General features: G+C 40.9%; 1 protein-coding gene and 1 pseudogene across 2 annotated transcripts; both read left to right on the top strand.

Moving 5' to 3' along the window:
- The first annotated feature begins 20,755 nt into the window (after nucleotides 1–20,755).
- Nucleotides 20,756–25,366, top strand: LOC144700219 (very-long-chain aldehyde decarbonylase GL1-5-like). The gene is made up of 11 exons (XM_078571671.1): nucleotides 20,756–21,179; nucleotides 21,278–21,501; nucleotides 22,318–22,550; nucleotides 22,948–23,167; nucleotides 23,246–23,611; nucleotides 23,995–24,004; nucleotides 24,162–24,269; nucleotides 24,347–24,547; nucleotides 24,615–24,713; nucleotides 24,794–24,967; nucleotides 25,051–25,366. Exons 1-11 carry the CDS (start codon nucleotides 21,009–21,011, stop codon nucleotides 25,225–25,227), a joined length of 1,983 nt encoding a protein of 660 aa, XP_078427797.1. The 5' UTR covers nucleotides 20,756–21,008; the 3' UTR covers nucleotides 25,228–25,366.
- Nucleotides 25,367–67,461: 42,095 nt separating this feature from the next.
- Nucleotides 67,462–71,841, top strand: LOC144715679 (very-long-chain aldehyde decarbonylase GL1-1-like; annotated as a pseudogene). Its single transcript, XR_013584691.1, has 11 exons — nucleotides 67,462–67,512; nucleotides 67,652–67,869; nucleotides 67,956–68,188; nucleotides 68,650–68,869; nucleotides 68,942–69,063; nucleotides 69,141–69,397; nucleotides 69,587–69,694; nucleotides 70,128–70,334; nucleotides 70,982–71,092; nucleotides 71,185–71,358; nucleotides 71,459–71,841. The product of XR_013584691.1 is annotated as a very-long-chain aldehyde decarbonylase GL1-1-like (transcript).
- The last annotated feature ends 248 nt before the right edge of the window (nucleotides 71,842–72,089 follow it).

Genomic DNA, 72,089 nt, shown 5'->3' with positions numbered 1-72,089 from the left:
GTCCAAATCCACCATTGGAGGATTTGGCTTCCATCTCCACTCAGTTGTAGATTGTCTGCTGGTACCCCTAGCCAATATGCATTCTAAAACTCGATGTGGATGAGGAACCTGACCCAGTACGTGGGGGTGGTATCCTACGAGACCACACATGGATTATCATTTTTGCTTTCTCATCTTTCTATGGAGTATAGACTAATATAGCAGCTGAAGCTATGATGATACGTGATGGCCTGCATCTGTGCGAGGAGAAAAACCTTCACAATATCATCCTTGAATTGTACTCATAATTTTTGGTCAACCTACTCCGTGCAAGCTCATGCTCCCAATAGTGTCTCTAGAGAGTCTGGTAAAACATCATGCGATGTCACCCACACTTGACCAACAGTCGTCATTAGTTACACGAGGGGAACCAGACAACGGATGCCCTTGTGAACTATGCGGTATGCTCTCACAACCCTTCCCTATACATCACTTTGTAGGACCTTCCTCAAGCGTCTCGTGGCTGCCATCACATCAAGGGCCTCGGCTTGCTCGCTCTCTACATGAGTCGCATCCTATCGAATGTTGGTCCATGCGTGTGGCTTATTGCATGGAGAATGAAAGGCCAGAGTGCACGACCTATTGCCTAAATGTTGTACCCTCTATGCACCTCCATGATGATATCTAATGATGGCATGAGGACCGCTTATACTCCATGCATCACCAACTCCAAGGGACACGAGCACGCCATGGGCACTCGTAGCCTTCTGTAGGAGCTGCACCAGTATCACCTTTATAAATTCTTCTTTTTGAATCCTAGGAGTGAGCGAGTAAGCTCTGGGTGTAATTGGGACATTTATGCTTTCTTCATGCCTAAACACTTATAAATACTTTACTTAATATGTAAAACCCCTAGGGTGGTGTCCAGAGCAGGGCTGGATTGGTCTATGAGCACAACCCTTGGGTGGGCCATACCCACCGGCGTGTTTTTTGATAATTTTTTTTAAACAATTTCCACTGTGCATAACTATAGTGCTTTAGTTCAATTTTTCGTGTAGATTTTCCTACCATCCCATTATGAGTAGGGGAGAACCGTGATTTCAACACAACTTAGTCATTCTAATAGAAAGTCAACAATGTCTGAATAAAATTAATGTGACTTAATACCATGTCAAGCGGGAGCAGAAAGGTCACTAAGGGAAGGATTATATTTCTCGGGGTTGCCAACATACGTGAAGATGTTGGGGAGAACCATAGGGCCAAGAGCCACGGGTCCGAGCGAGGGAAGTTTGTTACCTGGTTCTCTCACGTCCTCCAAAGGGGTGGGCTGAGTCCTGGTACCACAAACAACAACAGGGCACTCGGCATTCCCTCGGACGGCGCATCGGAGGTCGGTGACTAAAACGTCCGAGGAGAAAAGGATCCTTAGTGGTGCACTTCTCGGTAGTTAGGATTGGGTTCCACAGTGGTAACATCAGGGATTTGTCTGACGATATCCACGACTGCCCTGTATTGAGCCAGCAGCAACGACGTTCTTGGTGAGGGGAGACCCGAAGGGGATCACCTTCCTCAGATGATGACCTAATGAAGCAAGATGATGATCTGAAGGGGATCCGCCATTTTTGACCCCCTCCCTTGTGCCTTGTCTCTTTGTTTTCTTTTACCTTTTATTTTAATTTACCCCTTTTATCTTGTAATGAGGGGACCCATTATATAAGGCCCCCCTTAATGCACCCTTCTTCCCCTTTGGGGAGCCCATTTGACCTCTCCCCTATATAAGGGAAGAGGGGGCGCCCTAATCATTCAGACCAGGAAGAACAGAAACAAAAAAAGGAATTTGGGTTGCATTTCTGGTCTTCCCCCTTCCATAGAGAAGAGATCTCAGAGAGGAAGGGGAGGGGAGGACGATCGAGCAGGACAGGGAGCTGAATTTTCAATCCAGTGAGGTTCTCTGCCACCTGTTCATGGAGAATGTGGGGAAGATCTTGGGCATGGTTGGTGCTACTGTAGCAAGAGCCCCAACCGTTTCAAGCATTGGTGAGGGAACTTGATGGAGGGACCTGGGCACCCGTCAATCCTCTCCTTCAATCATCATGGGGAATCCAGCATTAAAGCGGCTATCTGAACGATCGAAAGCGCTACCATTCAGTCGAAATTGGCAGCGGATCACCATCGTTTGCCCGTGTTGAGAGGGACTCATTGGATAACACCGACGGAGCTCCGCCTTCAACGTGACTCGGCATTGCCTTCAGAGGCTTTTGCCTCACCTTCGATGATGTTGGATGCCCCCGTCAGCTTGCTGACTTGGCCACCCGTCGGCGGACGTCCTCCACGACCGCCCCGATTGGCCACCGTTTGGACTCTCGACCTGACCGGCCTCTCAGTCATGGTCGACCTTTTCGACCTGGTCAGCTGATCCGAATGATCCTACAGCTGACCGGCCGTCCCAACTGACCCGACTGATCCAATCTGGTTGATCAACCCGACCAACTCAACCGATCTGATCCGACTGACCGAGCAAACTAAACTGGTCGACCGAACTGACAAGTCCGATCAACCCGGCCGACCAAACTGACCGGCCCGGCCGACCTGATTGGCCGAATCGAGTGACCTGGCCGACTGTCCTGCCCAGTTTGTCTAATTAGACCGACCGACCCAGTGCCGAACAAAGTCTTGAATCGGATTGAAAGCCCCCAACTCGTCAGACCTGTTGTCCCTGTGAGTCTTCATTGGTCACCCACACTATTCCGACAGCCGCCGCACGGACATAGGGTAATCTTTGCGAGGGTTACTCTGTTCGTTGCTGCATTGCTCGCCTGGGCCGACCATTTTGCTAGTGCTGCGCCATCCTCAGGCCATGCAGGCCCGGTTGTCTATTGGTACGGACGAGACCGTTCATCATCCTCCTCTCCTTCACACTTTATCGGTAGCTCCAGCATCTACTTTGCTTGTCAAGCGGCCGTCTGCTCTCCGGCATCTCTCTCCCCCACCCGCTTCGACCGTCGATGACGTTGACGAAATTCTGCACCGCGAGCCACGCTGGCGAGGTGCGCTGATAAACCGAATTTTTGAGTGATTAAGATGCCTTAATCACCGTTATTGTGTAATTCAGATTATGCAATTTAATTTATAAATTTACCCCAATACTTATATGTATAGTGTGAATATCAGGGATCGTCCAAGAGAGGCTTAGTAGGTAATGAGATGTCCAAACTGAGTAGTGGGTTTTGAGCTGAATTTGGGAGAGGAATATATTGGAGATAATAGGATTTCTTGATCTTGTCAAGAAGATCAAGAACCTCAGGGTAGGGGAAAAAAAATTAGGATTTTATTTGTCAGAAATCTATTTAGGCTTCTTGATCTTGAAATCAAGATCAAGATATCACAAATAGAGTAGGGACTAAGCTAATGTAAGTGGGAATGATAATCTATATAGGAGCTGATTCAATTTTCTCAAGAGTTTTTAGGAGCTGTCTAATTTTTAAACTAGAAGGAAATGAAATCTATCCAATTTTTAGTTCATTTTCATTTTCAGGGCTCAATATTCATCTCAAGCAAAATCAGATTCGATTCCTAGAAAGGGCTAGAACGTTTCGCCCAAGCCAAGGCGATTTAGAAGAATACAATCAAGAAATGAAGACCAGAAAATGCAATGAAATAAACTCAGAACCTTGATTGATCCAAGAACTTCCTCCTCTGTCTTCTCAGCTGTGGATTGAAGACTCCAGAATGGGCGGAGAAAAAAGAAAAAAAAGGGTTTAAGTACCTTGGGTGAAAGGGTAAAGTCACTTCTCCATTTGCCCTTGGTCGTCCCTTCATTACAAGAGTTCTAGCGATTTGCTGGCAATTTCCACCGCTGGATTGAAAGTAGATGAAGTGAAAACCCCACAATCAAAATTTGAGCATGATCCAACGGTGGAGCTGCGAGATATGAGGGTTCGAAGTGGGCTGTCTCCCCATTTTACCATTTTCTCTCTCCTCCGTCTCCTCATGTTCTGTGCTCATTTTGGTTCTTCTTTCTCTGAATTTTTCCCTCCAAAATCTTCCAATGTCCTGCTGAAACCTATCATCTAATATATTTTGACTCAATTAAGCCTTTTGACAAATGTATAAATATATTCTGATAACAAAAAGTCCTGGAAGAATACCCAAAGAAAATCGGAAAAATCATATGCTCACCAAATTAACTTCATTTTGATTTAGTGCTCAATAAGTGGTTCTAATGCAGATAAATGATAATTCCATATGCGAATATGCATTTAAATCACTTTAATACCCCCAGATAACACATATTTATATCATTTTAAAATTGAATTTGTGTGTTATCATACCCCCACGCTTGAATCATTGCTAGTCCCTAGCAATGGCATACATGAAATCATTACCATACCTTTTGATAGCCTTTCATTTTTAGACCATGCATCTTCGGGAGATGGGACTTGGAGTTCTAAGGCCAAGAAACGCATCCTCGGTCTCACATACAAACCTTTAATGATAGCTCCCTTAACCATTAGAGTTTTCACTCCTCAACAAGTCTTCCAACCCCACCATGACAATGTACTTCCTCTCTCCTCTCCAACCCCAATCACCATCCTTAAGTACCTCTGTTTGGCCTTGAGATACTCATGCCTTGATCATTGCTCATGCTTAATCTCTCTCAATAAGCTTCCTTTTATCTGAAATAGTAGGGTGCCATTCTCCTCCTCCTGTTGAGTACCCGTGTATGGTGAAGCAATATAGATTAGGTGGATGCAGTTGCTATGGATATAGTGGAGAAATGGTGGTAGTGAGAAAGACAAGAGGATGTGGCTGATTGATATGGTGGTAAAGCTACTTTGGACAGACAACTCCCAAGATTTTAGAAGAAATGGGGAAGGTAGAAAGGGAAAAGATGATCCTCCCAACTCATTGTCCAATATTTGAGAGATAGTTTTTCCCACAACTCAATGATGTATGCTTTGAATCTAAAAGGTTGTGCGCCAAGAGAAATGAGAAGGGAAAAGAAGACGATGAGACACAAGGATCATAACCCCAAGATTTTCAATTTTTTTTATAATACATACTTTTTCAATTTTTTGTTTTTTTTTGTAATTTCCTTTTTTCTTTTATTTTTTCTTTTTTTTTCAAGAAGGGGTATATACATGAGGAAAGAGAGGGTATCGACTAAGACAGAGAGTAGTGAACATCCCTGAAGTCTTCCAAAGTAAATGAGGAGATCGACCACTTGTAATTGTCATGATCATCAATGCACAGTGACCTAGAGTTGACTTCTCTAATGCAGAGAAAGATGTGCCTTCAACCATATACACTAATATCTTGGGTTCCAATGCTTCTCTTTGAGAGAATATAATGGTCGATTAGGAGGATCAGACAGATAACAAGGTTGAGAAGATGTAGATTGAAGATTGGAAATCGGATTAAAAGAAGAGAAGAAGAGAGTATCATTGTGATACCATTTTTTTTTGTTGAAATTAGAGAGATAGACAGACTTGGGAAATGAATGTCCTCTGTAACTTAGGATAAAGGTACCTATAGGTTAAGTGATGTAGAAGTGAAATGGTGTAGGATATGGATGGGTGGTTATACGGTGCGGGTAGTAATTGTTGGTTAAGTAATTAAAGATCATGTGATGGCATAAGGTACATGGACTTGGAGAGATGGCTCTTTCTATCCAACATAAGATTGGCCTACCAAGAGAGTAAGCTCCCTTTTGCATCTCACCAGGGCTTAAAGCTATATACCTCAGGGTTACTTTAGAGAGTCATAAGGGTGAGAGAGAGTGGCTGGGGAATTGAGAAATAAGTACCCATCTCCCATCTGACATGAAGAAAAGTTTAGGGTTATGGCTCTAAGAGGGTTTTGGGTATTCACTCTTAAAGGCTACCTGTGGGCTTTTGGAGAATCATATGGCCCAAACTCACATAAATCCTTCACATCTAGAATAATGGCAAAGGGAAATAGGGAAAGGTATCCCAAGGTATGATAAGTTGTGTGATTAAATGAATGATATGAATGAACCACCTAAATAATGACGCATGAAGGCTAGAATTCAGAATAATATGCTGAAGAGTATTCATCAGTGCAAGAACTTTGCCACAAAATTAATCAATATGTTATCATGAAATGATTCCCCCCCTACTATCACATGCATGCTTCACCATGCTTAATGTGGAAAGATAATATCAAAGTTAAGGGAGAGAATGGCAAACAGTGGGAGGCCGATAATTCTGGAGGTGCATATTTTCAATGATACGTGTGTACTGATTGTTGGATTGATGACGAGGGTGAGGCACGATTTTCAGTCACCTAAGCGACCATCAAAACTCTGGCGTACCTTCATTTTATGTTCTTGGATCTTCACAAAAAAAAAGCAAACCCCCACAAGAAAAGAAACAAAAGACTAAAATAAAAAAAATAGATCCTATTGCCTAAATGCCTTAAGAATGAGATGGATCAGGTTCCTCCAAATCTAGCTCCTCATTCAGAGGTGGTTTCTCGTGCTCTAGATATGGCTTCTCTCTCTATCCATTCACTTTAAATTCGGCACCTGTCTCGACATTTTGTAATAATAATGTGCCATTATCAAAACCTTTAATTACAGGGAATGGACCATCCCATCTAGATCTAAGTTTTATGAGAAATAGTTTTAGCCTTGAGTTGTACAGCCAAACTTTTTGGGAGGGGTAAAAAGTTCTTCTACAAATATATTGATCATGAAATGCATGCATTTTGGATTTGTATATTCTGGAGTTCTCATAGGCTTCATTTCTAATCTCTTCCAATTCATGCAGTTCGAGGAGCCTCTCTTTTCCTGCCTCTTCCAAAGAGAGATTAAGTTTTCTGATAGCCCAGAGAGCTATATGTTCAAGTTCAAGGGGTAGGTGGCAGGCTTTACCGTAGACCAATCTATAAGGTGACATTCCCAAAGGGGTCTTATAGGCGGTTCTGTATGCCCAAAGGGCATTTGTAAGCTTTGTGGCCCAGTCTTTCCATCAGGTTTAACAATCTTCATTAAGATTTTCTTAATCTCTCTATTGGATACCTCCACCTGCCCATTGGATTGAGGGTGATAAGGGGTAGTGAGCCTATGTTGGACACCATACCTCTTTAATAATCTTTTGAAGTGTTGATTGTTAAAGTGGGTTCCTCCATCACTTATGATGGCTCGTGGACATCCAAACTTTGAGAAAATATGTTCTTGGACGAATTTTAAAACTATTTTGTAGTCATTGAATCTCGTAGGGATGGCCTCTACCCACCTAGAGACGTAGTCCACCCGCACTTATATGTACTCATAACCATATGAAGCAGGGAAAGGTCCTAAGAAGTCAATTCCCCATAGATCAAAAATTTCCACCTCTATAATAGGCTTTAGCGGCATATGATCTTTTCTCTTAATATTCACTACAGCTTGGCATCTTAAACATCTTCTAAAATATTCATAAGCATCTCTATGCAGATGAGGCCAATAAAATCCGCATTGTAACACTTTAAATGCAGTTATTTTGGAAGAATAATGTCCACCACAAAGTGATGAATGTCATGATTCTAAAACACTCCACTGTTCTTCTTATGGTAAGCATCTTCTATAGATTTGGTCAATACCTAACCTAAATAGTTCAGGCTCGTTCCAATAATAATACCGGATGTCTTTATAAAATTTCTTTCTATCCTCATAAGTCCAGTCATCAGGAATTTCACCAGTCACCAAATAGTTCACTATGTGCACATACCACGGTAATTTTTGGCCCTCTACTGCCAGGATATGCTCATCAGGAAATTCCTCAATAATAGCATTAGGTGAAGGAATGGATAGGCGAGATAAGTGATCAGCAGCACCATTATCAAAACCTCTCCTATCCTTTATTTCTACATCAAATTCCTGCATAAGTAGGATCTACCTCATTAATGTGGGTTTGTTTCATTTTTACTCAACAAAAATTTTAGGGCAGCGTGGTCAGAAAAAATAGTAACTAAACTACCTATTAAGTAACACCTAAACTTATTCAAAGCAAAGATAATTGCAAGCAATTCCTTCTCAGTTGTAGAATAGTTCACTTGTGCATCATCGTCTAAGGTCTTGCTTGCATAATAGAGCGCCACCAGATTCTTGTCCCTTCTTTGCCCCAAGATGGCTCCAACTGCATAATCTGAGGCATCACAAAAAATCTCAAAAGGCTGACTCCAATCAGGAGCCTGCAAAATGGGAGCCTTAATGAGGGCCTCTTTGATTAGAAAGAAATCATTTCTGGCAGGATCACCTAAAATAAACTCGATGTCTTTAGATAAAAGAGTGGTAAGAGGCTTTGAAATATTGGCAAAGTCCTTGATGAAGCGTCGGTAGAAGTCGGCGTGCCCGAGGAAGGCCCTAAGTGCCTTGATTTTGCTGGGTAATGGAAGTCCCTTGATAACCTCTATTTTGGCTTGGTCCACCTCCAGCCCATCCTTGCTGACCTTGTGACCCAACACAATCCCCTCCTCCACCATGAAGTGGCTTTTCTCCCAACTTGGTATCAATTTGTTTGCCTCGCATATCTGCAATTTTTTTTCCAAATTAGATAGACACGACTCAAATGTGTTTCCAAACACAGAAAAATCATCCATGAAAACCTCTAGACAATCACCTATAAGATCAGAAAACATTGCACTCATGCACCTTTGGAAGGTGGCTGGTGCATTGCACAATCCAAATGACATTCGCTTAAAAGCAAAAGTGCCTAGAGGACAGGTGAAAGTTGTCTTCTCCTGATCATGCTTGTGGATACTTATTTTGTTATAGCCAGAATATCCATCTAGAAACCAATAAAACTTTTTTCCAGCTAATTTTTCTAAAATCTGATCTATAAATGGTAGAGGATAGTGGTCTTTTTTAGTGGCTTCATTTAACTTCCTATAATCTACACATACCCTCAGCTAGAAGCAACTCTTGTTTGAATCTCCTCCCCCTTTTCATTTTTCTGAACAGTTATGCCAGACTTCTTTGGAACCACATGAATAGGGCTAACCCAAGAACTATCTGAAATTGGGTAAATAAAATCTGCCTAAGCCATTTTTTAATCTCTTGTGACACAACGTCATGGAGTTGTGGATTCAACCTTCTCTGATGTTGTACCGCTAGAGTTGAATTTTTGTTTGTGAAAACTCGATACTGGCAAACTTGAGGGCTAATCCCTCTTATATCATCTATAGTCCACACCATTACTTCCCTATGTCTAGCTAGAACTTCTATTAATTCTTTCTCTTGGACTGCATTCAATGATGATGAAATGATCACTTGCAGAGAATTATTTGATCCCAAATAGATATATTTCAATGAAGATGGCAAAGGTTTAAGTTCCAAATCTCTAGATGCTATATTTTCTATGCAAGGTCTAAATGAGGTGTCATCTAATGGGTGATTCTCCTCTATACAAGGGGTACTTTCTTCTATAGTAAATATCTCACAGGTGTCATAAGTAGATGAAGCACACTCTTCTTCTTCCAAAGTACAAGAATTTATATCCTCTAATACTCCTATGGGAGCTTTCATAAGATGTGAAATTGGTAGCTCAACTTCTTCATTTCTTAACCTGAGCTTGATTTTTCCTTCTCCCCAATCTGGAATTGCCCTAGCTGTAGCAAGAAAAGGTCTCCCTAGGATAATTGGGGCATGACTAATATTGCCTACAATTTTAACATCTGCAACAATGAAGTCTACTAGGAATGGGTGATTCTCCACATTCATAATCACATCCACTAATTGTCCATGAGGCATTTTAATAGTTCCATCTGCTAATTGAAGTTCCACATGTACTGGAGTTAGCTCCCCAAATTTAAAAGCATCATACAGAGCTTTTGGCATTATATTTACACTCGCTCCCGAATCCAATAGGGCTCTACTAAATATCCTGCCCCTGATTTCACATTTAATTAGAGGTGCCCTAGATCCTTCTTCTTTTTAGGAATCTCGCTACTCAAAATAGAGCTGATACTCTCAGACAACTGGATCCTTTTCACCTTCCTAGATGGGGTACATAAGTGCTTCACATATTTGGAATAATCAGGGATGTGTTGTATTGCCTCGAGGACTGGGATTTCAACAGTTGCCTCTTTTAAAAATTCCAAGAGTGGGGTTTCCTTATTATTCTTCTTCTGATTCTGTAGAGCACTAGGGAATGGGATAGGTGGTTTGTACTTTAAGGGATCAGGTTCATTCATGAGATGTCCTTCTTCTTCTATTGGTACACTTCCCTGAATTTGGGAATCCTCTCCTTGAATTTTATCATCTTCTAGAATAGTTATTTTTTTATCATAAGGGTCAGATAATATTTTACCACTCCTAAGGTTGGAAATGGTGTGTATGCTTTCAGGACCATCAGAAGAACTTGGTAATGAATTTTTATGGCAAGAAGATATCATAGGTTGCATGTGTTCACACCATGCCTCCTTGTGATATTCCTTGGCATTCACGTCCGCAATGTCAACATCTATATTAAGTAAATTCTTAGGATTAATTTGGGCCTGAGTTGGAAATGGACCTGGCTTTTAGCTCAACTGATTTTCAACCAGAGTTGTACCTCTTTGCGGCATTTGCTGATGTTGAGAGCCTTGCCCTTCCTTTATCATCTCCAGCTCCCTCTTGTGCATTTCTGCTTGTTCCTCCATGAATTGCTGCATTTTCATCGTGTCCTCATTCAGACTCTGTATGACCTGCATTAGCATTTCATGAGTTTGATCTGATTTAGTCTTGTAGGGTTGATAATACTGTCGAGGAGGTTGCAGTTCATTTTTTTGCTGGTATTGCTGATAAATTGAGCGCCCTCCTTGGTGCCAACTCTGGTTCATCGAGCTGCTCGCTTGATTCTAATGCTGGTTTCCCTGGCTCCCTCTCTGATTCCATGTCCCTTGAGTTCCTCCTGGCTTCCCAATTGCATTTACCTGCATATCAAAATGGGAAACCTCTTCTACTTGGTTCACGTTAGCACCCCTTCCCCCATGCTCATGGCGTCCCATGCCTTCATGTTGAAAGGGTTTAGTGGGAAGCTGAGATTGCAGTAAGTCACTGAACTTTTGGTTCATTTGCTCCACTGCCTTTCCCATTTCTCCCATTTGTCTTTCCATCCTGTCAAATTTAAATTCAGGTTCTACTGCTTTTATGCCTATGAGTCCACCCTTCCTTGGTGCTACTCTATCATAATCTTCCACCTCTTGCTGATATGCAAATTTCTCAGCTTGTTTCTGCAAGAATGCAATGGCCTCATCCTCATATATATCTGCAAATGATTCTCCACTATGCATGTCTATTCTCCTCCTGTCTATTTCATTTAGGCCATCATAAAAAACCTGAGCCAAATCCCAAGATGATATGCTATGGTGGGGGCATTTTCTAAGCAATCCCATAAATCTCTCCCTCGCCTCGGTGTATGTGTCATTTCATTGCCTAAAGGCTCTTATCTCTCTCCTAAAGGAGTTAGTTCTAGAAACTGAATAATATTTTTTTTTAAAACACCTTCTCAATTTCATTCCAAGAACTGAAATTCATTCCTAATGTTCTAAACCAATATTTTGCCCTATCTTTTAAAGCAAGGGGGAACAATTTCATTCTTACAGCTTCTGTAGTTACCCTTGGAAAATTGCATATCTCACAAGCCTCATAGAATTTCTCCAAAAAATCATATGGCTCCTCATTCACCTTTCCCATAAAATGAGGCAAAATCGAATATTGTTGGGCATCCATTTTAAACAAAACATTCGGGATAGGGGCTGAGATAGTAGTTAGAGAAGTTGGTTCTCCAGGAACAATTCCAGGATGCCCTGCATTGTTACCATGAGGATCCATAGGGCTATGTGCTTCGAATTAATCTTCCTTTGGGAAAGCAGGCCAAGGATCAGCAAGAACAATTTCTTCAAAACCTTCTAAATTTAGGATCACAGCTAAAGGTGATTTTAGCTTTCAAGACCTCAAATTCATCAATCACACAAATACACTTAAGAAGCTTAGGTATGTTATGCAAGTATAAATGGCATGATCCAATATTAAGATAAACAATGATACCACAACCGATAAAAGGGAAATTTAGAAAAACATCAAGCACTTATATTTGTATATTTATCACTAACCAGATAAAATCAAATCCCTTGCCTTTGCCTCCCTGGCAATGGCGCCAATTGATAAACTGAATTGAGTGATTAAGATGCCTTAATCACTGTTATTGTGCAATTCAGATTATGCAATTTAATTTATAAATTTACCCCAATACTTATATGTATAGTGTGAATATCAGGGATCGTCCAAGAGAGGCTTAGTAGGTAATGAGATGTTCAAACTGAGCAGTGGGTTTTGAGCTGAATTTGGGAGAGGAATATATTGGAGATAATAGGATTTCTTGATCTTGTCAAGAAGATCAAGAACCTCAGGGTAGGGAAAAAAAATTAGGATTTTATTTGTCAGTAATCTATTTAGGCTTCTTGATCTTGAAATCAAGATCAAGATATCAGAAATAGAGTAGGGACTAAGCTAATGTAAGTGGGAATGATAATCTATACAGGAGCTGATTCAATTTTCTCAAGAGTTTTTAGGAGCTGTCTAATTTTTAAACTAGAAGGAAATGAAATCTATCCAATTTTTAGTTCATTTTCATTTTCAGGGCTCAATATTCATCTCAAGCAAAATCAGATTCGATTCCTAGAAAGGGCTAGAACGTTTCGCCCAAGCCAAGGCGATTTAGAAGAATACAATCAAGAAATGAAGACCAGAAAATGCAATGAAATAAACTCAGAACCTTGATTGATCCAAGAACTTCCTCCTCTGTCTTCTCAGCTGTGGATTGAAGACTCCAGAATGGGCGGAGAAAAAAGAAAAAAAAGGGTTTAAGTACCTTGGGTGAAAGGGTAAAGTCACTTCTCCATTTGCCCTTGGTCGTCCCTTCATTACAAGAGTTCTAGCGATTTGCTGGCAATTTCCACCGCTGGATTGAAAGTAGATGAAGTGAAAACCCCACAATCAAAATTTGAGCATGATCCAACGGTGGAGCTGCGAGATATGAGGGTTCGAAGTGGGCTGTCTCCCCATTTTACCATTTTCTCTCTCCTCCGTCTCCTCATGTTCTGTGCTCATTTTGGTTCTTCTTTCTCTGAATTTTTCCCTCCAAAATCTTCCAATGTCCTGCTGAAACCTATCATCTAATATATTTTGACTCAATTAAGCCTTTTGACAAATGTATAAATATATTCTGATAACAAAAAGTCCTGGAAGAATACCCAAAGAAAATCGGAAAAATCATATGCTCACCAAATTAACTTCATTTTGATTTAGTGCTCAATAAGTGGTTCTAATGCAGATAAATGATAATTCCATATGCGAATATGCATTTAAATCACTTTAATACCCCCAGATAACACATATTTATATCATTTTAAAATTGAATTTGTGTGTTATCATACTCCGTCCTCTTGCATCGCTCATTTATTTACCTTTTGTAGTATATTTTTGTCTTGACTCCACTGCGCTCGGGCTAGATAGGTGAGAGAGGCAAATTGAGAGAAACTTTATAACTTGAGTGTCTTTTCGGTATGGACGAGAGCATTCGTTATGTGCGAGCCCTACAGATAGAATTTTGTGTGGGTGTAGACGCTTTCATCGCTCTGACGAGGTTTGAGAGGCCACCATCACCGTCACTCGGCGACCCCCGTCCAAGCTTGGAGCTTGGTGTGGTGGTGACAAAGTCAACGCATCGACACCGGACACATCACCACCATCATCTGAAGTCAACACGACCGCTGAAGACATGCAGCCATCGTCATCAGATCAAGTCAACAAGCTAGTGTTAGGCACGTCCCCACCCACGTAAACCCCTTCGCGCGTCCTGACACGTCGCCAAAGGTAGATCCAAAACTGCCCTTTGACGTGACACGAAACCACGTCGCTCGTCACGTCACTCGTCTTTATTTTTATTTCTTTTAACTGTATTTCTCTTTCCTCCAAGGCCTATATGTATAGGCCATTGTTTTAGGAAACAGTTAGGCAAGTCATAATTCAGGAATTGAGTTTTTGTTAACTCTTCTTGGAGAACTTGCCCTAGCCTTCCCTTCTCCTCCGATCGCCGCCGCCGTCGCTGCCGCCGGTTACCACCCACCCTTCTTTCTCTCTCCTTTTCCTTCTCTCTTTCTTTCCTTCTCTCTCTCCCACCAGCACCTGGACGCAGCGGGCCGGCCGCCCGCCCTCACAGCCCACGCGGCCGCCTGCACTCGCCGCTCGCTAGCTGCCAGCCCTTGCGGCGCACGCTGCGCGCTGGCCGTCCGCCCTTGTTGCGCCGCAGCCGCCAGCCGACAGCCTCGCCGCGCCGCGCGCTGCGCACGCCGCGCGCTGGCCACCAGCCAGCGCCGTGCACGCGGCCGCCTGCGCACACCGTGCGCTGGCCCCCAGCGCTCGCCGCGCACATAGTCGCCTGCGCAGGCCACACACCAGCCACGAGAGTTCACCGCGCACGCCGTCACGCTCAGCCGCTGCGCGCCGGCCACCAACATCGTCGACGCCATCCAACGCTTCGAGCCGCGGACGCTCCGGGTGCGCTGCACGCCCTCTGCACTCGCCGCGCGTGCGTTGGCGCTTCGCGCACTCCACATGCTCAGCGCCCACGCGCGCTGCCCCACGCGCTCAATGCGCTCCGTGCACCCTACGCGCTTTGCGCGCGCGGGTATTCACCTACGATTGAATCTCCAACAACGGCACCACTGCTCGTTTGCCACGCCCAAGCATCCTGGTTACCAAGCAGTCCAGCTTAGCCCGATCAACTCATTACCAAGGCCATTCAACGCCCGGAACCCCCAAATATTTTCCTCCAATGGGCCATACAACGCCCGGATCGCCCAGTCACGTCACGACCAGAATTTCCCACAGCCTCATCACGTACTACGGTGCTGAGGTATGCCTAAACTCTTTGGTGTCGAGTGTTCTTTGTCTAGTGTTCCGTGAGGATTCTTCCACCGCCGTCAGATTTGATTTGATTTTCTTGGAACTTCCACAAACTCTTTCTTTCGTGAGATTTTCCGTAGACGTGAATTTGTAATATTGGATTTGGTGCTTCGGCATCGTCGCAGTGGTTGAAGAGAATACTTTTGCCCTCGACGAGGAACGGGGCTGCACCACCGTTATTTCATCGGTTTTAAGTTTCGAATTCGATCATGTGGATTCTGCGGTCTGTTTTATCCCTCCATCCAAACCCGTCCTGCATCCTCCACCCGTCGTTGTCATACGCATCCCCACAGTCATCTTTTTCCCTGGTTGTCCTGCATCACGGTGTCTCTCTTGAGTCAGAATCTGCACGTACGACACGTAGGGCACTTATCTTGCGCAGCGTAGTTACATCGACCCTTTAGGGTTACCAGTCAGACGATGACACCGTCGATGTTTGATACCACCATCATTTATCGACACTGAGCCATCATACTCGGTGTCGACCAGACGACGTCCTCGACGATGTCCGACATCTGGGGTATGGTTGCCCTAATGGGCCTTCTCAAGGGAGAGTTGCAATAAGGACTCTCCCCTAAGTTTCTCAACAAAATAAGATTCTCATGAAACAACAAAAATAAAAAAATGAACTTGGGAGGCCCGTACACGTGGGGGGCCTGCATAAAGTCGAAGGAAATGAAAGTTACCTGAAAAAAACGACGCTAGGAAGCTGACATTAGATTTGATATAAAAAATTTGGGTCCTTCACGTTGGTCGGGCTTCGCAATGCCACTGTTGGCGAGCATGGGCTTGATATTTCAGCTGGCCCTCCATCATCATCCTTGAGTTTGTCATTGAGAGTTGTTTACCTAGAATTTCTCAGAAAAAAATCATGTTTTCTTCAGATCAGAGCATATTGATGATGGTAACAAAGGAGATAAAAAACATTGGATGATTCACACTAGTCCAGAATACCTATATTCTCTAACTAAGAAAAAATCTAGGTTCCGCTCATTGAATCAACATCCCACAACCTCCAAACATGTCTTATTATTACAAATATCCCAAGAAATCATCCATAACTTGTGTACTTTTTGAAGGTTGTAGAACTAATTAGTTAGGTCTATGACTCAACTCCAAGTTGGAGTAGAGTTTCTAGTTTAATGTGAGCCACACTTTTGAGCTATCACATAGCCTTGGATTATGAGAGGACTTTGTTACTCATAGATGACATGATAGTGGCCATGAATACGATATATCTTTTCCACCATGAGTTCTTGGGGCCTGATAACAAGGACACTGATGATAAATTTATACGGGAAAGATGCAAACCTAAACCTTGAATGAAGATGATGGCTTGATCATAGTGTTTCTATAGTGGATGGTTGAGTTTGGTGAGTTTTACCCCTACCAAACGAATATGCCCTATCAATCACTTTTGCAACCTTGTCAAAATCCTCTTCAGGATGATATATTAAGTGATTTAATAACATGCTTGAGAACTTGCAAAAGACATGATATAATCTTGAGGAGGTACGAAAAATGTAACAAAAAATGTATAGTTTCAACATACCTATTTATAGACACATGGTGTGAAGCTGATGGAAATATTGTGGCCTGAAAGTCAATCACACATTTCACATCTAGTTCATTGTTTATTAATATGATGTATTCATTATAGTGCACAGGTGACGCTTATAATGTAGTCCATGAATGCATTATTTGACTTAGTAATTATGATGAAATTATCATACTGATATTACTATTATTCAATCATGTGTTTAAATGTTCTTATTCAAAACATACTGGGGAAGGATATCAAAGTATCCGTATCAAATAATGTTGTCTAGTCTCACTGATATGATGTGTATGGTGGGTTCTATGAGCATTAGTGTGGAGACACTAGAGATATATAGTGGGTGCTGTTTCGTAGAAAGAGTTGATGAAATGGATCTGTACAAATCCCTTAATGGTGTTATACTAAGCTGTCAATTAGGTTGATTCCTGTCACGGTTGTGTAATTGATGCTGGACGTCATTGGGGATGTCGTTCAGTTGAGTATCAAGATGATGCTTGATAAGCCAAAAATGGGGTGAATTTTACAAAAAATTTAGTCCCTTGTCCTTGTTAATTTTATCATATACAATAAAATTTATAAAAACTTAACTTAAGATGTACAATGATAAGTATGGGTATCATCCAAGGGAAGCTAGTAAGGAATCCAATTGATAATCTGCTTGAATTGACCCTAATCAGAGTCAATTCAATTTTCAATAAAGATCAAATTACCCTAATTAGATGAAGAATTAGGAAGGGGGGTAGAAGAGATGGGAAGACTAGAAGAAATAGGGAGCTCTAAATTGAATTCTTTGATCCAATTAAAAGGATCAAAGGATTCAAGTAGAGGATTCAGAAGGAAATTTTGATTTGGCTTTAGTTTATTTTGGGGATTTGGTAATTCAAAATGTACTAACTATTAGATCATAAATGAGAATTTAATATCTCCTAGAAATTAAACATTTTTTGTAAAATGTTTATGGTGCACTTGGAATGGCTAGGTAAATCGCACATCTCTCCTCTCAATCCCAGTAAGTGCTTGTAGATTTTGCTCAAGACTAGTGATTTAGAAGTTCAGACCAAGATTGATAAGAATGACGAAGAAAGTCACTAACAAATCATCCAAATTGCACTACAAATTCAATAACAATAAAGAAAAAAGTACAAAATAGAGTTGATCCAGGATGAAGCTCCTCTCTATCTTGCAGATGTGATAGAGTCACCTCTAGAATAACTTCCTCCTGTCAAAATTTGGCTTTTATACATAGGTCACATGGTAAAAATTACCATTTTACCCTCATTTAGTAAATGAATTTTATCCATCAGTTAAGGCTTAATCTGAATGATCCAACCATATAGATAGAAAGAGGAGGTTGAGACAAGAAAATCCATAAAAAATCACTTCGGGATAAAGTTATTAATAATAAAAGCCATTAATGTCCGATTGCTTTGGAGGAATTTGAACTTCCATTCTTTGTTGCTTTCTAAAACGCCACGTACCCCTTGACGTAAATAAAAACAAAGAAAAAAAGATAAAAAAAAACAACGATCTTACATTTAAAATGGACTCATTTGTGCATTTTTCATAGAGCTACCCAATCAAAAAGAGCCACGTCACTGCCCGTGGGCATGCTTTGTATGCCCTGCACAGGCGATGAACTTACCACCCAGAGGAATATTACTCGAGCGCTTCAAATTCTCATCGGACAGCTGAGATTAGGCCAGATAGGGTTCTTCTTTGGTATTTTTCATTTAAGTCAATTTTAAAACATTTATTTGTGGCTTGATGCCGCCCAAAAGTATTTGCGTATATGCCCTTCCGCATGTTCTCTCCATTTTTCTGAAACCATTAACAAAATCCTGATGAATTGAATTTGGACATTGTACATATTTTAATTGTATGTATATATGTATGTATGGATTCATATATATATATATATATATATATATATATATATATATATATATATATATATGAACATAACTACTACTATGAGCTTCAAACAGAAGTGACATGTCTGTCATGGAAACTTTTAATTCAAGGTCTCAAAGACGGTTTGAAATTTGTGTAAAGCAGGCTGATGGATACAATTTGAGTCCATAAATGGATTCTTGAAGTTGAAAAATGTGGTTAGGAAAGATACAATCATGAAAACACAAAGGCTGTTCCATGTGACTATGTCAAGCAAATTATTGTGCAAGAGAAAAATCAAAGCATCAAGTTGATGAACCTCCCAATTAATAATATCAGCTATCAGACATAAGGGTCCAAGCCGTCGTTCATTTATCCATATGGCTGAATGGCTAGAAAAATACAAAATCAATGTTGATTAGTACAATGAGAAGAAAGTGTAAACAAAGATAATGTGAACACCCAAGTGTTTTCAAAGAATTATAGTCAGGTGATATTCAAAATATAATTACGAGGGTGACCTATGTTTCAGAACAAAAGTGGGAAGCCTATTGATATGAAACACACATGTAAAGGTAGCCTCATCCAAGCATATTGAAGGCATATAGGCTAGACAGGGCAGAGATAAACTAGTCTCATTAATGTGGTGGTGTATTCCTTCTACCAGCCCATTGTGATCTAAGGTGTGGGGACAAGAAACACAATGACTAGTCCCTTGATTCTACCATCCTAATATCATGTATGAGAGATAGTTATACTATCAAATTGTCTCAAAATATGTTTTTTAATTTTCATGAACACTATTAGAACATCCTTTTAAGTAGATAGATTCAGGTGTATTTACTTAAGTTGCCAATTGAAAAAAAGGGATATAAATGGTTGCACACCTCCTGAGGCACGGATGTACCAGTTCCAAGGACTGTTTTAATATTCTGGAATATATTGAAAGTGATAATTTGTGAAATTTAGGAAGGCGTCACGAATCAAAAAGGGTATCTCAAGGTAAGTACGTGGAAGGAAAAACAAAATATTGTACTACTATTATGTGAGGATGCCATAAGCAGTTGTGTCAGTTCTTGATATTTTATTTGGACATCAAGTCTGATGGATTTTTATCTGGGACTTCAAGAGATAAAGATCATACTAAGTTGACCCTCAGAGCAAGATATAATGATTTTTCTTGTCCTTCACAAGGCATAAATCAGAGAGGAACTCAACATAGAGACTAATACCAGATGTTGGTCTTTGAATAGAAATAAGTAATTCAGTTAATCTGTAAAATGTTTTTTGGTTCAAGACATTGATTTTAACATTGAGTTTATTTGGGAATATCCAGAAGACAGAATGTTCAAATCTTCAACATTAGGTATAAGTACCTAATTGGTGCCATGATACTGAATTAGTGGATTGTGGATGCTTGGATCTTATCTGACATGGTGTGTATTTCCGGTACCATATAAAGAAAAGAAACAGCGAAGAATAAAGAAGGTAAGAAGAGAAATAAATGATAAACTTTTCAAGAACCGACACACCACTTTTACAGAGAGTTTGTGTTTATACACCTAGATCTGTCTAGAGAGGACTGTTGTAAGTTTTCGCGGATGGTCCATTCTTTCCTTTCTTTGAAGTGCTGTGTCTTTTTTATATCACTCCAAGGGACATATCACTTAATGTTATCTAGAGAGGTGCATGTCTGTTTTCTACTTGATATTGATAAAGTAATTCTCATTGGTCCTCCAATTCCATTTAAACGTTACTTTACCCAGACAGGCTCATGGGTCTGAAGCCATTATGGGGGCCATTTAGGCTGTGGGCCAGAATCCATCATGTGACCAGTTTCGGCTATGGATCTGAATCCATCATGCGAGCAAGATCAGGCTTTAGGTCCGAAATGATCATGACTGGTCAAGACTTACCAATGCTAGTCGTGCCTCAGGTTTTCTGCACAGAAATAACAGTGTAAGGAATCAAGAAGTAAAATGACATAGAGAAGAACAGAGGGAAGAGAGATATATAACGAACTCTAAAATTCTTAAAATTCATCCAATCTGAAGTGTTCATTTGTGTTGAATATATCGTGGCGTTTATGTTTCTTGATATCTTTCTCTAAAGTTCGCAGGAGTATTTTTTTTATTTAAGTTTGAATCAGCAGGTTTGGCGTCGTTGAACGAGTAGCTAGTTTCATTTAGGTTAAAGAGTTCAAACTTATAAATTTCACCTTTCTTCATTATTAATACGCTTAACATGCAGCACACCGGAACTGTCGGCCATTGACGGAGACAGTGCATGAGGAGAAGACCTACCGGAACTATCCGAGAGAGGGAGGAGGACCTCGTGGTCTTGGCATGAAAAAATACACACGAAAAGTCTTTTATGTATATATCAATAGGCGGGAGGTTTGAACTGGCCTGGAAGACTTGCACCACACGGAAAGAACATCGTCTTCCCGAAGATGGCTGATCAAGGTGAGCGAATACCGGTGCACCATGGATTTGGCTTCTGATATTGTCTCTTCCCATCGCGTACGGTATAAGAAACCTTGGGGATCAACAACTTTTGGGCCATAAACGATGGCGCCATCAAGGAATAATTCATTGTATTAAGACAGCAACCGGAATTTCAGGCGCAATGTTTTCCTTCCTACCGAATTTCGATACCCCACTGTTACCCACAATCTATAAATATCGTTTGAGATCCCGAGGAGAGGGTAGCAGGAGAAGAGAGAGAGATCTGGAGGAGATGGCTAAAAACCCGGGGCTCTTCACTCAGTGGCCATGGCAGAAGCTGGGTAACTTCAAGGTTCTTGCGGCTTCTCCTTCCCATTATCGTTTAAGTTCTTGATTTCTACTTCTCTTTTCTAACATGAAGATGATGGGCTGGTTTGGCGTCAAAACCAGTACCTGTTGTTGACTCCAATGGCAGCGCAGACGGCCTATCACTTGTCTGAAACCGGATTAGAAGAGGTGGACGCCAGCAATGTTCTCATACTTCCAATGCACCTGTTGAGGGCAATCCACGGTCAGCTCTGGATCAGTTGGGCTCGATTCCAGAATGCGAGAAGCAAACATACGATCGTCCACAAGAGCCTGTATTTCGACCAGGTTGATCGGGAGCGCAACTGGTGACTGTTATTTTATTCCCCTTTCTCTTTTTTTCTCTATATATACGTTTATATCTGTATATATATATATATCTTTTCTCCTTCTCTCTATGTCTTATCTTTCAATCTAACTAAATCTCGCTCTCTCCTCTCTCTACCTCTCTCCATCCATATGTTTCTTTTTTCTCTCTCTCTGTCTTATCTTTCTATATAACTTAATCTCTCTCGATCTATCTCTCTGTGTGTCCATCTAACTACTTAAATCTATCCCTCTCTCTGTATCTATCTACCTAAATCTCTCTCTCTCTGTATCTATATATCTCCCTTGATCTCTCTCCCTCTGAATCTATCTGTCTACCTTAATCTCTCTCTCTGTATCTATCTACCTTAATCACACTCTCTCTGTATCTATATATCTACCTTATTCTCTCTGTGTGTCTCTGTATCTATCTATCTATCTTAATATCTCTCTATGCCTCTGTATCCATCTACCTACCTTAATCTCTCTCTATGTCTCTGTATCTATCTATCTACCTTAATTTCTCTCTATGTCTTTGTATCTATCTGTCTACCTTATCCTCTCAATATGTCTCTGTATCGATCTATCTACCTTATTTTCTCTCTATGTCTCTGTATCTTCTATATATCTATCTGTTTATCAGTCTATGAATCTATCTCTCCAGATATCTATCTGTCGATCGATTGAAAACCAAGGGGTTTTGTTTCTCAACTTCGTTGTCTGGCTTTGAAATTTGTTATGTTCAAATCTGCCTTTGATGTGAAAAAGAGTCCATGTTGGTTCTGAAATCAGTGTGACCGTTTTTTCGTCCTTGGTAGGGATGATCCTCTAATGTTGACATCTATACTTCTCTATCTAATCAACTTGTTCGCACCGAGCGCATCATATCTGCCGTTTTGGAACTCAAAAGGTGCGGTGCTGATGGTTCTATTGCATGCTGGTCCTGTGGAGTTCCTCTACTACTGGTTCCACAGATCTCTCCACCATCATTACCTCTACTCCCGCTACCACTCTCATCACCACGCCTCCATCGTCACCGAGCCCATAACCTGTAAGCTCTATCTATATCTCTCTCTTTTTCCCTTTTCCCTCTCTCTTTCCCTCCCTCTGTCCCTCTCATTCTTTATCCCTCTATCTATCAATCTATTAAGCTAATGAGTCAATCTCCCTCTCTGTTCTTGCCTCTCTCTCTCTCGGTCTCTCTCCCTCCCTCTATCCTTCTCTCTCTCTTTCTCCCTCTATCTATATGTCTTTCTTTCCATCTATTAAGCTATCTACATATGAGTTAATCTCCCTCTCTCTCAATCTCTCTCTCTCCCTCACTCTTTCCCTACCTCTCTCTCTCCTACATCCGACTTTCATTCTCATTACCATCCTCCCTCCATTTCTCCTCTCTTTCTCTGGATGAGAGCGTGTATTTGTCAGTGATCCCGGGACTGGTATTGCAGCTGTGATCCATCCGTTTATTGAGGAATTGGTCTATTTTCTACTGTTTCTGATTCCACTGACGGGGGTGGTAATCGCGGGATGCGCGTCCGTCTTCACGGCGATGGGGTATATCTTCTATATCGACTTCATGAACTACATGGGCCACTGCAACTTCGAGCTCGTTCCACAGTGGTTTTTCCGCGTCTTCCCTCCCCTCAAGTACCTCATGTACACTCCCACGTACGTGCTCCTCCCGCTCACAAGAATCAGGGTTAGGTTTAGGGTTTGGGGCCTAGTTTGACTCGTCGATTATTGCAGGTTTCACGCGCTGCATCACACACAGTTCAGGACGAAATACTCTCTCTTCATGCCCCTGTACGATTATCTCTACGGCACCACAGATAGGGCTTCCGACGAGCTCTACAAGAGATCGCTGAGAGGGAAGGAGGAGACCCCTGACGTTGTGCATCTCTCTCACCCCACGAGCTTGATCTCTGTCTATCAACTTCGTCTGGGCTTCGCTTCCATTGCCTCCAAGCCCAGTGGCTCGCGGTGGTACGATATCTTGATTTGGCCGCTCGCCTTCTTGTCTCTGATCCTCGCTCGGATCTGCAAATCTGCCATCGTTGTAGAGAGAAACAAGCTGAAGAGTCTCTCTCTCCAGACATGGTTAATTCCAATTCAGTTTCCAGGTGATAATCCCATGATCGCCCATTTCTATCCCTCCAATCCTTATCTCTCTGTCTCTTTCTCTCCATACCCACGACTATCTCTCTCTCTATACCTCTAATTTCCTGCTACTCTTCTCTCTAACTTCGATCAGTCTTTTTTTCTTCAGCTCTCTTCCTGATCCACTGTTCTCGATTCTCTCTTTCTCTCAACACCCATGAGCATCTTCCTCTCTCTCTCTCTCATATCTTTCCTGCTACGTTTCTCTTACTTCTCTCTAACTAGCTTTCTGCAACACCTCTCTCACTTCTTTGATTGGTCAATTCTGCTCCACTGTTCTCTGTTCTTTCTTACCATTATTTTTCTCCGTGTCGCTATCCTTTTTACACTTGTCAAAGTTCTTTCTTTGTCCGATTTTGCTGCGTCTCTCTCTATCTCTATCATTCACTCTTTAGGTTGGACTCTGATTTGTCGTGTGCGATGAGCAGGCACTGGGACTGCCCGGCTGTACTCCGTACAACTGTGTGGCCGCTATTAAAATCTTCAACTTTTCTTTTTTATGCAGTACACGCTTTCATGGGAAAGAAACGCCATCAATGACCTCATAGAGCAGACCATTCTGGACGCCGATAGCAGAGGAGTTAAAGTTCTGAGCTTAGGCCTTCTCAATCAGGTCGGACCACCTTCTCTTGTTTTTTCCTTAAAAAAAATCAAGCCCACATCAATGCGTTGACTTCGAAGTTCTTTCAGGGCGAAGAATTAAACAATTTCGGCGAACTCTACCTTCAGAAGCACCCCAAACTGAGCTTGAAGATTGTCGACGGCGGTGCTTTAGCAGCGGCGGCAACGCTCCACACTATCCCTTCTGGCGCAGAAGAGGTTCTTCTAAGGGGGAAACTCACCAAGGTCGCGTTCCTCGTGGCTACAGCTCTCTGCCAGAGGTCCGTAAAGGTGAGACCTTTCTCTCTTTCTCTCCTCAACGTCGACTTGGGTCTTCTGCTAATCACTTTTTAAACAGGTAATCACTGTCAAGAGAGACGAATTCGAGCTTCTGAAACTACGTCTGCCCTCCAGCCTGAGCAGCAATCTGGTTCTCAGCAAGAGTTACGACGCCAAGGTCGGCCAGTTTCATCTTCTTGCTTAGGATTTTCATTTTTCAAGCGCGTTGGTTAGTCAGATAGCTAAATTTTGCTGCAGGTGTGGCTGGTCGGAGACGAAGTGACAGAGAAAGAGCAGCGCCGGGCAGTGAAAGACACTATCTTCATCCCATTTTCTCAGTTCCCTGTGTATGAAACGCGCGGAGACTGCTATTATTCTGGCCCGCCGGCCATGACTGTTCCCAAGACCTTAGAAAACATGCACTCTTGCGAGGTAAGATGAGATTGAGAAACAAGTTAAGGCGAGCTGTAGGACTGTTCTTAACGTTTTACGTGGAGGATTGAATGGTGTTGCAGAATTGGTTTCCTAGGAGGGTGATGAGCGCTTGCCGTGTGGCCGGAATCGTTCGTGGGCTGGAAGGTGGCGAAGAACGTGAAACTGGAGATGCTGTGTTTGATGTGGAGAGGGCATGGCAAGCTGCTCTAAGCCACGGTTTCCTCCCTGTTCCTTCCCCTCTCGCGTCAAATAAGTAGCTGCTGGGCATGGGACAAGCAAATAATTACACAAAATCAGTGTATGTAAAGCGCCATCTTTGTTTCACGAGACTGTACTGAACAAATCTTATGCCCTTTTAACGAGGAGTGTTGTGGAATGTGGATATTGTTTCAATGATTTTCTCTTGCTTAGTATGGTTTGCGCACATTGTACTGTATATCCATGGTTATTGAAGTTGTTTATCTCATATAATGTGGTTTTATAAGGTTTGGAATTAAGGCTATGGTTACAAATATGTGTAGAAGCCAGGTCAGTTACACAACGGTAATGGGTGGTTTTGTAATCTGATATGCCCATGAAGGCCTATAAAAAGGATGGATTGTGATCCCTGAACTAAGGAGAACGTGAGACCCTCCACTGGATAAAATTGAGCCTCCAGCCTCCATTAGTATTTGAGGAATCAGTCTCCACTGCTACAGAGAAGAATCACTCCAAGCCATCAAAGAAGATGGACTCCTGTACCGTCTGTTGACGATAATTTCTATCAAATATATCTTTGAGGCGTGTAATCCTCGGATGTTGCATGGTCCCAAATGTAGATTTCCCTCAATAGTATTGCAAACCCCCGATAATTATAATAAAACACAAAAGGCATGCAAGATATCGCTAACCCCAGATTAGGTCTGTGGTGTGAGAGAAGACACTTACCAATCTTAGTAGATGATCTTATAAGGTCGATCCTGAAGGATGTAAACCATAATTTAAGATTGTATAGAGCAAAGTAAGCACTTTTAACCTAAATTCGGAGAAGAAAGCTTGCCCAAAGCAAAAATAGAATCAAGTCTTTTGCAACATAAATATTGAAATATGTGGTTATGCTCCTATGGTTGACGCTTGCAAGTTTCCGGCGCCCAAATGTGGATCGAACAAGATTGTCACTATGAACAAGGGACACAGAGAGAGATGAAGGAAGATCGTCTCATCAAAGATTACCCCTCCTAAAATACCCTAGATCGATCATATGTAGAATATGTTGTACGCTTTAATTATTAGCTATAAATGTTGAATAACTGGGTCAAACGACAGACTGGGATTAGAAAACAAAGACAATCCCATAACCAAATATATACTATATATTCTGAGATTAGAAGATATAAGAAGTTAGAATTGTTAGGATCTCTATTGGAGAGAAATGAAAGACTCAAGGAAACTTTTACCCTCGATCTATGGTGAAGGAGGAAACACAGGTGTAGTTGATCTGTCATGTGATGTCTACCTTCCAAAATGGAAATAATATGTAGTCGTTTGCACTTCCTTCAAGCTGATAAGCAACTACTTTTCAGTAATAATTTAGTCAAAATTCCATGTGTGTATCCCAAGCAGACAGACAAAGAATTTGGCAAATGTTATTTTCATGAAACATCACATTTGAGATTAATCTTCAGTTATTGCTGTCTATCATAATAAGAGATGCAACTAAATTGGATTTTTCAGCTCAAAATGCAAGATCGAATATTACTTATGCTTCATAATTAGTGTACTGACCATAAGCCAACCGAGATAAGAGATCCACACTCAAATGAGAAGAGCCATTCATTAAAAATCTTTGTTTTGCTCTTGCGCATTCAAATCCATGCTGGCATATTTTCATACTAAGATGCCAAGATGTCATATCACTAACTGATTATTCTTCCTGTCTCTAAAGTCATGATCTGCATAAAATTGAGCTAATTTCAAAAAAAATATCATCCACAACTTTAGCGTAATGAAATTTCAAAGGATATTATATGCAGTGAAGTCAGACTATTTATAGGATAGACAAAAAAGTATTACAGTTAGGTGCATGATATACGACACAGTTCACATTCAAAGAATAAATCAAGATTTATTCATGATCTCATTAACATCATCTTACTCACTCTGACTTATCTGGCATACATATTCTCATAACATTTTACATCTCTTAATCGTTCCACACAATCTATCGGTAATCCAATAATTTTATTTTGATGATGAACTTGTAAGTATCATCATTTCATTGACTCATTGATCATACGAGCCATTTATCTCTCTCCTATAACTTCAAGAAAAATATCATAACCCTTGTGTTGCTTGTGTTCCTTTAAAACAATATTATTTTAATACCTAGTGGTAGCATAGATTCTTAGCATCTCTATTTTCATTCTGTTTTTCCTGGATTTATTCAGGGGGAAATCTATATGATTATAAATAATGTGAATTGAAATTACGTCTTGATTTGGATATTTTTGGGTTCTGGGGCTATAGTTGTTTATGAATGAAAACTCATTTTCACTAGCAGAAGCATTATATCATTTCATAAGTGATTTATAAAACCTGTAATAATGAGTACCTTGAGGTGAACTTTTTCCAACCTTGACCTGCTTCCAGAGAGCGTTTCTTCAAATGGATCAATTGCTTGACCTCCAGCGATATCCGCATAACTAGAAGGTTGTTGGATCTCCTCTTCTAGTTCAACACTATTTCTTGAAGATCTTGTGATTATTCTCACCATTGAAGAGGCTTGAGTAATGAGTTGGGAACTCTAGAACAAAGAAAGAAGGACCCAGATCCTGGTAACCTAAAATGAGTGCCCCTCTTATAGATACTTATTTAATACTTTTCATAAAAACCCTTTAAATAAAATATATCTTCCAATATCCTTTATGTCATTTTCTTGTGAACCTTTAGGCCCATATATTATTCTAGATAATAACTTTGAGGCTCAATAATTTTTATTGACCAACCTTATTAATTAATCTATATTAACATATAGGTTAATTAATAGAGGATCTATTTAACCCAATCAACAAGTTAAGTTTTTCGGTCACATATTTCCAAGCTAAACCTCATGCTCTAGAAAATATTGAGTATTCTTTTAACTATATTATGGAACCTTGTCTGTCATCAGTAACCATAGACTTGGAACATGGTTAATCGTTAAGCACAAATTTGTCATTGGTTAGTACTGATGCGTAACGAGGATCATTGGAGCACATCTTCTCTTGTATCCTTACTAATGGAAATATATGTGGCCGGCAAGCCAATCACACATTCCACATCTCGTTCCATATTCATTATTGGAACACATTCATTATAGTGCACGTGTGATGCTCATAATAAAGTCCATGAATACATGATCAGACTTAGTGAATTATGATGACATCGTAATACGGAGATCACTAGTCTTTACGCATGTGTTCTAAACATTCCTATTCAAAGGATACGCGAGAAGGACATCAAAGTATACGGATAGAATAGCACTATCTAGCTTCACTCATATGATGAGTATGGCCGGTCCCGTAGCCATTAGTGTGGCGACACTAAGGATAGATGGTGGGTGCTCTTTAGTGGAAAGAGTTCACTGAATTGATCCGTAGGAATCCCTGAATGGTATTATACCGAACTGTCAATCAGGTTGATTCACGTCAAGGTTGTGTAAGTGGTCCTTTGACCTGAGACACCAAACACGTCTTGTTGACGGGCGGTTGCACTTTGGCTATGGCCAACGAGTCTCTAATCATGGGGTTCTAAACGGTCTTAGTTCGGGTGCATCAAGAAGTACACGAAGGCGATTGAGTGGTCAAGATGGGATCGTCCACCCTCGGTATAAGAGGTGACAGCTCAAGGAAGACGATGCAATGAAGTCCTTGGCCAAGGCAGTGAAATATCGGAGAAGAGTTCTCCGATGATTTTCGAACGCATCAGTACTAACTCGGATGAGCGATTAGGGTTTGACAGTTGACCATACCCTAGGTCGTCCCAGGAGCGTCAAGTGGATGAGGGATTATATATACACGGTAACCGATGATGAACAGGTTCCATGAGTGAGTCGATACACACTCCTTTGTATCTTCTAGGACACGAGGTGTAGCTTGGCACCCCACGTGTCGGAGTCTTGACCTATCGATTGGGTTAAATCGATCCGACATTAATTAATATATATGATGATATAGTTAATTAATTTGGAAGGCCAATAAAGGTTATTGGGCCACTGGCGTCGTTAACTGGATTGATACATGGGCCTAGAGGGTCACACGCAAATGGTATTTTGGACGTTGGAAGATATACTTAAGTTTTGGGGGTTTTTATGAAAAATACCCACTTATTATAAATAGGGGAAGGCCCTTAACGAAATTCACCCAGGCCAGAATTGTTCAGGGGCCTTTTCCCTTCTTCTCCACTCTCCCCACACCCCCTCTCCATCCCTGATGTGATCGGGACGACGTAACGACGCCGACGGAGATAGAACGGGGCTCGTCTACGAGAAGGAGGAGATCCGACGCGCTGAGGAACGCATGGATACATCTATAGGCTGCACACTTGAGCAGCTCGACTCGTCTCGCTCCAGGATCGAAGAAATCGCGAATGAGATTGGTGCAAAGGTACTTCGTTTTAATGTTTTCATTGATGCCGTTCGATTCGCAAAGAGTCTTCCGTTGCGCATCGTTTTGTTCTATTCATCCAGATCTAGGCCTTTAGAGTCCAACAAAGACAACAAGCAATACTGAAAATTTCAGCTCAATTAGAGTTCTAGATCAAAAGTTATGACCATTTGAAGTTGAGCCAATCCTAGCCCTTAATTTCTTTCTCACTTCTCGTCAGCTTCCTCATTTTCCATTTTTGTTAAGAAGTCAATTATTTTGAGTTTCTGTGCTTTTCATCTTCCACACGTGCACTTTTCAGGGTCCATGTGTACCTGAAAAGAGGACAAAGAAAAGCAAAGAAAAAAAACACTAAAAAAGGACTCTTTTTGGAGGATGACATGGCGACGCGTTAGCATGCGCCATGTCACCCTCTTTCTTCTCTTTTTTTATTTTATTTTAAATTGTCAGACACGAGCGTGCCACGTCGCTTGCACCATTTCAAAGAAAAAGGAAGTCAAAAAGTGAGGTCTTGTCTTTTTGCGCCTCGGTCCACGCGTCATTGATTGCAAAAAAGTTACCCATTTTTTTGTTGGGCCACGTCATCCTACGGGAAAAAAACTAAAAAAATTTACATCAGTCATAAATGCAGTCATCACTTCGAAGATACCTTGGGTTTTTTATCACATTTTGATTCTAGGAACATGGGTATGAAGTGTTTATAATATCAAGTACAGTAATAAGTAAGAGTATTGCATGCACTTTTGGACCATAAGTGATGAATTCCCTCGTGGTTTTGGAAAGAGCTGGTGGTCATGAGGAGGGAAGCTTACTTCTCGCCGAGTCTGACACTATAATGAAGGTGGTGCTCTCTCTTTCCTCCCAATCTAGGGCACTCTCTCACTTGTGATAGCTACGTGATTCCCTACTAACCTTGCTCCCACTTTAAGTTAAAAGTCTAACATTCTTCTCTCTTGTTTGAGCATAGAATATCAACTTTGTATCCACAAAACATGGGTATCAGAATTTCTATCTAATTCAAGGAAAAGAAAGAAGCAAAATGTGGATGGCTCAAACGAATGGGCAAGGGTAGGTAAGGGATGTCGGGTGTATAGGTAATACTTAGTTTGCTTCGCATAACATATGGATGAGTGGAATACACTAGAAAGGATAGAAAATTATGATGATGGCAGTGGAGCATATAAGTGCTTGTCTCCTAAGCATGAGCTGATGCATGTAGTGATCAATAACTCCAGAAAAAGAAACCCCATTCTTTTTTTAGTTTTTTTTCTTTTTTCTCCTTTTTTATTTTATTTATTTTATTTTATTTTTTTAAAAGGGGTTGCAAAAATTGGAAGCATTATAAAGGAAGAGGTATTTAATCAAGCAATATCATAGAAAACTCTCATTGTACTAATGCCAATGATGAGATGATGTATATGAAGACAAAGAGTAAGATAACAGTAAGAAATATCATGAAAGAATTATAGTACAAGGGAAAGAGGAGGAAAGTTATGGGAGTAAGGCATATCATATGTAATAAGGGGTATTGGTATAGATGAGTCCCTATAGAAATAAACAATGATTGGTGAACTGCTCAGGGCAGGCTAGGAAACTGGGTGAAGCTAATATATATGTTTCAAATGTCGTTTAAGGTGGCTCAAAAAATTGATTCTATGCTCAAAAAATTGATTCTGTGCTCTAAAACTTGAAGAAATGATCATACCTAACCCAAGAGGGATTCTAGTTAACAAGGATCTCTTTCATTTGAGCAACCCAACTTGTGGAAAGTGGTATGATGGGAGGTTCACTCGGCACTCACCCTAGAAAATAGTACTTCAACCTTTTGATTTTCATGTCTGTTCCTCACCCAACCAGATATCCTAGCCACATAGGAAGAGATCATAGGTCTAGAATCACGTCTCCTACCATTAAGAGGTATACTCAATCCACTACAAGGGCCTAACTTCTATGCCCATATTTCTAGGATTTAAAATGGATCAACTTCCCAAGGTGGGGTTGGTTTAAATGAAGAGAGAAATTTCAAAAAATACTGGAATTTTTTTGGAAACTCATATTACCCCCCAACTTGATTAGATTCATGAATTTATAAATTAAAAATCTTTTCCCCCCCAACTGAAATATGCATTGTCCCGGATGTAAGAAATTAAGCTGTAAGCGAAAGGGTTTTCTAACCTTAATTCTTGTGCAACTGATGTTTATGTGTTCCTGTGGATCCTTGTGCACAATATGGTTGCCTCCGTGCAATTCATTCTCCTAAAAACCAAAATTATCTATAAAAATAGTTAAAAGAGATCAAATGGATAATTTATTAAAGAAAAAGTCAAAAAATGAATGAATCAAATCTATGAAATAAACAAACTATACTAATGAAAGGCTAAACCTCTGGTTCAAGAAGATATATAATTGATTCCATAGCTTGAGGTTCTAGCTCCAGGTATGGCTTGAACCTTTGTCCATCCATAATCAAGCAGTTTAATGATAATAAATGGTCTATCCCATCTGCTCCTAAGCTTTTCTGGAAACAATTTCAATCAAGAATTGTAAAGCCACTCTTTGATTCTCATGGAAACTTCTTAATTAATTTTCTATCATGAAAGGCTTTCATTTTGGCAGTGTAAATTACAGAATTGTTGTACTCTTCGCATCTCAATTCATGCAATTATTGGAGTTGTAACATACAATTTTTCCCTGCATCTTCCATAGCATGATTCAAATTTCTAATTGCCCAATAAGCTCGTGATAAGCCTAAATTTGGTGTATTAAATATGTTGTTATTTTTGCTTTTAGACTTATGCAATAGCCCTCGATCATTAAATACTATAAAAAGAGCAAGCAAGGGGTTTATCCAGAGGGAGGCACTAAGGAATAATTTTTATCCTATTTTAAATAAATTAATTGAGGAATGAATTAATTTTACATTTAATGGGCATTGATTTTGTTTAATTAATATTTATAATTAAGCAAAAGCTTAATTTTGAGATTAATATTTTCAGTCAAGACAATCAAGATAGGATTAGTTCAGATTACCAATTTTCCAATAAGGATGATTTCTGAAGACAACTTTTATGTATTAAAATTGGGAATTAATGATCAAGAAAGGGATTTTTGAAATTGGACTTGAAGATGGATTTATTTTATTTTTATATGTTGAATTGAATTTTCAAACAATCAATTTTGAAATCTAGAAAGAGGAATTTACAAATTAATCTAGAGAGAAAAAGTAGATGAATTTGGGGAAAATGAATTAAAGGTGAAATTTGACCCTAATCTAGAGATCTAAGATGCCGAATTCGATGAAAGTCAAAGTAGAACAAAGGATTAAAAGTCAGATCATGAATCAAAATCAAAATGCAATGTTAATTTCCATTAAAATCAACTTCAAGGGCATGTACATTTCGCCCATGCCTTGGCATTTTAGAATCGTTCAAGAAGTTCCAAAAGCAAATTAGAAACCTACAACTTTCAATGATGAACCAAGATCTGTCGACTTCCAAAGCATCATTTGTGTCCTTCTTGGCCAATTCCTTGGGGAGAGCTTTCAAAGTGAAATTTACCTTCTTCCCGACCCCAATTTAAAAATTCAACAGTCTGGATTATAAAGGATGAAAAGAAAAACCTACTCCCAAAATTTGGGCGCAATGGGACGGCTAGATCTCAATATATCACCATTTTATTGACGATTACTCCTTGCCGTTGGATCATTTTATATCTCTTCCACGAAGCTAAAAAATTTTATTTCTGATTGGCTCATGTATTTTTATCATTCTCGCCACTTCTGATTGCGTTTTGACACATCTTTACATGCTTCCACAGTACACAATCATCTCTGAATAATGCTCCATTTACGCGGATGAGAAAGTGCCGTGTTGCATATTCCGGTACCCTATAAAAAAATTAATACAAAATGAGCATGTTTTCTCTTCTCATATTATTTAAGTAAATGCATGTAGAATCGATTGCTGCATGCAATCACTGTGCATGACTAATCGATTCCGCGTATACCAAACATTTTGACTTTATAAATGCACGCGGAATCAATTTTCATGTGCAATCAACGCATGCGACAATTCGATTTTGCGTTCATTCAATTGAATAAATGAAGATTCGTACATAATAAATGCTTACACAGATTGATTCTTTGCGTGCATTTATTGCACAAAATAAAACAAATCAAATAAAATATAAAAAGTAGCATACCTTTTTCCTCGCCGCCCATGCCACATGGTTCTTTCATCATTCGCAATTTGCTCATTATGGGATCGCGCATTGCAATGCCATAATGAGCCTATGATTGCTTATTTTTGGCGTTTCCAATCATTCGCTTGAATTTTTGGACGAATGATGTGGACGCCACCAATTTAATAAAAAATCATATTTAAAATATTAGATAATTCATGAAAATAAGCTATTTTAATTCTAAAAAATCATTTCTTGCCTAAATAATGATAAAAAAATTATAGACAAATGTGAAAAAAATTCATAAAAATCAGTAAAACCCTTAACAGCATTTAGCCAATCATTTCCTGCCCTAAAAAAAATATTTCTTCAATGCACTGAGGTTAAATACCATATAAAAATACAAAATATAAAAAAAACAAGTAGAAAATCAGAGTGCACGTGATTTATGTCCATTTAGGTATGATAACATGCAAATATGGCTAATAAAACACATACATGTAATGTAATAAACATCAAATTAAAATTATATTTTTCAAGTTATCAGCTCGATGCTGAATCTCAACAGGAAGATGACATGCTTTTCCAAATATGCGACTATAAGGGGATGTCCCAATTGGTCTCTTATAGGCTGTCCTATATGCCCATAGAGCGTCGGGTAATCTGTGACTCCAATCGTTACCGTCAGGCCGTATTATTTTCTTATATTGAGTTTAAATTTTCAATACTATCTTATGACCATTTATCATAGTGGCATTGCCTCAACCCACTTGGTCACACAGCCATCAATATATCTTCATGTCCAAAGGATGGTGGAAAAGTTCCCATAAAATCTACACCCCATAAAACAAAGATCTCAATTTATATAATCGGTTGTAATGGCATGACATCATTCTTTCTTAAGTTGATCATGGATTGAAATTTTAAATTTTTTTTGGAAAACTCATATCAATTTTTGGAAAACTCATATAAAATAACGTAGGTCAAAAAAACCACATTGAAGAATGTTTGAAGCCGTAATTTTTGATGCAAAATGTCCACCACAAAAAATGAATGACATAACTCTAATATATTCCTATGTTCGTCTTCTGGAACACATTTTCTCAAGATTTGATCAGCCCCTAAATGAAATAATTCATGAGATTCCCAAAAATAGTATTGGACATCTCTCGTAAATTTATTCTTTTGTTTTTCAGACCAATCCTTTGGGGTTCTTCCCGAAGCTAAATGGCTCACTATGTGTGCAAACCATGGGGCCTTTTCTAGAGCTAATCTTAAGGATATGCTCATTAGGGAAATTTTCAACCATAGAAATTGGGTCACTAATATTGAGTTGGGATAAATGATCAGCTACACAATTTTTAAACTCTGGTCTATCATTAATTTCCACATCAAATTCTTGCATTAATTGTATCCCCTTAATTATTCTAGGTTTCGCCTCTTTTATTTATTAAATATCTAATAGCTGCACGATCATAAAATATGATTATTTTACTACCTAATAAGTAAGATATAAATTTATCTAATGCGAACACAATAACTAGGAATTCTTTCTAAGTTGTAGTGTAGTGTACCTAGGCGTCTCCTAAGGTTTTGCTAGCATAGTGGATGGTCACAAGCTTCTTGTCAATTCATTGACCGAGTAGTGCTCCTACTGCAAAATCAGAAGCATTGCACATAATTTAAAAAGAGTAGTTCTTGTTTGGAGTTTGAAGTACAGAAGCTTTCACTAGAGCCTCCTTTATCTGGAAAAAGGTGTGCTTCCCTGCATCCTAAATTATGAAGTTTACATCTTTAGCGAATAACTTAGTCAACAGTTTTGATAATTTAGTAAAATATTTAATGAACCATCTATAGAAGCCTTCATGGCCGAGGAATCCTTTAAGTTCCTTGGTGTTGATGGGGATTAGAAGGTTCTGGGGATCACCTCCACTTTGGCCTTGTTCACCTCTAACCCACGGCTGCTGACCATGTGTCCCGGTACTATTCCCTCTTGGACCATGAAGTGGGACTTTTCCCAACTCAGTAATACCCGTCTCTCCACTCAAATACGAAAAACCGTTTCCAATTTAGTGAAACATGTGTTAAGATCTTGTCCAAAAACAGAGAAATCATCCATGAAAATATCTGGAAAATCTACAACTAAATCTGAAATAAAGCCGTCATGCATCTTTGAAATGTAGCATGCGCATTACATAGTCGAAATGGCATTCTTCAAAATGTAAAAGTTCAAAATGGGCAAGTAAAAGTAGTCTTTTCTTGATCAGTTTCTATCTGGTTATACCCTGAATATCCATCTCAGAAACAAAAATAATTTTTCCTTCTAATCTTTCTGAATTCTGATCAAGGAAGGGCAGTGGATAGTGATCTTTTCTGTGACTGCATTAAGCTTCCTATAATTGATGCATATCCTCCAACTAGCAGGTAGTCTAGTTTGAATTTCTTCTCCATGATCATTTAGATTTAGGACGATTCCTGTTTTCTTAGGGACTACATGCACAGGACTTACCCAAGGACTGTCAGTAATGGGGTAAATAAATCCAGCTTATAACCATTTTAATACCTCTTTCCTAACTACATCTTCCATGTGGAATTTAATTTTCTTTGCTATTATCTTTTGGGTCTAGCATTTTCCTCTGTAAAAATTATATGAACACATAGATGCATTAATGCCCTTGATATCAGAAACAGAGCGTTCAATGGCAGAATTTTATTTTCTAAGCATGTCGAAAAGTTCTTTTTCTTAGCATGTCGAAAATTTCTTTTTCTTGATTCGAAGATAAAGAGGATGAAATGATAACCAGAAAATCATTGTTTATTCCAAGAAATGCATAATTTAAAGTTGATGGGAATGGCTTCAAATCAATATTTATATCAATAGAGCATATATCCATATCAGCAATTGAAGAGTCTAAAATTTCTTGAGAAGATTCACATAAAGATTTTATAATCAGTATGCCCAAAAATATCGAGAAAACATAATTCTTCGGATGATTTTTCTGGAGAGGTATGTAGACTCCTAGGATTAATATGAGGTTGAGTTGGGAGTCGACCTTTTTCATGGAGAGGTAATCCTTTTTCCTCCATTTTATCTTTTTTTTAGGTAAGTTCTTGAGTTGTTTTCTTCTCTCATTCACTCCATTTCCATCTTGAATTACTGCAGCATTCCGATTATTTGAGCTTGCATTTGTGCCATTTTATCTTGGTTCTCTTGCACATTCCGGTAGAGATCATCCTACAAAGGGCCAGTAGTTTGTTGAAAACTATTGTGATTGGGCCTTGGATAGAAATTTATATGTTCCTGTTGACAAGGGATAGGGTCATGATATATATTCCTCGAAAAGCTATACTTTGGATAACCATAATCTCTAGGATTCCAGGAATTTTGAACTACAGGTCTATTCATCTTCAACCGATCCATAGTCATGATTTGCTCAGGCATTGGACAATCTACTTCTACAAGATCAGCACTAGAGCAATGATGGAAAAGTGAAGTATCCATTTGAGAAGAATGAGAAGAATTAGGTGATTTAAACTATCAATGTATGCAGTTAGATCAGAAACAGCTTTTACTAGTTGTTCAATTCACATATCAGGTTCAATAGCACTCACATCAATCATTCCCCCCTCTCTTAAAATTTGTGTTTCTCCCATTACGATTCAGAGCAGCATAATAAGCATCATTTTCTGCTAGAGTTTCTAAAAAACCGGGTGCTTTATCTAAATATTTACGCATAAATGTACCTCCACTGATGGTGTCGATCATCTTTCTGTCTTGATCTCGTAATCATGCATAAAACATTTTAACAATTTTCCAATCCTCTATCTCATGGTGTGGACAATTTCCTGAACTGTTTTAACATTTCCCATAAGTCACCTAGGGATTCATCGGGCCCTTGACAAATTCTCTTATCGCTGGTCGATATGAATTTGTCTTTCCAACTAAGTAGAATTTTTCTGAGAATTTGATTTCCATGTTTTCCCATGAATCAAAGTTTAGAGATAGAGATGTCAACCAGCTTCTCACTTTATCTCTAGGACGGAAATAATCACATTTTAATAACCTCATTCTTAAAATTACAGAAGTGAAATGTTTGACAAATCAAAGTAAATTATTTCAAATGCTTATTATGGCTCTTCTTGAGATAAACCATGGAATTTAGGGAGTGACTGAATCATATGATGATGAATTTTAAAATTTTAGCCTTTATATATCGGTGCATTAATCTTGATAAGTGGCTCGTATCCTAGAGGAGCAGAACATTTGTCTAACCTACGTCATCTATTTCCTTCATTTATAACAAAATTCTCAAAGTGATTACTCTAAGCCTCTCCTCTATCTCCTTCACTTTCACTGATTTTGTATTTGTCATAGTCTACCATTCATAATGAGATATATAGTTAAAAAATTTCAAATTTAAAGAATTTTTAAGCCGAGACTTGCACCTTTTGTTCGTGTCTTCGTTGGTCTCATACAGCTAATTCCACTACTTTAATCACCATTAGCAATAGAGAGAATATCACCAACAAAGAAATAAAATCCTTAGCAGCTAGCCCTCCTTAACAGAGGTCCCATTTGATAATTTCAATTTTAGGGGGTATTAATTCTTCGTTGGTAATTGCGATTATTCAATAAAAATATATTTAACCATACTTAAGAATATTTAGTTACTAATGAGTACGGATCGTCCCCATAGGGATCGATGATTAAGGATATAATTTTCTCACTATAGTGTTGGTAAGCTCCCCCTCTTCTCTAATGCTTCTTCCCACACACCCAAGACACCGAGAAGACACTAGATGGATTTCAAAAGTCATTATCTTTTAATCAGCTCATGCAAGTAGGAAGCAAGTTCAAGATGAATTTCGCAATGATCTAGGCTTTCTATTTATAGATCAGAGGGTATGTGATGGAGCGCGCCCAAGCATCATCAACAACTTGTCATCGGAGCCATCGTCGTCGACATCAGCATCACCGCCGGTCCATGTCCAGCCCGACCGGCACGCCAAAACATCCGTGAAGATGCCCGGGTTTAAGTACACCGGGTAGAGCACGTGTTCGCGTCGACCGTTATCTGTTTTCTGTTGTGTTATTCTCTGTTTTCTTTTCATCACGAGTACCCCTACTCGTCATGACGCGTTCGTATGACCATGTTCTCGTATCCAGTCGCGTTGTTTTTGCTTTCACGTCATGTAGTGTGTTATTTTCTTATTTATGTTGTAATTGGGGGGGGGGAGATCCTTATTGGACTCCCCTTCTTGGACTCTTTGCAAGGGCCCATCATGGCCCTATGTAAGGCCATGATGGGACCACGTTCAATCTAGATCTGGAATTTGTTTGTTGCAATTACATGACGTTTTCAGATCTCACCCAATAAAGGTAGAAGAAGAAGAGGAGGAAGAAGAAGAAGAGTTCAGGGAAGGGAAGAGGAGCAACACCACCAAAGACCGCCCCCCCCCCCCAGTCAGGATGCCAGCACTGGCCGTTGCCGCTGGTCCGCTCGACCCACCAGTTGCTGGTTGCTCCCGTCAGCTAGATCACCATCGCTGTGGTCCCCAAGGTTGTTCTTGCTAGGTGTGTTGCACCCACTGCTCGTGACTCTTCGAGGACGTCGCAACTACCGCGACACCCGTCGGCTTGCACGCAGTGCAACTCCGACGACATCGCCACAATCGCAACCTGCACGTCGCCGCAACCTCTTCGTAGCCCACTCATCAACATGCTCTACGACACTTAACGACCTGAAAGTCAACTCGCGTGCCGCGACACTCTAGCGGCCCGTGAGTCAATTCGGGCAAGGTGTCGCCGCTGCCCACCAAGCCATCGGACGTCCCTGCAACTCTACCGCGAGTCAGCGCTCGTAGAGCTCGCGCCACCATTGTGAAAGTGCCCGTCTGAATAGGTTGATGCACGGCTGCTTCCAACGTGCCATGAGACGAACCCGACGCCGCTGGCATTGTCTAGCATTCCACTGCCGAATTGCACTTTGCTCTTGCGTACCCACTAGTGTGGACGTGACCAACCGGTCGAGTCTACTCGTTCATTGTCGGGTTGACCATTTGAGTGTTGGGTGCCGCCGCAACACTACTCGACTGCACTGGGTGGGTACAAGCATTACCGGTTACAACCTATTGGGCCCGCACTCGTGCCGCAGTCGAAATCGTCTAACCAGCGTATCTCATGCCCAGTCGTGCATCCTGCTGAGCCATCTGCACCCACACCCTACCTGTTCGGTTGCTTGTTTCTCCACGCCACAGCACTTACCACCCTTGGATCGTTGTGCCGCTACACTACATGCCGATGAGGTCCCTCTGCCGTGTCTAGCCGATCATTTGGGCTGCCTCACCACCAAACGTCTCCTCACACTCTTCGCCTCCAACCTACAACAATCGCTCCAGTGTCGCGCCTTTACCGCCCGTTGAGCTACATAGTGCCCGTCACCAGCACCACTCCTCCGTACCTGCCCACGCCAGCCCTTGCACCGACGAAGACGCTCATGTTGACCGACACCCCGACGAGGTACGTCGTTCCCTCTTGCTCGTTAGTTATATTACTTCTTTCAGGATATTTTCAACTGCACTCCTCCGCGCTCGGGTTAGTTTAGGTGAGAGAGAATTATCTTCGAGACAACTACTTGCGAGCATCTTCCTATGTACGGGTCGAGCCCGTCCGTTACGTGCGAGCCCCTACAGAATCCTTCCGTTCAGCGCCGTAGTCACCATCGTCGCTCCGACGAGGGACAGAAGGTCACCATCATCGTCATCGGCTACCGCCTTAGAGCTCGGAGTTCGGTGAATTCTCACTCATCTGCCCTACACGTACATTTCACCTAGGACATCTCGCACCACATAGTTACATTCATCTAGTGATTTTACACATCGGACGATGCCATCGACGACGTCCGATATTAGGATGAATGGAAAGTGGAGGGGAAGACGAATCAATGCTGAAAATTTCAGCTCAATCAGATATGTAGATCAAAAGTTATGGCCGTTTGAAGTTGAGCCAATCCTAGCTTTGATTTCCTTCTCACTATTCGTCAGCATCCTTGTTTTCTGTTTCCGCTAAAAAATCAAATCGCTTGAGATTCTGCGCTTTCTGTCTTTCACGCGTGCGCTTATCAAAGTCCATGTGTACCTGAAAAGAGGACAAAGAAAAGCAAACAAAATCACTAAAAAGGACTCTTTCTCAAGGATGGCATGGGAGTAGGTTAGCGCGCACAATGTCACCCTCTTTCTTTTCTTTTTCTTTTATTTTAAATCAATAGAAATGAGCATGCCACATTGCTTGCACCATTTCAAAGAAAAGGGAAGTCAAAAAGTGAGGTACTGCCTTTTTGCGACGAGTGATAACATGATAAATGAACCTATATTTGTATACATTTTTGATTTTTTTAGTATTATTAATTTATAATTTATCATGTTATTGTTTGAATTAACCAAATATTTATGCATTAGCTAATAATTCCAACTTTTACACATCATGATTATTTTTCACTAACTTCATTGACTTCTATGAAGTCAATCAGTTTGATTTCTGATGAGTATTTTATAGTTCCAAATGTGGAGAAATTTACAGGAATTAGAAGATATCATTCTGAGAAAAATTGGAGGATTTTTGGGAGCTTAGTGATTATCAAAATGTGCTGCAAATGATGAAATGGTATTGTGGGCTTTTAAAGGAGAGATCAGAGGGGCTTGGACCACGACCTGACCCACCTATTGGGTCTGTAAACACATTACAAAAGTACCAAACTGGAAATTACAAGGCAAAGCTCTCAACCCATGGAGAAAAAGAGGCAAAATGGCAAGAAAAGAGAATAGATAATGCCCAAAGGGGTATTTTAGTAATTCTCACAATATATAAATAAACTTTTCTCCCTCATTTTCCCTCGTTCTGGATGTGCTCTAGCAAGTGGCTGGCCAGCAGGACAAGGCATTTTTCAGAATCCATGTTGTTCAACCTGCTTAATGTAAGTTTATTGAAGTTTTCTCTTAATCTCGTCTCTTGTTTGCATTGAAAAACACCTGATCCTGGCAAAATATAAGGATCCATACTTGAGAGGAAGCATTGAGGGCTCAGTAAACTTGCATTGAGGCTTTAGGATCTTATATTTCTACCTTCTCCCTCATTTCACATCCATTTACCCTTAAGATTCATCACTTTCCCACTCTAAACACTCATTTTCTCCAATTTCTCTCTGTAAAATAGGTTTTTTTCTCTCACTAGACCTTCATCTATATCCATAGTTACTCCCCTAAAAATTTCATAAAAAGTTTTCTTCATTTGCTCATCCAAATTCTATCTCAAACTCCTTCTACACTCTCTCTTCATTTTCTCTCTCTCTATCTCCTCATTTTGGCCCTTTCTCTCTCTAAAATCTGTTATTTATCTCTCTAGACCTCCATCCATAACCACAGTTCATCACCTCAAAATTTCATAAAAAATCTCCTTCATCTACACCTTCAAGTTCCCTCTCAAACTCTCTCTACAATATCTCTTCATTTTCTCTCTCTATCTCTTCATTTTCTCTCTCTATCCTCTCATTTCGACATTTTATCTCTCTAAAAACATTTTTTTCTCACTCTAAAATATCTCTCTATGTCTCTCTAGATCCTCAAGCATTCCCTATTTCGAACCCCAAAAGAATCGTATTAAAATATCATTTTTTATCTTTTCAAAGCACAAGTTTCTGTCTTCTAGCCGCCACCGTGCGGTGTCGTGCGCAGCCAGCGCACAGGACCGCAGGGCACAGGGTACCCTGTGCAGGACTTAGCCAAATCGGCTAAGTCCTGGCCATTGGGTTAAGCCCAATAAGGCTTAACCCCAATTTGGCTAAGTCTTCACTTAGCCAAATTAGGCTAACCTTAGTGGGCTGACCCACTAAGGCCAGCCCTCTACGGGCCAACCCAGGCCCGCCGGCCCATTTGGCTTGCCGCCGCTGCCACTGCCACCACCGCCGCCGCCGCCACTCCTCCGCCGCCGCCTCCGCTCTGTTGCCGCCGGCGCCACTCTGCCGCTACCACCACCGCTCCGCCGCCCCCATCGCCGCTCCGGCGATCGCCGTAGTAGGTAAATTTCATATTTTTAGTATTTAAAAATTATTAAAAATAGAAAAAATCAGAAAAAATCGGAAAAATTATTTTGTGCATTGAAAACAATCCGAAAAAAATTGGAAAAATCTAGAAATTTCATATAATCTATTTAAAGTAATTTTAACACCTAAAACATTTCTAAAAAAATCTTTGTTTCTCATTTTGAATACTTAGAGTTGTTTTTGTTACGTTAATTAATTCCAGAAAATTCTAAAAATATTTATTTCTGATTAATTTGCTAAGAGAAAATAGAAAAATTAGTTTAAAAATATGATCTTGTGTTTCTCTTTGTACTTTAGCTTAATTTAAATCATAGGGAATTATGAAAATTACCTAAAAATCTAGAAACATCCCAAAAAATTGTATTTTTCACGTTTAAAATCATTTTCTTCATCCCAAGCTTGAAAAGAAAATTCTGAAATTAAATTTTTGCCTCTCTATGGATCGACCCCTTACTTGCCCTATATTAATTATAGAGTATTTAAGTGGAAAATTTCCATAAATATTGTTGGCTAAGTCTGAATCAAAACAACGACATAAAACCCCTAAATTTGGACTTATCAACGAGTGACGTGAGAGGATGACGTATCTCGTCCGCGTGGCTCGCGGTGCAGGATTTCGTCGGCGTCAGCAGCGATTTAGAGCGGGTGGAGCAGACACGCTGGAGAGGTCACGGCGGCTCGACGAGCAAGGTGATGCTGGAGCTATTGATAGAGGGCGGAAAGGAGAGGAAGACAAGCGAGGCAGCGGTCACGACTCCAGCCAGCCATCGGTCTTAGTGAGCATAACCTCGGGAGGGCGCATGTTTGATGAAGACGGCAGATATGGCGAGCGGCAGCAATGGGTGATTCCACCCACGAGGCAGAATTCCCGCTCAATGATGTGACGACTATCGGGCGTGTGCGATCGATCGATTTCACTCACCGCCCGGGAACAATAGCCACATGGGTAGAGGCCCCCGGTGCGGTTGTGGGCCGGCTGAACTGGTGTTGACCACCGGGAACTATATCGAGCACTGGGTGGACAAGGTCCACGACGGGGTCTCCACTGTTAGCAACGCTGATCCACGGCCACTTCACGGGTTAGACATTGATAGGTCTCCAGGAGTTGTAGGCGGCGGCTTCTCGATCGGCAGTGTGATCGAGGAACCACACGAAGGCGCCGAATTGCACCAAGAGGCTCAGAATCCTCCCGCTGTCTCACTGGTGCCCTCAGCCCACGCTCACCCACTTGCCTCCACTGAAAGGTAACGGATCTCAACTCACCGTGGATCCCTTTCCCAACAACGGCAAAGGGAAAAATTATAGATTTGCGGGTTGGTCAGTCCGGCCACCTCCTTCCCAATTCACGCACACAACCCGCTTGGTTGGGCTTCCGTTCACGATCGAGGCCTACGCAGGGTGGAAATAGTCCAACAAAATCGGTGAATTCACGCTCAACAAACAGGGTAGTCGGCTCAATCTAGGGACAGATGAACTCTTCTCTCCCGGCCTCTTCGTCCTCCTCTTCTCCCCTTCCTCTGTGGGACCTTCTCGATGGAAGGGGGAGACCAGAAATTCAACACGAAATTGTTCTTCTATTCTTCCTGGTCTAAGGGGGCTAGGGCGGCCCCCTCTTCCCTTATAACGGGGAAAAGGTCGATGGACCCTCCCCCTTAGTGGGTCAACAAAACATAAAGAGGGTCCATTTGGGGGCCGTTATACACTGGGCCCCCCATTACACATAGAAGGAGAGGGGGTTTTAAAATAAAATAAGATAGGAGAAGGGGGAAAAGGAAGGCCCCTTTTCCATGAAAATAAAACACAGGCGCGGGACGTGTCACGGTGCAACAAAAACAAGACAATGAATACAAACAAAAAATAAAACATGAGGAACAAAATGATGAAAATAAGATAGGATATTCGAGCATTATCACCCAATCTTCGACGACAATAGCGGGCGGTGCGGACGACGTCGTTGATGATCTTCGATGGTGTGCGCCATCACATTTTTTTATTGGGCCACGTCATCTTGGCTGAAAAAAGACCAAAAACATTTGCGTCACTACATATTCAATCATTGCTCGCAAATGGAAAGCTATGATTGCCTTGCTAATGATTGGCTGTCACCAATCATAAGCAATCAGTATGATTTGTCGTTGTTCGATGAATCGAACATCAACACATGGCAGCGCGAATTTAAGGGCTAAAGATATAAATAAATTTTCATATTAATTAAAATAAAAGGCCAAAAATACATATAAATATATATATTGACTTAGAAAAATCATTTGTTTACAAATTTAATGTCAATAAATTGTAAAAAAATTATATTTTGTTTCAAAAATTATATTCTTTTATAATCTATTTTCAGAAAATTCTCAAAAAATACACACAAAATTTAGAAAATTAGGCAATCATTTTAAAAACAGATTTAATCATTTTAGTCTTGATAACATGCAAATATGAGTGATTTAATGCAAATAGACATGTAAATATGATCATATTAAAGTACTAAATATGCATGTTATCATGAAAGTAATATTTTATTTAATCAACTTAAATTAACATGGTGGTGTGATTTGGGTTGACAGCCACATATATCCATGAATAATGGCCACCCATTTTCTAGGAAAATTTTTATTTTCTTATGCACATAGACCAATAGAATAAAATAGATTAAATTCACAATAAATGTGATCACATAGAACAAAAAAGGATACAGTGACACTAATGAAATCTGCAACTTTAACATCATCGAAGACCCCCGCAAGTAAAAATTCTACATACATATGTGTGAGGTTTCCATAAGTGGAGAAGAGAAGTTGTAACAAAGTGGCGGCTGTAAATTGTATCACCATGTCTCATATTCAACCATGTATAACTGAACTCATCTACTTTGTTCACAAAAAGCAACACATGGCCCCATTTATCGGGCAAAATCACATAATTCATAGATGTGGCTCGTGAATGTTCCGCCACTTGACACATCTAATCTTTTTTCCTTCTATTTTTTGCTAGTCTTTGTAGGACAATGAAACTATCTAAGCACTCAATATAGGAAAACACTTAAAGCTGAACCAAAATTTAAACAAACTATTGGGAGGATATTCAGTATTTGAAATTGTCTAATGGATAAATTTTAAGCAATAATGATGCAGTATGACAGCAGTGTCATCGTCTGGACGGTTATTGAGACGATGGTCTCATAAAAATTTGATGCAGGACGACGGCAGTGTCGTCGTCGGATGGATATTGAGTCGATGCTCTGAGACCAATTTGATGCTGAACTTCACCTGGTCCGGTACTAAGTCGACGCTCGGTTGCCTAGTTAGTGGAGTCGGACGTCGTCAACGACGTCGTCCGACGGATAAACCCTAATGGGTATGTAATTATGATAAAATGATGCGTCCTACGTGGTAGTGGATAACTTGAAAATTATAGCTTGAAATAGATATATATTACATTACATTTATGTGTTTTAATGGCCATTTTTGCATGTTATCATATACAAATGGATACAAATGACTTAGAGTTTGATTATATTATTGTTTCTAATTTGTTAATATTTTTTACATGATATTTAACTTTATTGCATTGAATAAAATTTTTACACGGTTTAAAATACTTTGCTAAAGGATGGTAAGGGTTTTACTAATTTTATGGGATCTTTTCATGTTTTTTTGTAATTTGCTGACCAATATTTGGCCGAGAAATGATTTTACGAATTTAAAGAATATATATTTTATTTATTTGCCATTTTAGAAAGAATTTTATAATGTATTTATATATATATCACATGGCATCCCCATCACTCACCCGAAATTCGGGCGAATAAGTGGATGCATTTTTTAATAATAATAAGAGAGAGAGCATCATTTGCTCACTATGGCATTGCAATGTGCGATGCCATAATGAGCAAATGATTTTTTAAAAAGGAACCGCGTGGTTGGCGGGGAAAAGGTACGTTTTCTTTTCTTCTTATTAATTTTTTGCATGCATTTATAACGTACAATTATTCCTCATATGTACAGTTTGGTAGCCGCGTGCATTTAATGCACGCCGCAACTGACACATGTGCAGTTAATAAATCCCTTTTCGTATAATCAATGAATCAGTAATTGATAGCTGTGTTCATTAATTGCACTCAGAAATCAATTTTTCATTTATCTATAAGTTAATAGATTCCTTGTACGCAAAATCGAGTAGCCGCGTGCTTCAATGGACGTGGCATTCGATTCCATGTGCATTTAATAGAATGGTAAGCTCACCTCTTTATTTTTTTTTTTTTAAAGGCGACATGGCGCTTTGTGAGCCATTTAAATGAAGCATCATTCGCCAATGATTGTGCCCGGTGGAAGTGCTCAATGAAGTGTCAGAACGCAATCCGAGGGTAGAGAAAATAAGGAAAAGGGCCGTGAGAAATCAGAAAATGCCATTTTTTATCTACTTGGAGGAGAGATAAAAAAACGATATCTTGAGATCTAACCATCCGATTGAGCTGAATTTTGAGGGCATGTTTGTCTTTTTCCCTTCTACTATTCATATGGTTGGATTTTTAAATACAGGTCAGGAAGATGGGAAAATTCACTTTTTTAAGCTCTCTCCAAGGATTTGGCCAAGAACGACACAGGAGTTGCTTTGGAAGTCAACAGATCTTGGTTCATCATTGAAAATTGTAAGTTTGTCATTTGATTTTTGAACTTCTTCTTAAAAAATACTAAAACGCCAAGGCATGGGAAAAATGTACATGCCCTTAAGTTGTTTTGAAGTAAAATTAGTATCGCATTTTTTTTTTATTTGAGATCTAATTTTTAATCTTTAGTTCTACATAGATTTGGATCCATTCGGCACTTTTAGATTTTTATATTAGGGTCAAATTTCACTTTTTCCCAACCTCTTCAGTTTTTTCTCTCTAGGTTAGATCTCCTATTTTCTCTCTCTAGATTTCAAAATTAATGGTTTGGAAATTCAACCAAACATCTAAATACCTAAATCTAAGATTTTGTAAAAAAATCATCCATCTTCAAGTCCAATTTGAAAACCCCCTTTTGTGCTTATTAATTCCCAATTTTAAATATATATAAATTGACTTATGAAAATTATTTTGATTGGGAAATGGGTAATCTGAATTGATTTGACATTATAATCATAATTACCCTACCAAAGTGTCTTGATTTAATTTTGATAAATTATAAACATAATTAAGGTCTATTAAATGCAAAATTAATTCAATCTTGAATTAATTGATTGAAATTGGATAAAACTTATTGCTTTGTGCCTCCTTGTGGTTCCACCCCTTGCTTGCTCTATATATATAATTTAGTGATTAAGGGTTATTTAAATTTTATTGCATAGTCTAAAAACCCAAACAATAACGTAATTACACATCAATTTAAGGCTTATTAGTCGTTCTTGCAGGCCTCGATTCGATGAAGTGTGGCGTGCTCTGAGCTCCGAAGGGAGTCACTGGGGATGGCGACGGTGGCCTCTCGAACCTTGTTGGAGGAATGACGGAATCTACAGCACCTAACAGAATCAATCTATAAGGGCTAGTACGTAACAGACGGGCTCGACCCGTACTGGTAAGATGCTCAAATTCTCATAGTTTACTCTCTAGTTCTCTCTCACCTATAATTAGCCCGGGCGCGGTGGAGCCAATCGACAATACACTGAAATAGGTAATGTAACAAACGAATGACAGATGACGTAACTCTTCAGCTGAGTTGCTCGTTATCAATGTTCTCATCGATACGAATCAGTGCGGGCAAAGAAGTTGGAGAATTTTCAAGAGGAAGGCTGGAGTAGCCCGACCAGCGGCTGAGGTGTGGCGTGGGAGCAATTGGTGGAGTTTGTTGGTGACGTCTAAGGGCGCCACAAAGGCATGGCATCGCCTAGGGATGCACCCACGGAGGGGCTTTGGATCGGGAGCTCATGATTGAGATGACAAGAAACAGAGGTCAGCTCGCAAAACCAGCGGATGATCAGGTGACGGAGGTTCCCAATAAACAGGGTCGCATTGTAAGGTGGTACCCGTCCTTAGGGTGGTCCATGGGGTCGCTTGATCATGACCAATCGCATACCCGGAGGCTCTATCGGATCGATCACATTGGGTGGCAGATACTCCCTTCTAAATCGATCCTCGCGCATGGGTGTTCAGTAACCCGCAGAGGTGTAGACGTAGCGTGGTGCAGTCTTCTTTCCACTAGCGATTGGGCAAGAGCTCAGCCAAGGGAACCTTTCACGGCGGCAAATCCACTGAGTGGTAGGCTGTAGCCAATTGACCCAATACTTGAGTGCAGATCGTGGGAGGCAATGATTCATGATTCCCCCGGCTTAGGTGGTCTTTCTTCCATGAGCTATTCAGATGGCATCACCAAATGGCACCCACGCAAGTCGGTAGCATGAAGATCGGTACCGATAGGCCTTGACGGAGCGCTGGCACAATGGTGGGGTCCGAGAATGTGAACCAAACGCACGATGGCTCGCTTGGTGGTGGAGGGCCCTCCTTGGACCCTTCTGTCTCGTGGCTTCTTCTCTTGTTTCCCCCTTGACCTCATGTTGGGTTCTAGCGGCCTTGAGATGGATGAAGAAATCAAAACGATACGCAGCGGAAGACTTTTGCGAATCGAATGGCATCGACAAAAAACATTGAAACGAGGTACCTTTGCACAAATCTCATTTGTGACTTCTACGATCCCGGAGCGAGACGAGTCGAGCTGCTCAAGTGTGCAGCCTCTAGACGTATCCACACGGTCCTCGGCACGTCGGATCTCATCCTTCTCGTTGACGAGCCCTATTCTTTCTCCGTCGACATCGTTACGTCGTCACGATCACATCAAGGAGGGCGAGGGGGTGTTAGGAGATGGGAGAAGAAGGAGAAAGGCGCCTGAACAATTCTGGCCTGGGTGAATTTTTTTCAGGGCCTTCCTCTATTTATACCAAGTGGGTATTCTTCATAAAACCCCCAAAACTTAAGTACATCTTCCGACGTCCAAAATGCCATTTGTGTGTGACCCTCTAGGCCCACGTATCAGTCTAGTTAACGACTCCAGCGGCCCAATAACCTTTATTGGCCTTCCAAATTAATTAACTATATCATCATATAGATTAATTAGCGTCGGATCAATTTAACCCAATCGATAGGTCGAGACTCCGACACATGGGATGCCAAGCTACACCTCGTGTCCTAGAAGATACAAAGGAGTGTGTATCGACTCACTCGTGGAACCTGTTCATCATCGGTTACCGTGTATGTATAATCCCTCATCCATTTGATGCTCCTTGGATGACTTAGGCTATGGTCAACTATCAAACTCTAATCAATCATTCGAGTTAGTACTGATGCATTCGAAAATCATCAGAGAACTCTTCTCTGATAGGTCACTGCCTTGGCCAAGGACTTCATCGCATCGTCTTCCTTGAGCTGTCACCGCTTATACTGAGGGTGAACGATCCCATCTTGACAACTCAATCGCCTTCGTGAACTTCTTGATGCATCCAAACTAAGACCATTTAGAATCCCATGATTAGAGACCCGTTGGCCACCACCAAAGTACAACCGTTTGTCCACAAGACGTCTTTGGTGTTTGAGGTCTAAGGACCACTTACACAACCGTGACGTGAATCAACATGATTGACAGCTCGGTATAATATCATTCAGGGATTCATATGGATCAATTCAGTGAACTCTTTCCACTAAAGAGCACCCACTATCTATCCTTAGTGTCGCCACACTAATGGCAATGGGACAGGCCATACGTGTCATATGAGTGAGGCTAGACAGTGCTATTCTATCCGGATACTTAGATTTCCTTCTCGTGTATCCTTTGAATAGGAATGTTTAGGACACATGCTTATATAATAGTGATCCCCATATTACAACCTCATCATAATTCACTAAGTCCAATCATGTATTCATGGACTTCATTATAAGCATCACATGTGCACTATAATGGATATGTTATATTAATGAACATGGAACGAAATGTGGAATGTGTGATTTGGCTTACCGGCCACATATCTTTCCATCACCTCCTTCTCCTTGTCTTCTTGGGAGTGAGACCTGTTCTTGCCAACAAAATTTCAATACAAGAAAACAACAATTCTAACTCCATTAGGGTGCCACCCCTTCCCTTAAATAGGGAAATTAAATGGGCCCTAATGGGTACATGTGGGGGGGGGGGGGGGGGGGGTTGAAAGGGGTCCACTAAGGGCCCCTTATATAATGGGCCCCTCTTCCACCAAAATAAAAGAAAAGACAAGCATAAAAGGGGGTAGGGGAGGGGCCCAAAATAACTAAGGACCCCATACAAAATAAAATTAAAACACACACTTATAAGTGGACGAAAATATGGACACATCATGAAGGTGACTAGAGGAGACCGAAGACATAAACATGACTAAATGAAGAAGGCAAAATAAATTAAAACATGACAAAAGATACGAGTGTAGAGTGTGCCATAGCATGCCGGTCGGACGAAACACTAATCGGCGAGCCGTGGATGACGAGGATGACTGTCCTGAAGACGTTTCCAAGGGAGCAAGCTGGTGTGCTCTGTCAAATAATCACGGTGATAAGGAGAGAGAAATTATGTAATTAACTTAAGGTCTAGGATTGGACCAAATTCAAACCTTGATATACGACAATCCAGAAGGCCGATCAAGCTGAAATTTTTCTGGAAGGTTCACCTTTCTCCCCTATTTCCATCCGGGTCTTGGATTTAGATGTTGAGGAGTGGATTTTTGTAAAATCATTCTAAAAACTACTTCCTATATTTTTAGGCATTCTGAAAGAGAGTAAGTCTAGATATCTATCATGGCCTCTTCATTGGTTCTTGCACATTTGAGGTGTCATGGCACAGGAGGTATGGAAATTTAAATTTTCAAACCTTGCAAATGTTGTCCCCAAAGAAAATGGTAAAACGACTTCCGCAAATAAAGGGCATAGAAGTCCATTCTGTGTTGCAAGCAAGTAGCATAGAAGTCCATTCCCCTTTGTTGCCTCATATAGAGAAAGTAGGACCCTATAGATGACCCATGGAGAAATATGGGGACCCATTTCCCCAGTCTCATTCAGATAGTGTAAGTATTTCTTGCTACTAGATGATGATTTCTCTAGACTCGTGTGGGTGGCGATGTTGAAACAAACGAGTGAAGCCATCCACAATTCTTTCAAGTTCAAGAATTTGGTTGAAGAAGAGAAAGGAGTAAAAGTAGGATGCTTGAGAACTTATGGAGGAGAGTAATCATCATTGGATTTCTTGAAATTCTACACTAAGCATGGAATCAAGCGACAGTTCTCTGCACTTACTCTCTTCAGCAAAATGGAGTGGTTAAGAGGAGGAATAGATCTATCACAGATATGGTAAGGAGTATGTTAAAACATAAGAATCTTCCACAAGAGCTCTAGGGACAGGATGTTAATATGAGTGTGTGTATTTTGAACCAAGCTCCTACTCAAAACTTGGACGGAGCAAAGCCGAATGTGTAGCACTTTAGAGTCTTTGGATCTTTAGTGCACAACGAGAGGCAACATAAAAGACGAGGTGCTTACCCTCAATTCCAAATCATCATGGTCTTGGTACAACATAAGGACCTTGCATAGTGCCTTGCCTCACATTGTGATGCAAAATGACGCCACTAGTGTCGTCCTGAGAGGTACAGAGACGATGCTCATACACCAATTTGATGCAGGACGGCATCGCAGATGTTGTCTGTGTGGGTATCAAAATGATGCTCTGAAACCAAATTGATGTAGTATGATGTCATGGACGTCATCGCAAGGGGGTATCGAGAAGATGCTCTAATACCAAATTATTGTAGGACGTCGCCTAGGACATCCTCCCGTCAATACCGAGTCGGTGCTCAGGTACCGAGATAGTGGAGTCGGACATCATCAATGAAATCATCTGACAGATAAACCACAACGGGTATGTAACTACAATAAAATGATGTGTCCTAAGTGGTCGTTCTTGCAGGCCCCCACTCAATGAAGTGTGTCGAATTCCAGGCTCTAAAGAGGTCACCAGGTGACGATGACGGAGGTCTCTTGAGCCTCATCGGAGGGGATGAAGGAGACTACGGCGCCGAACGGAATCAATCCGTAGGGGCTTGCACGCAACGCACGGGCTCAATCCGTACCGGTAAGATGCTCAAATTTTGTAATTATCTCTCAAATTCTCTCTCACCTATCTAGCCCAGGCGCGGTGGAGACAATCGATGATATACTACAAGAGGTAATATAACAAGTGAGCAGGAAGACGACATACCTCGTCAATGATCAGCTCATGGTGCAGGATCTTTGTCAAATGCAACGACCAGTGCAGGTTGCGGCTGGAGAGGAGCCACATAAGCGAGGGCGATGCTCGACTGCCGATTGAGCACATGAGCAATTGGCGGTGTCTGAGGCGAGGAGGAGAGACGGGGACATCGGGGTAGTGAATGGTCTTAAAGACTGATCGTATCAAGTGGGCAACTCGTTGAGGCTTGACACAAGCGGACGTGGTGGCGAGTACGACTTGTGGTTGACGACTCGTCGATGACGCGGGATGCAACACGATCCGACTGAAGGTGATGCGGCGCGTGGGCTCAGGTGACGCTCATCCAAACAAAGAATGAGTCAGCGATGACAACTTCGGGTGCAGGCCACTATGGGGCACAACAGAGACGATTGAGGCGTTATCATGCTAGTGTTGATGTGGGGGACCAGAGTAGGGTGCGACAGTGCTATCATGCCAGTGACAGGCAGCAGCGCATTCCCGGGTGCTTGGCGGAACCCAACGCCTATGTATCAAGGGGCAAGCAACTCCTTTTGGACAATGTGATCGTTGCCCCCTCCCCCTCTCTAATTATATATCCAAGATGCTGAATGGACGATATTTTCATCCCTAGATGAAAAAATCATCCCATCCTGAGGCAGAGACAAATTCCTGGACAAAAATTCCTTCGAAGAACGATTGGACGAGACATTTTTTGTCCCTTAGGACAAAAAATCCGGTTGTCCGGAAGATTCAGACAATGGACGGGAAAAATGTGGACGAATTGTTTCAATAATTTGATAAAATTATAATAACAATATTTGTTTACATTTGAAATTTTTGAAAATTTCAAATTTAATCCCTCATTAATTAGCAATAAAAATATCTTTCATACATGCAGTTATAATCTTATTGTAGTAGTTAATTGCGATATTTGAGTACTTTACCAGAAAATTGGTCTAAATTTTGATCTTCACATACCCTTTATCCTTTCATTAATTTCACGAAGAATGCAATAAATCCTTTCAGAGATGTAAATATTTTATTATTTAAACCCCACCAAAGTTTATAATACTTATTTCACAAAAATTCATTTGAGTTTTACATAGTAGGAATTTGAATGTGAAATTCATTAGTTAAATTCCAGATGAATTTAGATAGTTCATTATTTGATCCCCAACTTTGTCAATCTAATGAATTAGTGTTTGAAGAAGTCTTTTACAAATTAAAAAGATGGGTATTCCATCATGGAATTTCCATGCTTAAATATGCCAGATGGTGTGCACAATTGATCAGTTTTATTAAGCGAACTTATCTCCATCTTAGAATGAGATGAATATGTTGCAGTAGAAAAATTCATATATTTCTTACGACCACCCTTCGAAATGTCCATTGGAGTTAAAGGATAGCACACAAACTAAAATGGAAAAAAAACAGAGTAGGGCTAGACGTGGGCATGTGACATTCATCAGTCACGGCAAAGGTGAACTAGAAAGTAGGCAGCATTTTTTCAGAATCTGAGATAGAATACTGATGCAGAGTTCATGCAGCCGTCCATGCAACTCGCTCAAAATCACCTTTACTTTTGTGGTAGAATGACGGTGTTGAAATGGCTGTCTGACCTCTCGCACTTTTACTCAGTCCACACTGAAACCAGATCAATGTCATAAGGAAACAAATCAAAAATGTTATTAGAAAAAGGAAATCAAATGTGATCAATGGGTAACAAAGATTTATGGACGCAAATTGCAACCATTGGAAATGATTGACTTGCATTTTTTAATGTCTTGAAGAACTGTTTCTCATCCGAGATACTTTCACATTTTCCGACATGAATCGGCTATCGACCAAAAGAAGAAAAACAATTATCAAATCTGCAGCAATAACACAACATAGGAATGGCGTCAAAGGAAGAGAGTTTGGGAGACAGTCGTTTGACAAATGATTACCTCAGAAATATTCAAAGTCTCAGAGCGAGAACAAATTCTAAATTAGGGAAGTGAAGATGAGAGACAAATTTGATATTGCGGATTTTAAATTGAAATTTATAATTCACATTAGAAATGGAATTTTGAGAAAGGAAGATAACAGCTAAGAAAAATAAATTCAAAATAACACATCAGAGAGAGATTCTTTGCATTACATATGGAAGACAAATATCTGTGTTCACAGCAATTTGGGATACAATCGTTTGACAAATGATTACCCCAAAAATATTCAGAGTCTTAGATCGAGAACAAATTCTAAATAAGCGAAGTGTAGATGAGAGACAAATTCGATATTGGGGATTTTAAATGAAAATTGCTAAATTCACATTAAAAATGGAATTTTAAGAAAGAAGATAAGAGCAAATAAAATTTGATGCAGGACAACAGGATATGATGGATATAGGATGACTTTGGTGATGGAAAAGGGACGACGGGGAAGGCCAAATATTGGGCTGGTTTGGAGAGGGGATGGATAAAACTGACCACAATTCGCACGATCAATTTTGAAAGCTTTAAATTCGATGAAATAGTAGTGGTGCAGCCCCTTTCCTCGTCAAGGTCAGGAGTACTGTCTTCAACCACCGCAATGATGCCAAGCACCAAAATCAATACTATCAAATTCATGCTCACGGGAAAACTTAAGAAATACCTAATCCACTAGTCGTTGAAAATTCCAGAATACCTAAAACAACTCCGACGACGGTGGAAGAACTTCTCCCGGAACACTGGACGAAGAATATGGACACCAAAGAGTTTGAGGGGTACCTCTGCACCAGGAGTGCGTGACAAGGATGCGGGGAATTCTGATCGTATCGTTTGCAGGACGATTGACGTGCTCTGCGACAGGGTGTCACGGATCCAACTGCGCTATCAGTTGGGGATCAAGTGGTTGCGAGGGCATCTGGGAGCACGTCGGGAGCACGCTGGCAGCCGGGGACTCGGCGGCCTGGGATTTGGGCGGCCCTGGCAAGGGCCGCCTGGCACTGGGACGGTCAGTGCTAGGCGCTCTACAGCTTGGGCGCTAGGCGGCTTTGGTGGGGGCGGCCTGGCGCTCGGGCGGCCGGGCGCTGGGCGGCCCTGATGGGGCGGCCTGGCGCTTGGATGGCTGGGCGCTGGGCCGCCGGGCACTAGACGGCCCTAGCGTGGGCGGCCGGGTGCTGGGCGGCCCTAGCGTGGCGGGCGCCGGCGGCGGCGCCGAGCGGCGCCAGGCGCTGGGCGGTTCTGGCAGGCGGCCTAGCGCTTGGATGGCCTGGCGGCCTAGCGCTGGGTGGCCCTGGAGTGGGCAGCCTGGTGCTTGGGCGATCCTGACGACGGACGCCAGGACACGAATGGGCACGTAGAAGGAGCGGTGGTCAACGGCTCGGGATGACGGTGACGGCGGCAGCAACGATGGTCCGATGGGAAGAGGGCTAGGGCAAGTCCTTCAAGAATAGAAAGCTCAACTCTTGAATATAACTTTGCCTAATGTTTCTTGCAGCATTGGCCTCTATATATAGGCCTTAGAGGAAAGAGAAAATACGAGAGAGAGAAAATAAAGTAAAGATAGGCGACGTGATATCATGTCACGTCAGAGGGTAGTTCTTGATCTGGCATTGACGACGTGTCATGACGCGTGACGGGCGTGTGTAGGTGGAGACGTGCTTGATGGGGCGTGCGTAGGTGGAGACGTGCTTGACGGGGCGTGAGTAGATGGAGACGTGCTTGATGCCGGTGCGTTCACTTGGTCGGTTGACAGCGGCAGCGTGTCCGCAGAAGTCGTGTTGACATTGTCGCCATCAAAAATAAATTCAAAATGACACATCAGAGAGAGATTCTTTGCATAGCATATGGAAGACAAATATCTGCGTTCACAGATGGGGAAAGGTGGATAAAAGCAGGAAGGATGGGGTACAAGCACAACTTAGAATACAGTAGGAAGGATGTAAACCCATCCATCGCCTTCATGTTTTTCCCCTCATATTCTGTTACGTGGAAAGGAGAGATTTAAGAAAAATAAGCATGCTCAAGAAAAGTTCAGAAAGAAATATAACGTATCTCACAATCACAGGAGTTGTCGTCGTTGACAACATCATCATCGGAGCCAAATGAATACTGCTCTACGAGACGGAACCATGCACGAAGCATCATCAGCATCTCAATGCTCTCTGCGTCTAGGCGTGATCTTCAATACATGGTGATGCCTTGGCCAACTGAAAAAAGCCGCTCCACTAGTGCACTAGTCGAGCTTACGACAAGAAATCGGGATGCATTTTTTGTCAAATTCAAAAAGTGTCAAATTCCAACGTCCTTCCACCACCTTAGTGGATTATCTTCCTCCTCACTTCACGGGATATTTAGACACTTGTCGAGATCCTGTCTAGGCATTGAGCATGGTCGCTGACTCTTTCAGGGACGTGTATATTGTCGCTTGGAGGATACAAAATGATGTGGATGGGATCTTTCAGATGGTTTGTCCTGCTCAAAATCACATTCAATTGCATTTGTATTACACGTGCAGTCTAAAAGACTGCCAAGATAAAAAACACATCTTGGCGATATGACGGATGCACAACGTCTATTTTGGAGAATTGATCCAGTGTCGCTGCCGTCACCACAGTATGATTGCCCCAAAGTACCGTTGCGTAATGCATCGACTTGTTATGCATAGCACTATACACCGAGCGCAATGCATCCCTCCGGTCAGCATCCAAGGTTGCCCCAGCACTGACATAGCCTGCTCAAGTTGAGTCTTTAGGTCCAGCACCAATGATGTTGACTTCAGTGATTGGCAATTTCTTCACGGAACACACATAGTTCGGAACCCTGACACAGTGGCCCGAGGATACACAGATATTCATCAATCAACTCCCAGTCCTCCTGACATAGGGCATAATCTTTAGTCGACGTCGAAAGGAACCTCACAGCCATATGGTCCAGTACCTCTCTCTTAGCAAGAGCGCCCTCCAACATAATGAAAGTGGAGTTCTAGCCCGTTGGGTAGTCAACCTTTATCTTGATCGAGTTTGGGAGCTTAAACATTTTCCACATATCAACATATTTCTCCATTCGTTGCGTGGATCCCTGAATAGCGTTGATGATGGCTCTCACACGTGAAACGGTTATTCCCAAGGGTGCAGATGTCGTTATACTATATTCGTCGACTTGTGATTCTGTTGGTTCATCCGTGTCAAACGCTGCATATGTGTAAAAATCTCGGACTCGTAGCGTATTACCTGCTGGTGCCTCAAGATTACGAATGATCTTCAATCTGGCCTGGACTATGAGGTTGAGTACATGGGCAACGCATGGTACATGTCGATCCATAGTGAATCGTGGGTTTGCGGTCTTCAATTGGTCTACAATAGAGTGCAGCATCATTTTGTTTTTAGACGCATTGTCCGTGGTGATGGCACAAAGCTTCGACTCGATTCCATATTCCTATGCAACTTACATGACGATCCTCCCCAAGTTGGTGCCGCAATGGGATCCCTTGATCTGCCGGATAGCAAGGAGTAGCTCACTGAGCTTCCAGTCGGCGTCAATCCAATGGACAATGACACCTAAAAGGGCGAGGTTATTTTGTGATGTCCAAGTGTCTACTGTAAGAGAGACATTGTGAACGTCAGCAAATATCTCCATTAATTTCCCTCGGACTTCTCTATACATGTTAGAAGTCGTTGCTTTGACCACATCCGGACCAAGGATGTCCCCAACCACTTGTGTCCCATAGAACCATAGTCTTTGGAATGACTACTTCTTCATAAGTTGCCAAGGAAGATCATTGTCAGAGATGAACCTGACGAACTCCTTCGTATGCTCCGCGTTGATGCCGAGTAAGTACAGCTTGTGGAATAGTAATTCGTAATGGGTTATACTTCTCTGATTCGTCCGGACGCACTTGAGTTCATTGTGAAATTTACGATGTACTTTCTCTAAAAGTCTCCAAAATACATTTGTGCTGTTATCTTTATTTCGCTTGATGATGACCTTATGGGTAGTGTTATGTGCTTGACAAAGCGTACATTGGTACTCGTCCTGGCCAACTGCAACAAATCGATTTAAAACTTTAGACTGATTGCATCTTATGTTTCGAGATGACACATTATTATCCACCTCTACGGGATAGTACTCTGTGGAAACTGACGGCGTAGCCGTAGCCGTTGATTTTGGCATGGTAGCGAATGTGGACTCCATATCTCTATCAAACGTATTCACAGTATGCAGTTTCGTACTAAGTGTGTGACATGCAGTTTGAACGTCGTATTAAAGTGACACTCAAGTATAATAAATTAATGGAGACTCTAATAGTTGTTTACACCACACGAGGTTCATAAAAGACAAAAAAACAAAAAATCCTGCCCTATTACAGTAAATCGGTTGAAGAATAAAATTAAAGATAAAATTACCCATATACTTTAGTACATTGCGCCACATGATACCGAAGCACAATTGTTTTGGTAAACACTGAGTGGCATGGGAGAAGATGGCAGCTCATTCAAATAAGCAACCCATATAGATATACAGAGAGATAGAGAGGTTAATATGTAAACAATGAGATAGATAGATAGATAGATAGATAGATAGACAGATAGATAGATAGATAGATAGACAGATAGATAGTAAGATAGATAGATAGGTAGATACGTAGGTAGATAGATAGATAGATAGAAAAATAGATAGATAGATAGGTAGATAGATAGGTAGATAGATAGATAGATAGGTAGATAGATAGATAGATAGATAGATAGATAGATAGATAGATAGATAGATAGATAGATAGACAGACTTACAGATAGACAGATAGACAGATAGATAGAGAGACAGATAGATAGAGAGACAGAGAGACAGACAGACAGAGAGACAGACAGACAGAGAGACAGACAGACAGACGGACGGACGGACGGACGGACGGACGGACGGACGCACAGACTCACGGACGGACGGACAGACAGACAGACAGACAGATAGCTAGCTAGCTAGCCAAGAGGAGGACCGTTGCATGCTCGTCATTCGCGAATACCCGTGCGAACAGTCACCGAGCGTCAACGATCTGGCTCTAGTCGACACTCGGCGGATCCAGGCCGGGTGCCAGGAAGTAACGATCGGTAGTCATCACTTTAGCTCGGCGTTAACCGACGGGATGCGGAAGATGTCTTCGAAGGTGGTGGTCAATACCCACTTGACCCGGAGGGGTCTGAACCGAGTCAGCGCTCGGAACTCAGATCATCGGGATCTGATCGACGGCTGTTGCGTTAGCCCAGTGTTTGCCAACGAGATGTGGAGGAGCTCCCAGACAGTCGACAAGGCCGCTTGACCCCACAGGAGGTTGAGCGATGCTTGAGCGGCTCCTCCCGCGCGCGTGATATTGCGATAAAAGGCCGATCTAGATCTGCGACTTCTCCCATCCGGCGCAGATGGTGGAGCGTCCGGCGGCGGGGAGTGCCTGAAGACCGACTGTGGTTGCGAACGAACCCACGCAACCGAGATGCCACGTTGCAGTCTGCAATTTCTCCCTCCCACCCTCCTCTTCTTCTTCCTCTTACTCAAAGAAAGTAAATCTAGTTATTGACGAGTTAGAGTGATCTCCAAAAGGAACGGTGATTATATTTTTTTATATTGTTTCAATGTGAATTAAAAGAGGAGAAAGTAGACTTATAAAATATGAGGTAGTAAGACAAGAAAAGTGGTGATGTATAAAGGTGATATGTCACAAGATAGATAAAGAGATGGTTAGTTGGAAAACTATTTCTCTTTACAAGTGATTAGATATAATATCAAAATAATGAATACTAAACCATGAACACTTTATGATCAATTAGGAATCATGTCTTAGATGTGTTAAGACTTTCCTTTGGTGGATTTTTTAAATTCCTTTCTCTCTCATTATCGTGATATTGATGAAGATAATCAATGTTTTACTATCTGGGCTAAAAGCATATCATCAAGTATTTCAGTATCTTAAAATCCACATGGTATACTTACTGTAATTTTGATTATAATATCTTTTAATTTGACTACAAAAATAATTACACTTGGTAATTGATGAAATTAATATGTAATTAAAATATTTTCAGGTTCTACATGATTTTATGAATTATGATTAATAAATATGTGGTGAATTAATCTAAGATATAAAAATAAAATTAAAAGATAAATGAAGGTAAATGATATGTGAGTCATAGTGAGATAGGCAACCTCATACTTTATGTAACATTTTTAAGGTAGTATTCTCTTTGTAGAAGGAAATTTGGGTTTCCGAACATCAATAAACCCTTTTAGGTCAACCCGGCCTTTGGCTTCCCTTGACGTGTCTTCAACTCATAGGCCCCATCAACCTTAACTTCAACTATACATAGAGCCACATATATGGCCAGCTATATGGCTATTTTTTATGTAGTAAATGTATATATTCATCTTTATCATGCACAATAGGTATAACTCTATGTCTTACGTCTGATTTTCCATCCCATTTATGCATGCCAATGTATAAATATTCTCTTTCCACTTTCTCTCCCTATCTCTCCTTTTTTATTGAGATTCTGTAGCAATGGGTAGCCAGCAGGCAAAAGGCTCACCAAGACCCCAGTTTTTCAGCTTGGATGATATAAGTTTTTTTGTGTTCGTACTTTTTTAATTTTGTCTTCAGCAAGAAAAAATGATGTTCATGGTGAAGGATATTAGGATCCGAGTTGAGGATGAGACATTGGGGTGCTCAAATTGGCCGTCATCCACTGTTCATGTGTGGTTGACCAACTATTCACAGCCGCATGCCTGCTGCCACATTTTAGGTGCCCTCCTATCTGTCTGGGACAGCCAAAAATATTATAGTTTTTTTCCAATCCCCGACTAGATTAGGAATATTTACAACCTCATGACCCCTTACTTGAAAATCCAAGACTGTGCAAACACATTATAGGGCCTATCGCACTCTGTTTTCAACTGACCTTGGTAAATGTTGGTTAGGTAATATTCATTTAATGTTATTAGTTAAATATTAAATGAATTGCTCTCATTACTTATGAAACAGTGTAAATCCTATAAATTCATTAATATGAAAAAATATATATCTCATTTCTAATATTATATTTTATCGTTTTTACATTTGAAATATTAACTTACCTTTGGAAAAGGATATTAATTATATTTTTAGTCATATGTTTCCTCTTTATTCTTAAATAAAAATAAAATAAAACTATATTATTATTTAAAATCCCACAATATATATATCTGACTTATCAACTTATTTCTATCAATTTTGTGTTATTTAAAAAATAAGAAATTAAATTCACCTCCCCCCCTTAATTTTCCTGTATCTGATTTAAAGTAACTAAATGGAAATAAGTTTTAATTATTTTTGTTGTCTGAAATAAAATAATGAGATAAAATCCTAGATCTGGATGTATCAATTTGGATTGTTTTTTCTTGAAGATTCAACGTTCATCGTATACTCATTTGTGTCAAAGGTAACTATTTGGCGTACAGTCAATTCATATGGAGTCATGCTTATGTTGACCTCATCAATGATTATCAATTTCAAATTCTTAAAATTTTCTACGAAACCCTGATGTAAAAAAATGTAGTTTTCATAGTTATGAACTCATTAATCAACGAATTAAATCATCCTGCTGGGTCGCAGATGTTTTCTTCCTCTTTAATGTTTGAAAAAATAATATTCATTCAAAAACATACCCATCATAATTATGTTTATCGTAAAGTTCCTTCAAGAGTAACTCTATATTTATCCCAAATTTCCTTTGCCATATATTAACTCAACACTTGGTGAAAGAGGCTAGGTTTAATACCAAAGAAAATGCTCTCTTACAAGTCATTATTTTATTGTTACTTATTGTGAATTTATTCATGCCTTTTTTACTCCATTAACCATCATATTCCAGTGAAAAAAATCTTGCACATAATGTTCTCTTTCATCCAGACCTTCCAGATGACATAGTGAGTGTCATCTAATCTATGTTACGGGAGATGGTGATGATCTCCTCCCCGATTATGATTGAGTAATTCTATTCATCCTCTTATATAAAGCATTTTATATTACAAGACGACAAATTTATCTATCATTACACATCTCTCCAAAGGCTATGTATGACACAGATTTTTTTATACTACAGAATTTTTACCCTAGGTCAGTGACCTAATGGCATGTATGACACACTGGGTTTGTGCCATGATTGATGGTCTGAGGCAATTTTTATAGAATAAAGGTGGGTTTTTTAAACATAACAGAATGATGATTTGATCACCTTACATAGAATCGAATTCACAATGGATTTATTTTTTGAAATGAGCCTCTTTGAGAAGCATACTTATCCATCCTCTAGATTTATTCAAGTGGTCCTCAGCACATCAAATATTTTAACCATCTTCATGAACATCATCTTCAGAATTTGTGAATATCTCCTTAGCATTCCACAATGTTAGACAAGGGGATGGTTCTCAAGAGACTAATGAGTGGTTCCCTTTGAAAACATTAATAAGGAGGTGTGTTCTCTAAAGGGCCTTTTTTCCTTTTACACTAAAAAAACCATAAACCTGAGAATTAAGTATACCCTAGGATATGCAATAAACCATATGTGTGTCATCCTCTAGGCCCATACGCTTGTTTATTTAATCACTCTATAAACCCAATAAATCTTGATTGGCTTAAAACTATTCATAACTATATTGGGTATATAGTTAATTAATTGTTGAGAAATAATGTACATGGTATATTTGATTTTACTGATACTTTCATGAAACTTTCTCGTCTCGTCATCAGTTATTGTGTTACAGTTACCATGGTGACCCAAGAACTCATTCTCTGATATTTGTATTACCCGGATCATGTATTTCATTGCATCATCTTTCTGGAGTTATGTATCCTGTTAGACCTAGGCCAAGCGATCCCTTCCTGAGTATGCAACCATCTTTGTTGAGTTGTTGCTACATCCAAGTTAAGACCATTTGAAATTCTGGAATTAGGGATTCGTAGATTACATTCATGACATAACCTTCTATCCACATGACATCCTTGGTATCTTAGGTTTAAGGACCACTTATGCAATTGTGACACAAATCAACCTACCTAAAATTTAGGTATGAATCCATAATGGATTCATATGGATTATTTCAGTGAAATATTTGCTAAAGAGCAGTCACTATATCTCCTTACTATCTCAATACTTTTAGTAATGGATCAACCATACTTCTCATTTGAGTGGGAATACAAAGTGCTATTATATCTAAATATTTGAATGTCCTTAAGAAATATCTGATCAATGGCAATTTTAGAGAATTATGATCTCATTGTTATTCACTATCATCACTTATGTCCTATGACTTCATTTTAAACATTGCACCAGAATAGTAACACATATGATTTATTTCAATGAACTTAGTTGAGACATAGAACTATGATTGGATTTCAGGACATGTACTTCCATCATATTCATTCTCCTTGGAGCTCAAGAAACTCAAATTGTAGTTTGGAAGATCTACTTAGATCATGATGTCTTCATATCAACTTTACAACTGACACTCACACTCATTCTAATAGCTCTCAAAGTTGTAACTTGATGCATGATGTCTTCACAATCTTTTGGGTTCACTTCAAGAGGTGTTCACTCTGCATTGAAATCTTTTGGGGTCACCTCTAACTCAGAAACTCTCACAACCTTTTACTCTATATTAAACTCAATTCTGGGTGAGTGCAAACTCTAAAGCCCTAGACTCCTTGATACCTTCTATTTCTTATCTTAAATGAGGTTCATAAACCTATGGCTATTCAAATTAATAATATTTAAGTCTATTTTATAATGCAATTTATTCAATATAATATCAGTCAACTTTCTCCTAACATTTGAACCTCATTTTTTAACAATTGAAATTTGATATAAAGGCAAGTTTCAAAAAACAATTTTGGTCAAATTAACTTGTATCATGAAAAATTAGCAATGCTTATTGTAAATAAATGCTTAAATATCTAACAAAGATTTAAATATTTAAGCAGTAATTTTTTATTGGCGAAAACATGGTGTCGGGTACGACTGACCCAAGGGTCGTGCTTATAAACCAATCCAGTTGTGTCCTGGATGCCACCTTGAGATGTTTTATAAATGTATAGGTCTAGTGTTTGTAAGCATTGTATGCATGGACCAAGCGTACATATCCCAGTTATACACAGAGCCCACTCTCACATGCCTATGACACAGATTAAAAAGATACAATAGTGAGACCTCTGCAGGTTTGCGGGGAGTCCTCAGTTGTTCGCAGCTGGTTCTTGTCCCCCTCAGAATCTGGTACAACGCCTATGCAGGACATCAGTAAAAATTTAAACTCATTCCTTACATCAACTTAAGTTTTTTCCCAGGGATGAGTGATTTCTCACATTGGGGAAACTATCTCATTTTTAACTTTAAGGAGCACTGAACTCCTGTTTGTGTGTAAGAAGTAAAAATAAAAATTTCTTCCCAGATTGCATAAAGGATTTGCCGCTGAGTGTTTGTTATCATTTCTCTCACTCATTTTGGAGTGGCAAAAGTTCTCCGTATGGTTCTAGATTTACAGGCACATGTGCTTGTCCTATCCTCGTTGTTTGAAAATGTGAATTCTAACGTGAATGTCTTATGTTCCTTCCTTTGGAAATATCTAAACTAGGGTCTCTTTCGAAACAAATACTTGGGTATTACTGGAATTCTTGGATTGTTGTCCGATATGTTTGTGATGCAAATATTTGGTCCATCTGCATGCCTATTAGCCATATATATTAATCAGAGTGACGGTCTTCCTCTAATACGAACGAGATAGAAGTTTTCACACTTTTGTTCAGAAACAAACTCGATTTCCAACTTCAACTCTATATATCTCTCGTTATTGAGAATATTCTAATGCATTGTTTCATAAGTGTGACTCAAATCAATGAGAAAATTGTAATCTAGATTAATGATGGACGAATCATAGCCTACATATCTTCAGTTGGGTCCATTCTCGCACGCCTATTGCAGAAGTGGGCAATCCCTTTCGGTAATACCTATTATTGTTTTTACGAGTTTATAGATTCTATAGTCACATAACTTGTTGGCAAATCTATTTTACTGTCATTCATAAATGCTTTAATCACTACATAAGGAGAAATTATTTATACTAAGAAAGAAGTTTTCTATTTTTTGCAGGGAATAGGAAGAATGGAAGTTCGTAAAAAAATGTATTTAAAAAGTCCTGGCAACTTTGGATGGCCGAATACTCGGTCTCGATCCAGACCGACCGGAATTCGGTCCGACCTTATTTTGCTCTTAGAACGCAAATCCGTAGTTTGGTTTCAGCCCAATGATGGAAGGGAGGAGCTTAATCAGGAAGTTTTGCTTTCCATCCTTAGGAAGTAACATGGGTACGACCGAACGGCCAGAGAGAAGTAATCTCTCTCTCTCTCTCTCTCTCTCTCTCTCTCTCTCTCTCTCTCTCTCTCTCTCTCTCTCTCTCTCTCTCTCTCTCTCTTTCTTTCTCTCTCTCTCTCTCTCTCTCTCTCTCTCTCTCTCTCTCTCTCTCTCTCTCTCTCTCTCTCTCTCTCTCTCTCTCTCTCTCTCTCTCTCTCTCTCTCTCTCTCTCTCTCTCTCTCTCTCTCTCTCTCTCTCTATCTATCTATCAATGTCTCTCTCTATCTATCTATCTATCTATCTCTCTCTATCTATCTATCTATCAATCTCTCTCTCTATCTATCTATCTATCTATCTCTCTCTCTCTATCTCTCTCTCTCTCTCTCTCTATCTATCTATCTATTTATCTATCTCTCTCTCTCTCTCCCTCTCTCTCTCTCTCTCTCTCTCTCTCTCTCTCTCTCTCTCTCTCTCTCTCTCTCTCTCTCTCTCTCTCTCTCTCTCTCTCTCTCTCTCTCTCTCTCTCTCTCTCTCTCTCTCTCTCTCTCTCTCTCTATCTATCTATCTATCTTTTTGTCATATTTTCTCTATCTCTGTCTTTTTTCTCTTGGTCTCTCTATCTCTCTCTTTCTTCTCCCGCTCTTTCTCTTTTTCTCTCGCTTTCTCTTTCTTTGTCTCTCTATCTCTCTCTCTTCTCCCTCTCTCTCTTTTTCTCTCGCCCTCTCTCTTTGTCTCTCTATCTCTCTCTCTTCTCCCTCTCTTTCTCTTTTTCTCTCGCCCTCTCTCTTTGTCTCTCTATCTCTCTATCTGACTCTGTTCTCTCTCTCTTTCTCTCTCTATCTCTCTATCTGTCTCTATTGTCTCTCTCTTAAATTCTGTATCTCAATACTCTTCATCTCTCTCTCTTTCTATATAAATGGAGAAGGGTCGACGAGACTCATGAGTCATGAACAACTTCGCGGACCTCCCATCTCCCCTTCCAGCACTTCGTTGAGAAAGAGAGAATTATCTACTTGGGGGAATCATGGGAGCTCCTCTCTCCTCCTTTCCCTAGGACAACCTCGGCTCTTATAAGGTACCGTGCCTGCCTTTTATCTCTCATTCTACATATCTATCTGTAAAACAGTTAATCTCTAAATATACATCGCTATTCCTTTTTCTATATGTCCATGAACTTTTCGTTGTCTCGTAATTATCTGCCTTTGTTTGCTCAGTACATTATTTACGGACCGCTATTAGCGAAGGCAGTCTATACGCGGCCATGGGAGAGTGAGACGCTCAGCTGGTGGGTGCACATCCTCGTCCTCTGTGCTCTACGAGGCTTAATTTACACGGCATGGTGTTCCTTTGGCAACATGCTCTTCCTCACGCGCAACCGCCGGATTATCAAAGACAGCGTTGATTTCAATCAAATTGACAAGGAATGGCACTGGTACATCTCTCCATCGATACATATACAAGGACTGTCACTGGTTCCATCTTTCATCTTTGTTCTTATTTGTTTTTAGTGTAATACAGGGATGATTTCTTAATCCTACAAACTTTTCTTGGCGCGGGCGCGTGCTATCTCTTTCCGTCGGGAGACGTCCTTCCTCTGTGGAACGTCACGGGGCTCCTCCACGCTCTTCTGGTCCATATGACGGTCTCCGAGCCTCTCTTTTACTTCTTCCACCGATTATTACACTCAAGCTTCCTATTTCGTCACTACCATTCCATCCATCATTCAGTCCCTGTTCCCCAGGCTTACACAGGTGAATATTCTCTCTCTCTCTCTGTCTATCTATCTAATCTCTCTCTCCCTCTTCCTCTGTCTCTCTCTCTCCCTCTCTCTGTCTCTTCTCTCTCCCGCTCTCTCTGATCTCTCTCTCCCCGCTCCTTCTGTCTCTCTCTCTCTGTGTCTCTCTCCCTCTCTCTCTCCCTCTCTATCAATGTCTCTCTCCCTCTATCTGTCTCTCTCCCTCACTTTCTCTCTCTGTCTTCTCTCTCCCTCTCTCTGTGTGTCTCTCTCCCTCTCTGTCTCTCTCCCTCTCTTTCTCTCTCTGTCTTCTCTCGCTCTCTCTCTGTGTCTCTCTCTGTCTCTTTCTCCCTCTCTCTGTCACTCTCTCGCTCTCTCTGTCTCTCTGTCTCTCTGTCTCTCTGTCTCTCTGTCTCTCTGTCTCTCTGTCTCTCTCTCTCTATCTCATCTTGATTCTGTGTGGCTTGTGTGATGTAGCTGGAGTGGCATCTGCGCCGGAGCAGTTGATGCAGAGCATCGTCATGGGGATACCCCTCTCGAGTAGCTTTTCGGCTGGTCACGGCTCCGTAGGGCTGATTTACGCTTACGTCCTGGGCTTTGACTTCCTCATATCCATGCTTCACAGCAACGTAGAAGTCCTCCCCATGCAGCTCTTTCGATGCCTCCCTTTCTTGAAATATCTTCTGGCGACCCCTACGTAATCCTCCATATAAAAGATGATGATGATCATCATCATACTTATGATAGTGGTGATGATGAATGGATTCAGGTACCATACTCTTCACCACATGGATGATAAGAGCAACTTCTGCCTCTTCTTGCCGATCTTCGACTTTTTAGGTGGCACTCTTAACTCCAAGTCCTGGGTGGAACACGAGAGGATCTGTAAAGGTAGATCTTGGAATTTATGGTATGTTAAAATATTAATTGTAGATCTTAATCAAGCTTTCCCCTTTCTGTGCTTTCAGCGCGGGATGAGGAAGTTCCGGGGTTTGTTTTCCTTTTACATGCAGTGAACAGGGGTTCCTGGTTACATCTGCCATTTATCTTCCGGAGCTACGCCTCCTACGGCTATGTTACAAACATCTTCATGCTTCCCCTGTTGCCACTTGCCTTCATCTCCATGATCTTTATGTGGATCTTCTCCAAAACCTTCCTTCTCTGCTTCTACAATCTTCGCTGCCACTTGATCCAGATCTGGCTCGTTCCCCGCTTTGCTTTCCAGGTACTAGCCGAATCAGTTGATTTTATTATCCGATGGCGTAATCAGTAGGACGCCTTTTTATGTCAATAATTTTTTAATCAGAACTTAGTTTTGAACAAGTTCTTCATCCTGTGGAATCATCGGAGGATGATTTTTCATGTTGGCCACTCTTTTTCTATCCCACCCTAATCAATGGCTCTCATTCCTCAGTATTTCATTCCCTTTGCCAAGAAGGGCATATCCAAAGAGATCGAGCACGCCATCTTGAGTGCGGATAAGTTGGGTGTCAAGGTCCTCGGGCTTGCAGCCTTGAATAAGGTGCGGAAGATCTCTCTCTCTCTCTCTATCACTCCCTATCTCTCTATCTATCTATATCTCTCTCTCCCTCTCACTCTCTCTCTCTTTCTCTCGCTCTTTTTCTCTCTCTCTATCACTCCCTATCTCTCTATCTATCTACATCTCTCTCTCTCCCTCTCACTCTCTCTCTCTTTCTCTCTCTCTTTTTCTCTCTCTCTATCACTCCCTATTTCTCTATCTATCTATATATATATATATATATATATATATATATATATATATATATATATCTCTGGTCTCTCTATCTCTACCTATATCTCTCTCTTGTTCTAATATAAATCTACCTATCCTTGTTCTCTTCGAGTATGGGTTTTGAAATCTAATTACGAGGTTTTCACGGGTTAACACGAATTAGAGCGTGTGGGAGATTAAACGAGGGTTAATGATGGTACAGAACGAGTCATTGAATGGGGGAGGGACGTTGTATGTGAAGAAGTACCCAGAGCTCCAAGTTAAAAGTGTTCATGGCAACACGCTTACCGCTGCCGTCATCCTCAACAAGATTCCTAATGACGTTACAGAAGTCTTTCTCACTGGTTCTACCTCCAAGCTCGGCCGTGCCATCGCCCTCTACCTCTGCCAAAAGAGAATACGCATCCTGGTCGACATTCCTTCTCTCTCTCTCTCTCTCTCTCTCTCTCTCTCTCTCTCTCTCTCTCTCTCTCTCTCTCTCTCTCTCTCTCTCTCTCTCTCTCTCTCTCTCTCTATCTCCCTATCTCTCTTTCTCTCTCTCTCTCTCTCTCTCTCTCTCTCTCTCTCTCTCTCTCTCTCCCCTCCCTCTCTCTCTCTCTCTCTCTCTCTCTCTCTCTCTCTCTCTCTCTCTCTCTCTCTCTCTCTCTCTCTCTCTCTCTCTCTCTATCTATCTATCTATCTATCTATTTATCTATCTCTCTCGCCCTCGCTCTCCAGCTCTCTCTCTCTATCTATTTATCATCTCTCTCGCCCTCGCTCTCCAGCTCTCTCTCTCTCTCTCTATTTATCATCTCTCTCGCCCTCGCTCTCCAGCTCTCTCTCTCTCTATCTATTTATCATCTCTCTCGCCCTCGCTCTCCAGCTCTCTCTCGCTCTCTATCTGTTTATCTATCTCTTTCGCCCTCGCTCTCCAGCTCTCTCTCGCTCTCTATCTGTTTATATATCTCTTTCGCCCTCGTTCTCCAGCTCTCTCTCTCCCTTTTTCTCTCTCTCTCGCTCTCTCTCTCTCTCTCACCATTATCTCTGGGCTTACCTGAGTATTCGTTGGGCTTTCAGATGTTGACATCATCCTCACAGAGGTTCCGACAAATCCAGATGGAAGCGTCCTCGGAGCTGCAGCACTATTTAGTACAAGTCACCCGTTACCAAGAAGCTCAGAACTGCAAGGTAAAATCCCTCATCTTCCATTAATAGACAGTATCCTTTACGCTACAAGGGCAAGGTGATATTTAACGAAACTGTTTTCTGTCTTCGAACAGACGTGGATTGTGGGCAAGTATCTAAGCTACAAGGACCAACAGTGGGCGTCTCCTGGCACACACTTCCACCAGTTCGCCGTGCCACCCGTTTCTCAGTTCCTTCGTGATTGCACCTACGGCAAGCTCGCCGCCGTGAAGCTGCCAAAGGACGTCCAGGGCCTTGGCATGTGCGAGGTAACTGTCCCATTACCTGTACTTCAATAAATAGACAGTTTTTACTGATGATTGAAGGGAAGGGAGAACCCATGAAATTGTGTTTTTGTTCTGCAAACAGTACACGCTGGACAGAGGAGTTGCTCACGCATGTCATGCCGGAGGACTCGTCCACTACCTCGAAGGTTGGACTCACCACGAAGTTGGTCCAATCGACGTTGATCGGATCGATGTTGTGTGGGAAGCTGCGCTGCGTCATGGCCTCCGTGCTTCATAACGCTACACCATAATCTAAATAATTACTCGTGCCGGTCAAAATCTTGTACCATCGCTGTTCCTTTTCCCTCTTTGTTATAATTGTTGGGGTTAACCCTGTTCTACATGAAATAAAAGGACGGGCCAGAACAAACGGAAATCGTGAATAAACGGGAATCGTTTAGTTTGTTTTCTCTCTTTGAGTCAGTCTTTCTTTGAGCAAGTTAAGATCCAAGTTTCTCTTTACGTTTGACTTAGTTCACACTGAAATGCCTATATGTATGTTTGTTGAAGCTTGTTGAAGAAAACAACGACCCAAGATGCTACAGTAGAAATGTGGAATCAACTCGGACGAGATAAACGTGTCGGCGTATAGAGACAGATAACAGGAACCTCTTTATGTCACGGGCGTGACGACAATGTCCAAGGCTCTCAGTGCTGGGCACTGGCTTCTCGTGTGGTGCAACAGAGCAACTCCTTCAACTCCCAAGCCAAGG

Source organism: Wolffia australiana, chromosome 2 (genome assembly GCF_029677425.1).
Source record: "Wolffia australiana isolate 7733 chromosome 2, ASM2967742v1".
NCBI lineage: Eukaryota > Viridiplantae > Streptophyta > Magnoliopsida > Alismatales > Araceae > Wolffia > Wolffia australiana.
This window is presented reverse-complemented; position numbering and strand designations above follow the sequence as displayed.

What these genes read in the sequence shown, in the direction of transcription:
- LOC144700219 (XM_078571671.1), top strand. Translation starts at nt 21,009, where the DNA reads ATGTTTTCCTTCCTACCGAATTTCGATACCCCACTGTTACCCACAATC. An exon ending in AGAAGCTGGGTAACTTCAAG is followed by an intron (nt 21,180 to 21,277) that starts GTTCTTGCGGCT and finishes CGTCAAAACCAG; the next exon opens with TACCTGTTGTTGACTCCAAT. An exon ending in GCAAGAGTTACGACGCCAAG is followed by an intron (nt 24,714 to 24,793) that starts GTCGGCCAGTTT and finishes ATTTTGCTGCAG; the next exon opens with GTGTGGCTGGTCGGAGACGA.